At 34.2% G+C, this 72,089-nt stretch overlaps 1 non-coding gene across 1 annotated transcript; it reads left to right on the forward strand.

The window, feature by feature from the left end:
* The first annotated feature begins 36,282 nt into the window (after positions 1-36,282).
* Positions 36,283-36,417, forward strand: LOC135275520 (U8 small nucleolar RNA). The gene has a single exon (XR_010343144.1). It is a non-coding gene; the product is annotated as a U8 small nucleolar RNA (small nucleolar RNA).
* Positions 36,418-72,089: the final 35,672 nt, after the last annotated feature.

Raw genomic sequence — 72,089 nt, forward strand, 5'->3', positions numbered from 1 at the left:
TAATCTGTCCTAATAGACACATGTAAATATCTACTTTTCTTGTTTTATTTGCAAAATGTTGATGTAAAATATGTAGTTACCATTTCTGCATTATATATTCTCAGCTGTGTTGAAGGAATAAGTACTTTTTGTTATAAATACATTTGGTTATAAATAAATGAAATAAATATATACATGAATAAATAAAATTAGAAACTAGGGTTGGATGAGGGAAGAGAGAAATAGTGGAGAAAATGTAGAAATGCTATGTTGTTTAACTTATACAGTAAGGTTAGTAAGATCTTATTGGATCTACAGTAATTTTGAGGATTGAAAAAATCTAATGTAATATTCAACCAGCAAATCTTGCCTCCTTTCAGCAAACAATGCTTTATTCTTATACAACATTGCCAGGGTGGGAATGATTTTTGAACGTTTGTAAATCTTTTCACCTTAATCACAGTGATAAAATAGATTCAGAAACATCTTATTTTGTAATGTACATCTCAGGCCCCCAAACTAAATACATTGTTTATAAGGTTACTAGACATAGAGAATGCAATGTCTTCTCAGGAGAAATAACTCATGTTTATTTTGGTTGCTTACACCAGTTTTCATTCTTCTTTAGGAAGAGAGAAAGAATATTTGCCAGATTATAACACATATTAAAGCAATTCCCAATGGGAGAATAAAATTCAAGTTGAAAGAGACCACTGTGGAAGCTGAATTCAGCATAGATTCGTTGGACTTAAGAAACAGAGTTAGCAATAAAATAACCCAAGGATTACAGAGTATTTTTCATAGTGTATGTTACACTTTACCACAGCGAGCAGCAGCATCCTTCATCTTCTACTCCATTAGATTTCTGTATCTGGCCTGCCACTGCTAGCATACCACAGCAGTGCTGTTCTTAAACGGCCTTCCTGACTCCCAAATTTAATCATTGCTGTTTGTCCACATGTGTCTTGCAAGTATGTCTAGTTTCAATTTTTTTCTGTTAATATACTCTTTCAGTTTTCTAATATATTGAGTAAATGCTGTTATCAAAGTAAATATAAAAGAATTATTTTTATGCTGAAAGGCAATAAACTTATAAGTTACTATTAAAATAGCTACCTCTTTTAACTGCATTAAAATTGTATTTGAATGCTTGCCTTCACTTTAAAAATCTACACTATGAACAATGACAAACACTTCTTAAGTTGCAGTTAAATAATCTTTAGGATGACAATGAAAATGATAATGATATTAATAGTATTTTCCTCATTTCTGTCAGTAGCAAATAAGATAATACATACATAATTAAATTGCCGGTAAAATACAGTTAATTCCTATTAAATTTGATTTTCAGATAAAACATTTTAGTATAAGTACATTCCAAGTATTTGAATAAACCATACTAAAAAATTGGAACATATAAACACAAAAATATTATTTTCGTTTACCTAAAATTCAAATTTAATGAGCTATTCTCTATTTTTATTTGCTAAATGTGAGAATTATATACATAACACTCAACACAGTATGTAGTTCAAGATGTGTTAGCTACGTGATAGCCACTATTATTAATATTTCTTGGGATATTCCCAGAATTTCATTTTTTGGCATAAGTATGATTCAGCATTATTAGAAACATAATCCACTATACTCTTCTAAAGTGTAAGTGTAAATTATTTCTTCTCACCTTTTTCTCTACTTACCTATTTGCTGCATGCACTTCATGTAGATATTATCTTCTTCATTGAATACTACCTACAGCAGACTGACTTTTAAGTTGGCCCCCATGTCCATGCTTCTTGATATTCATGACCTTGTATAGTTTTCTACAATGTTTGTAATCTATGGATTACTTCTAATAAATAGAATATAGCAAAGATGACAGTTTGTAATGTTCACCTGTGTATGTGACTGGGTGATTACATTACATAATAGTATAGTGCCCACCTTGCTGGAGTCTCTCTCCCTCCTTTGCTGGAGTCTCTCTCCCTCCTTTGCTGGCTTTGAAGAGGCAAGAGATGAGCTTAAGGATACACAAATGGCAAGGGACTCTGGGTAGCTTTCTGGGAGTTGGGGTGGTTTCTAATTAACAGACAGTCACAAACTAGAGACCTCAGTCTTAAAGACGCAAGGAACTGAATTCTGTCAGAAACCTCATAATTGTATTCTTCCCTGATTTTTCATTATTTGAGCATTAGACGAACTGCAACCCTGACCAACATATTGATTGTAGCTTTGTAAATCCTAAGTAGAAGATGCAGCTAAGCCATGGACAGATTTCTGATTCACAGAAACTGTGAGATAATAAATGTATTTTTAAATTACCAAATTTGTGATAATTATTACTCAGCAGCAATAGATAATATATCTTCAACTTACCTTATTCTTTGCCTCATCTGAAAGACTGACTTAAATTTCATCACTTGAAAGTCTTGGTAATTCTTTATGTTATACAATGAATTAACTCTTGTTCTTTCCTCAGATAACATTTGGAATATATTTCTCTAGGATTTATTCAATTGATTTATATTTATTTTCACACATTTTAATCTCATGTAAAAAACTAGGATGCTAGTGGCTATTTTGTTAAGTCTTGTTAAATGTGGCTAGAGACATTGCCTAGTAATAAAAAAAATAACATCTTTCTGTCCACGAGTTTGATTTCCTTGAGCATATAGACTTCTGATATATTTGTCTTTATAGCCTCACCTCATGACATGTATTAGGTACTGAAAAGTATAATTCTTTAATAGCAATTAGATCCCATTGGTTAATAATCTACTTAGTAAGTTTTTAAAAAAAATATGGTTAGATCTTTTCCCAAAGATTTTCACAATTGTCCTAGGTGAAAATCTCCTACCCATATATTGGTGAGAAATATGATTTTTATGGGGGAGGGAGAATGTGAAACATATTGCAAACTTCAGATCTTTGGCTGTCCTATAAGTGTAGTTTACTAATGTTTATATAGAATAGCACAGAACTATGTCTGACCTTTTATATTATGCCAAGAAAATGCTCCTTATGATTCATACAAATAAATATTAAAATATATAAGCATCTTTTGATTTTTCACTGAACATCATTTTTGTTGCAAGCTTGATTACAAAGCTCAAAATACAATAGTATAAATGAAATGGTTTTAAAGTAGCATTCTTACCAGACTCTTTTTCTTTCTTGACTCAATTTTTTCATCTATCAAATTCCTTAGTAGCTGATTATAAATACATATTAGTTTTTCATTGGAGGCTAATTGGGAATTAAGGATTTGTAGTCATGGGAAAAAGTCAAGAAAAAAGAATTTTAGTATAGAATGAAGTGGCTTCTAATATTTAAAGAGCAAGTATTACAACATATAAAACATATAAAAGTTGCAAAGGCTCCAAGTTTCAAGTCATAAAATAAAATTCAATGTGACATAAATCACCATTATTAAGTATATTATTAGTAACATAACTTAAGATCATGTTTTTAGGTCTCCAGTCAAAAATCCAGTTCCTGGTGCCTAGAAATGTTATCAACTTTAATATGCAGGTCTTTGACTATGATAAATGCAGTGATGACAGCATATTTTAACAGGTGGTTTTGGATATTAATCTTTGGGTTGAAGAAGGAGTTTACTACTCTTTTTCTTATCATTTGTTTTTTCTCAAAATGAGCTAGTGTATTCATAGCCATTCTGATTAGCCTCTTTTTTTCCTTCAATGCAATCAGCAAATAGATTATGTGTACTGCCATTCCAATTTTATTAGGTTCATTTTGTATGACTCTGGATTTTTGGTTTAAATTCTTCTATTGAAATCAGCAGCCTTATCATTTCATTTCATTCAAGAGTAGAAAGACCATCATTTTACAGAGTTGGCAGCTTTTCTGCTTCAGAGATTCTGTAATTTAGTTGGCTACTCTAATAGGGTTATATTTCATGTATGCTGAATATACTCTTTATGCTTGTGTTACTCCTTAGAGAACTCTCAGACAAAATAAAGTAGTTTATTGCATAAGAGATGGCAATTGCATTGACCATTAACCTCAATAACTTGCAAAGGCTATAGAGAAGCTTATAAAACACTTTGTAGTCAAGTCTAAAGTGGTACAAGATGTTTGTTCAAGCTGAAGCACTGACATATAAAAAAAAGTCTTGTATTCTTTCTTCTAGTGAGCAGACCTATCATTTCAAACTCAAGTGTATTTTGTATGTCTGTATAGGAAAGGGAAAACCTTTGCCTAGGGTAACCTTAGGGATTTTGGCTTGCTCATTTAGCTGTTGTATATGTGGAAGATATTTATTCATATACTACAATATTGTTTCAGATTTTCAGAGTTCTAATTAAGATGCAAATAAATTTTATACAAATAGTAAATAGCATCTGTTAAGTTTTAATGCAATGACCATATTAAAAATGCACAGATAGATGCATTCTTTATGTAACAATAATCAGATAATTATTACCAAATAAATATATTTATACTTGTTCAGCATAAATGGAATAAGAAATCACTTAAACTATAATTTTCTTTAGACCACTAATGTTCATTTAATTTCTGCTTTGCAAGCAAAAGCACATATTATTTTCCAATTGCTTTAGAATAACAATTAATTGAATTTATAATTTCTAAAAATTACACTATTTTTCTGCGTATAGTATATGTGAATATTAAATTAGTATTTAATTTTAGAGCTACATTAAAATAGCTTCAAAACAAGATAAATACAACTTTAAACATTGATTAATAAAATAAACCATTAGCAAAGATAGGTTTAATAAGAAATAAGTAGTTTGCAAATAAGAACTATTCACAAAAAAGGAAACAAGAAACCATGTACTTTCAAATGCACATTATATAGCATCACTATTTTTGAAGTTATAAGTCAGGTTATATTTAATGAAATAGATACTGGGTAAACTGATAGCTTTTCACCAGCATTATAAATTATTTTATGTTTGGAAAGCAGCAAATTACTTATATAATAGAAACATCATACTACTCTTTAGAAGAGAAATTTGAATTTGGTAATAAGTATATAAAGGTATAGAAAGAGAACAGAAATAAATAAATCTTAAATATTCCTCTAGTATATCTAATCTAAACTCCTTAAAAAATCTGGACAAAATGAGATATTTAACAAAGAGGGAGCTAGAATTCAAAATCTATAAGTAATGTTATAGATGCTTTTTAGATATTTACTAATCTTTGTAACCAAAACCTTGATTTTTAAAGGCTTTGTGAGCAAAGGACAAGGTTTTGAAACCATGAAAAGTTTCAAATTGTAATTGGGAATCTGGCATAAAGTCAATTCATTCAAAGTCTTCTACCCTAGGTGAATGAGTAGACTATAAGATCCACTCAATTCTCAAAAAGGAGATGAAAATGTATCTTATTTATTTTGTAGCTATTGTAAATAAAATTGTTTTCCTGATTTTATCAGATAGTTTACTATTTGTGTATAGAAACAATATGGATTTTTGCATGTTGACTTTGTATCCTACAACTTTACTGAATTTGTTTATTAGTTCTAAGTTTTTAGTGATGAATTTAGGGATTTCCATGGATATAAGATAATGTTACCTGCAAATGGGAAAGTTTAACTTTCTTCTTTAGTATTTGCATACCTTTTATAACTTTATTTTTGTTAATTACTCTGGCTAGGACTTCCAATATTATGTTGAATAGAAGTGGATAAAGTAGGTCCCATTTACAATAGCTACAAATAACAAAATACTTAGGAATAAATTCAACCAAACTTGTTGTGTTTGTCTCTTCTCATGCTGCTGATAAAGACAGACCTGAGATATGGTAATTTAAAAGGAAAAGAGGTTTAATGAGCTCACAATTTCATGTGGATGGGGAGGCCTCACAATCATGGTGGAAGGTGAAAGGCATGTCTTACATGGCAGCAGACAAGAAAAAGAATGAGGACCAAGTGAAAGGAATTTCCCCTTATATAACCACCAGATCTCATAAGACGTATTCACTACCATAAGAATAGTATTGGGAAAACTGCCCCCAAGATTCAATTATCTCCCACCAGGTCCCTCCCACAACATGTGGGAATTATGGGAGCTACAATTCATGTGAGAATTAGGTGAGGACACATCCAAATCATATCACATGTAAACACTGAAAACAGTAAAACATAAATGAAATAAATTGAAGAGGACACAAATTAATGAAAAGTCATCCCATATACATGGATTAGAAGAGATAATACTGTTAAAATGTCAATTTTAACCAAAGCCATCTACAGATTACTATAGCTTTGTAGTATATTTTGAAGTCAGCTAGTGTAATGCCTCCAACTTTATTCCTTTGGCTCAGAATTGCTTTGCCTATTTGGGATCTTGTGTGGTTTCATATAAAATTTAGGGATTTTTTTTTTCTATTTCTATAAATAATGGCATTGATGTTTTGATCCTATCAAGTCTACAAAGCTATAGTTATCAAAACAGCATGGCACTGGCATAAAAGCAGAAACATATATCAGTATAATAAATCAGATAACCCAGAAATAAATGTACATTTTTACAGCCAACTGATTTTTTTTTTTTTTTTTTTTATTGCATTTTAGGTTTTGGGGTACATGTGAAAAACATGCAAGGTTGTTGCATAGGTGCATACGTGGCAGTGTGATTTGCTGCCTTCCTCCCCTTCACCCATATCTGGCATTTCTCCCCATGCTATCCCTCCCCAACTCCCCACCCCCCCGCTGTCCCCCCACTCCCCCACAACCGACCCCCGTGTATAGTGCTCCCCTCCCTGTGTCCATGTGATCTCCTTGTTCAACACCCGCCTACGAGTGAGAACATGTGGTGTTTGATTTTGTGTTCTTGTGTCAGTTTGCTGAGAATGATGGTTTCCAGGTTCATCCATGTCCCTACAAAGGACGCGAACTCCTCGTTTTTAATGGCTGCATAATATTCCATGGTGTATATGTGCCACATTTTTCCTGTCCAGTCTATCATAGATGGGCATTTGGGTTGGTTCCAGGTCTTTGCTATTGTAAACTGTGCTGCTATGAACATTTGTGTGCATGTGTCCTTATAGTAGAACGATTTTTAACAAGACACCAAGAGCATACATGAGGAAAGCATGGTCTTTTCAATGAATGATCCTGGAGAAATTGGATATCCACATGCAGAAGAATGATAGACCGCAATTTCTCATCATATGCAAAAATCAACTAAAAATAGATTAAAGTCTTAAATTTAAGACCCCAAACTGTGTGACACTAGAAGAAAACAGGAGAAATCTTTCAAGATGGTGGTCTGGGTAAGAATGTTATTGATAAGAAAACTCAAAGAACAAAACAAGCAACAAAACAAACAAAGACAAATGGAATTACATCAAACTAAAAAACTTGTGTACAGCAAACTAAAAAAAAAAAAAAATCAACAGAGTGAGTGAAGAGAGAACCTACAGAACAGGAGAAAATAATTGCAAACTATACATCTAACAACAGGTTAATATTTAGAATATGTAAGGAACTAAAATAACTCAATAGCAGAAAAACAAGTAATCCAATTTAAAATTGGGTGAAAGATCTCACAGATATTTTTCAAATAAAGACAATGCAAATGGGCAACAGGTATATGAAAAAAATCTTCAACATCACTAATCATTAGGGAAATGCAAATGAAAACCACAGTAAGATATCACTTCTTCCCGGTTAGAATGGCTATTATCAAAAAGACAAAAGATAACAAGTGTTAGTGAGAATGTGGAGGAAAGAGAATCCTTACACAATGTTGATAGGAGTGTAAATAAGTACAGCCATTAGAAAATATAATATGGTAGTTCCTCAAAAAAAATTAACAATAGAACTATATGGGCCAGGCATGGTGAGTAATACCTATAATCCTAGTAATTTGGGAGTCCGAGGTGGGTGGATGACTTGAGGTCAGGAGTTCAAGACCAGCCTTGCTAACATGGTAAAACCCCATCTCTACTAAAAATACAAAAATTAGCCAGGCGTGGTGATACATGCCAATAATCCCAACTCCATGGGAGATTGAGGCAGGAGAATCGCTTAAACCTGGGAGGCAGAGGTTGCAGTGAGCCGAGATCACACCACTGCAGTGTGGATGACACAGTAAGACTCTATCTTACCAAAAAAGAAAAAAAAGCTACTATGTGATCTAACAATCCCACTACTGGATACATATCTAAAGAAAAGGTAATTAGTACGTATCTATAGAAAAGGCAACTAGTTTGTGATCTGACAATCCCACTACTGGGTACATATCTAAAGAAAAGGAAATTGAAGAGATATCTGCACTCCTATGTTTGTTGCAACATTATTAACAATAGCTCAGACATGGAATCAACATGAGTGTTCATCAGTGGATGAATGGATTAAAAAATGTGGTCTATATACACAGCAGAATACTATTTAGCCTTAAGAAAGAAAGAAATCCTATCATTTACAACAATATGAATGAACCTGGAACACATTACATAAGTCAGACAAAGAAAGATAAATACTGCATGATCTCACTTATATGTGGAATCTAAAAAAGTTGATCTCATTAATCTCATAAAAATAGAAAGCAGAGAAGTAGTTACCAGAGGCTTGGAAGAGGAGAAGGGAAGGATAATGAGGAGAGGGTGATCAATGAGTACAAAGTTACAGTTAGCAAGAATAAATGCCAGTGTTCTATAGCACCCTAGGGTGAATATAGTTAAAAATAATGTATATTTCAAAATAGCTATAATATAAAATTCTGAATGCTTTCATAACAAAGAAATGATAAATGTTTGAGGTGATGGATTTGCTAATTACCCTGATTTGATCATTGCCAACATTTACATGTATAAAATATCTGTATTCCATAAATATATGCAGTTATTAAGTATCAATTAAAGAGAAAATAAAGCACAGAAACATAGATGATAAGAAAAAAACCTATCTGCTTTAGCCTTATAAAAAAATTAAGTCCAGTTCCTATGAGATATTCTCTGTCATTATATCTCTAAGATGTAATGTATACTATTACAGAAAGAGAAATTCCTTATAGAAGAAATAATTCAATGTACATTAATATTCATTGAAGAATAAGCTTTATGATGGTAAGAATTTTTTATGTTGTTAAATTTAGTTTTGCTGGGAAGGTAGAGACTAGAAAACTGAATGTACTTTTGAAGAACACAATTTCAACAAAACCTACTGTGATTATCATGGATAATGCATTAACAAATCTAAGTTTAAATCCAAATTTTTTTTAATTTGATAATCTTTTAGTCTTCAGGATTACATTCAAAAAGTCACATGGTAGAATTATTAGACATAAATAATAAAGATGGCTAAACTGTTTAAAGTTATGAGAAAGAATTAAAATGAAAGAAATAAAATCTAAGCAAAATTAAATTAGAAAACAGCTTCTAGAAACTAAAAATGCAATCATTTCAATTAATATTAAAACAAAAAAAAAAACTCTTGATGGTTACATGACACAGTATTACTGCAGACCACATGGAGGCTAGCTTGACAAAAGACTTTTACAATTTAACAGAAGAAAGGTATTGTAAATCTCACAAATTAGTGAAAATTAAAGGCAACTTCAATTTAAGATTGGACATGTAAAGAGCTTGGAAGTCATCACTTTCACTCAAAAGATAAAGCTGAAATATTTAAAATTTATAACATTTTTGAGATTTGTCATATAAGTCACCAGGCAAATCACTACCCTACAACCTCTAAAAGGCAAATCAAGAGTCATAGCAGAGCCTACTTTAGCAGAAGCCACCTGAGCCATAAGCTGATAGAACAATTACATGGTTTGGCAAATTGCTGGACACTAAGTATGCACAAGCTTGAGATTATTGAAAACACGTTGGATCCTCTATTTTAGTAGGAGTGGGGGGCATTGTAAGATTTTCTGAGTTTTACCTTCAAGAACTCTACCAAGTTCTCACAGTGAGCAGAAGACAAACATCCTATTTTGGTCTTGGCAGGAAAAGAGAAAGTGTAACCATTGTGGAAAATGCTCAGGGATTTTTCATAAGAAAGGGCTATTAATTAGGGTAAAACATATTGATGGAGTCTATTTCCTTCTGGGAAAAGAGAATTTTTCTCACTCCGATTCCCTCTAAACTTTTTGTCTTATCTAAGAATTAGCTAAGAGGAAATGCTAGAAAACACTTCTGAATTTCACAGCCCAGGGACACAAGACCACTAAAAGAATATTTACCCAGAAGATTAAATGCTTCCTTTTCCTCACAGTGTAACACCACTCTAACAGGGCTCTAGTAATAGTAAGGGATTACAGCTGAAAGATTTGCGAGACATAGATTCTCTGAGGGGCAAGAATTTGGAAGGCCAAAGTCAACAGATGAAACCTGAAAACAATGACCGTAGAAAATTTTAAACCTATAGGTTCTACAGCTACAGCAAACATTAAACACAGCCTCACTCCTAGTCAAATTAACAAAACTCTTTACATTTAAGGCCCACTTACCTCAGTTCCTATTAGTAAATATGTAGCTTTGAACAATTCAAAATAAAACTACATGAAATTCTGGAAGGCAAGGAAAAAAAAAAGGACAGCCTGAAGAAACAAAGTAAGCTTCAAAATCAGATGCAGATGTGAGACAGACATTAGAAACATTTGACAGAAAATTTAAAATAATTGGCTAATATGTTAAGAGTTTTAATGAAAAAAGTAGACAACATGCAAGAACAGATAAAGACTCAAGTGTGTTAAAAGTAAAGGACTTGAGAAATATTTACCATTATAACATTAATACATCAATCAAAAGAAAGTTAAAATAACTATATTAATTTTAAACAATTCAAACTTTAAACTGGGAAAATTATGCCTGAATGTATATGAAAAAGCCCTTTGTAATGATAAAGGGCTCTATTCAACAACAAACATAAAAATCCTAAATATGTCTGCTGTCTCCATCTACCAAAAGAAATTCAAAATATGTACTTACAAATTGGTAAAACTGCAAAGAGAGATACAAATCGACTCTTATAATTGGAGACTTCAACACACCTCTCTTAGGAATTGACAGATTCAACAAGCAGAATATCAGTAAGAACATATTGACTTAACCAACTCTATCGATCAACTTGACCTAGTTGACATTTATAGAACTCCACCCAGCAACAGCAGAAAGTACATTTTCCTCAAGCTTACATGAAACATTCACCAAGATAGACCTTTTTCTAAGTCATAAAATACAACTGATCAAATGTAGAGGAACAAATAATATGAAGAATTCTCAGACCACAATGGAATTAAACTAATATTTTTAAAGATAATTAGATAATCATAATGTTTGGAGACCTCAAACTTTTACACAATACATTTTTAAATTGTACGTGAATCGAATCTTAAGGAAAATTTTTAAAATACTTTCTTCTAAGTAAAAATAAGAATACAATATCAAAACTTATAAAAGTCAAGAAAATTTAGACCATTAATTGATTATATTAGAAAAAATTCTAAAATCAGTTATCTAGGTTTATACTTTAGGAAACTAGAGAAAGAATATTATAAGCCAAAAGAAAGAATTAAAAAAAGAAAATGAAAATAGAGCAGATATCAATGAAACTATAAACAGGGAAACAACAGAAAAATAATCAATGAAATCAAAAGCAGTTTTATTTAAGAAACAACAACAGAAAACCATAACCTTCTGGGCAGGAAAACCAAAGAAACAGAAGACACAAACAACCAACATCTGATACAAAAGAGGGTTATCTACTACTGATACTGTAACCAGGGCCTCAGCTCCCTCCCGGTTCTGAAGAGGTTCTTAGCCTCGCTAACTCGGAAGAATGGGGAAAGGGGCCTGGAGGCGCAGTGACTTTGCCATTTGAATAAATATCTTGGACCCAAAGAGTTTTGCAGAAAAGTAATTTATTAGACAGGGAGAGAGAGAAAGACAGCTCCCACACTGTTGTGGGAGGGAACTTAGAGAAGGAAACCGTTCAGGTAAGGAGCAGCTGAATTTTAACCCTTGAGTTATTCCCTTCCTATTCCTGTTCTCCTTCATGAGAAGAGTTATTTCAAACATCCCCTGGAGTGACTGATCTTTGACTCTGATACTTGGTCCACAGCTATGAATTACAGAGCCACCTCCACCCAGAGCTTTCTGCGGGGTTTTTTGAGACAAAGGAGCTTCACCTGAATTTCTCTACCTAGCCTGTGCAAGGGAAATCCAGTCAAAGAACTTTACATTCCCAGATGGAGGTGTGGAGCCAGAAAACTCTTGCCTTTGAAACCATGCCCTCACAGATCCGGGAAGAGAAGTCCCTCAATATCACAGATGTTAAAGATTATAAAGGAATACTATGAACAATTATATGCTCACACACTTGAAAAGTTCAACTGAATAGATGAATTTCTCAAAAGATAAAAACTACCAAATTTCACATAAAGAAAAATAGGTAATGTGGATAGGCCTATATCTATTCAAGTAATTGATACAGTAGTTATAAGCTTCCAAATAAAGAAAGAATCAGCTCAGGTGATTTCAATAGTGAAATATACCAAATGTTAAAGAAAAAAATTTCTCTTCTCCACAATTTTCTTTTTAGAAAATAGTAGTACAGAAAACACATTTTCACTCAGTCTTGGAGGTCAGCATTGCTCTAAAAAAAAGAAATTAATTAAAGGAAATACAGATCCTGTCTTTCATAATTATTTAGGCAAACATTCTTAAGAAATAATAGAATATCAAGCCCTATAATGTATGGTGTGTGTGTGTGTGTGTGTGTGTGTGTGTGTGTGTGTGTATCACATATATCAGTAGCTATAAATATAGATATACCATGAAAAAGTGGGGATTTTTTTCGGGTAGGCAAAAATGAATAAAAATTCAGGAACCAATTAATATAATCTGTCACATTAGTAGAAAAAGAGTAAAAGCCATATAGTAATATCAATTGATGCATAAAGTGCATCTGTCAAGAAGCATTTTATACTCCTTCATGACAAAAACTGTCAGTCAGCTAGAAATAGAAATTTCCTGCTTCATAAAAAACACCTACAAACAAATCTACAGGTAATATCAGATTTAACTAGTGGGAGAATGAATACTTTGGTCCCAAAACCAGAAATAAAGCAAGAACGTTTTCTCTCATCATTTCTATTCAACTCCTTACTTGGAGTCTTAGGGCCAAAAAGATAAAAAGGAAAAGAAAAGAAAAGAAAAAATATATATACTTGGAAGAAAAATAAATTAATTTCTGTTCAGAGATTATATGATTGTCTATTTTGAAAATCAACGAAATCACTCTTAGTGGTACCTGCAAGCTATCAAGAGTTACTGGTATAAATGTAAATTAAGCTAGTTTCCTGCAAGCTTGATATATATTTAAAGCAGTAACTGTTGGTAACTTTTGGTAATGACCAAGTAAATGTAGATCAAGCTTGCAGGACAGACGATTAATATACAAAGTCAATTGTTTTGCTATATACCAGCATTGAGCAATTGAAATTTGAAAATTAAAAAAGAATAATAAAAGTAAAGCAGGTATACATATATCAAAATATACACAGTATATCTATATAAAAACTAAAAAGTCTAATGAAAGAAATCAAAGATCTTAATATAAAATACCAGTAAACTTTAATTTTATTGTGTTTCACTTTATTATGCTTTACAGAGATTGCCTTTTGTTGGCTTATTTATTTATTTATTTTTACAAATTGAAGGTTTATGGTTACACTGTGTCCAGTGAGTCTGCAGGTACCATTTTTCCAACTGTATCTGTTCATATGTTTCTGTGTCACATTTTTATAATTCTCACAATCTTTCATTTTCATTATTATTATATCTGTTATGCTGTTCTGTAATCAGTGTTACTCTTAGTAATTAGTGTTACTATCGTAATTGTTTGGGACACTACAAACCATGCCTGTAGAAGACAGCAAACTTGATTGATAAATGTTGTGTGTGTTCTGACTGCACAACTGACCAACTATTCCCCTCCCTTCCTCTTCTCAGCTCTTGTAGTCCCTAAGACACAAAAATATTGAATTTAGAATCACAAGTGTTTCAGTGAAAGGAACAATTACATATTTCTCACCTTAAATCAGAAAGTAAAAATTAAGCCTAATGAGGAAGGTTGAAAGCTGAGAGACGCCAAAAGCTAGGTTTCCTGCACCGATTAACCAAGTTGTGAATGCAAAACAAAACAAAAATGTTCTTGGAAGAAATTAAAAGTGCCACTCCAGTGAATACATGAATTGCAAGAAAGTGATCTAGCTTTTTTACTGATATGGAGAAAGGACAATATGCTTTTAAGCCAAAGCCTAAACCAGAACAATACCCTAACTCTCCTCAATTCTATGAAGGCTGACAGGTGAGGAAGCTGCAGAATAAAAGTTAGAAGTTAGCTAAAGTTGGTTCATGAAGTTGAAAGAAAGAAGCTGTTTTTGTAACCTAAAAGTGCAAGGTAAAGCAGTAAGTGCTGATGTGGAAGCTATATCCATTTATTCAGGAGATCTAAGATAATTGGTGCAGGTGACTACACTAATCAACAAATTTTCAATGTAGTTGAAGCCCTCTTCTATTGAAAGATGATGCCATCTAGAACTTTTACAACTAGAGAGGAGAAGTCAATACCCGGCTTCAAAGATTCAAATGACATAGTGACTTTCTTGTTATAGGCTAATGTAGATGATGACTTTAAATTGAGGCCAATGCTCATTAACCATTTTTTAAATTCTAGGGACCTTAAGAATTATGCAAAATATACACTGCTTGTGCTCTATAAATGGAACAAGGAAGCCTCGATGACAGCACATGCAATTATTGTAAGGTTTCCTGAATATAGTAGGCCTACCATTGAGACCTACTGCTCAGAATAAAAGATTTTTTTCAAAGTAATACTGTTCATTGACAATGTACCTGGTCACACGAGAGCACTAATAGAGGGGCCCAAGGAGATAAATGTTGTTTTAATGCCTGCTAACATAATGTCCATTGTGTAGCACATGGATAAAGAAGTAATTTTGACTTTCAAGTTTTATTAAGAAATATATTTTGTAAGCTTATATTGCTACAGATAGTGATTCTTTTGATAGATCTGGGTTAAGTAAATTAAAAACCATCTAGAAAAGATTTACCATTCTATTTGCCATTACCAACCTTCATGATACATGGGAGGAGTTGAAAATATCAATATTAACAGAAGTTCAAAGGAAGTTGGTTCCAACATTCATGGAGAATTGAAGCACCATTCATTGATTGTGGGAACGCAAAATAGAATCCAACCTTCACAGAAGACTCTGAGGGGTTCAAGACATCAGTAGAGGAAGTAAATTGAGATACAGTGAAATTTCAAGAGAAGTAGAATTAGTCTGGTTGCTTGAAGATGTGACTGAATTGTTACAATATCATGATAAAACATTAACAGATGAGGAGTTGAATCTCGTAGATGAACTAAGAAAGTGCTTTTATAAAATGGTATCTACTCCAGTATGAAGAAATTGTGAACATTATTAGAATGTTAACAAGGAATTTAAAATATTAAATAAACTTCATTGATAAAACAGTAGCAGAGTTTGAGTGAATTGACTCAAATTTTGAAAGAAGTTCTACTGTAGGTAAAATGCTGTCAAGCAGCATCACATGCTACATAGAAATCTTCATGAAGAGTCAACTAATGCAGCAAACTTTGATGTTCTCTTATTACAAGAAATTTCCACAATCACTCCAACCTTCAGCCACCACCACCCGATTAGGCAGCAGCCAGCAACATCGAGACAAGGCTCTCTCCACCAGCAAAAAGATTACGACCTGCCAAAGGCTCTGATGATAGTTAGCATGTTTTAGCAATAAAGTATTTTTAATTAAGGTATATACATTGCATTTTTTGGACATAATGCTATTGCACACTTAAAAAACAATAGTATAGTTCAAACATAACTTTCATATGAACCAGGAAATGGAAATATTTGTGTGACTCATTTTATTGTCATATTAACTTTACTGAGGTGGTCTAAGACCTACTCTCCAGTAGTTCTGTTATGCCTATAATTCGAGAAAGAGTATAATTTACTAAGACGTCATTTCTTCTTCTTCTTTATATAGAGCAATCCCATTCAGAAGTCCAGAAGCTATCGTATAGATATGAACAAACTGATTGTAAAGTGTATATGCAAAGACAAAATACCTAGAATAGCCAACACAACATTAAAAAAAAACTACGTTTAAAGAATCAATTATTGATTTCAAGACATACTACAAAGCTACAGTAAACAAGAAATCATGGTCTTGATGAAAGAGACTCATTAAACACAATACATTTTCCAAACGTAGACACACACTTTCTGGCAAATTCATCTTTAATAAAAGAGCAAAGGCAACACAATGGAGAAGCATACTCTTTTCTTTGCTGTCATGTAATATGGACCTCACACATAATTTACACTTCCTACAAAAATTGCCTCTAGTTGTCTTGAAGATCTAAATGTAAAAATCAAAACTATACATATATGTATTTAAAAATGTGAAAAAATCTAGATAACTTTCTATTTAGTGATGAAACATCAGATACAACACCAAAAGTACAACCATGAGAGAAGAAAAATTGATAGAAAAGAAAAATTGGTATGTATTCAAATTAAAAATGTCTGATATAGTAAGACATTAAGATAAGCAAAGGCATGACTAAAAGAAAACATTTGCAAATTATATAAAGGATTTTGCCAAAAATCTTCAAAGAATTTTTAAACTCAAAATTTAAAAAATAATTAGCTTTCCAAAAAATGGTACAAAATTAAAACAGATACCTCACTAAAGAATGTATATAGATGAAAAATAAGCATATGCAAGAATGCTTATTTTTTTGGTCAGAAAATTGCAAATTAAAGGAAAAATGAACTATGCACCTGTTAGAGTGGCTGACTTTCAGAAAATTGACAATACCCATTGCCAGCAAAGATGCAGAGCTGCAGAAACGCTTTTTCTTTGCTGGTGGAAATGCAAAATAGTACTAGCAGTTTGACAGTTTCTTACAAAATGCAGCATATTATTATTATATGATGAAGTAATCACATCTATTTATATTTACCCAATTCATTTGGAAAACATGCACTCATGTTTATAGAGTTCTTACTCATAATCACCAAAACTTGGAAGTAAAAAAGATGTCCTCAATAACTGAATGTATAAACAAACTTCAGTACAACCAGAAAGTCGAATGTGCTGTTTGGAAATAAATGCTTATTGGTGGGAGAAAATGAGTAGTTCATTGTTAATATTTTTCTTATAATTTGTTACCATGCTATAATCTTTTATTTTTCCAATAATTTTTATTTTCATATATATTTTAGGAAGACAATTATAGCATCTGCAAATAATACGAAGTTTGTCTTTTCTAACATTTTTAGAGGTTTTTAGAAAACTTATTAAATTGGTTTCTGTCCAATATTAAATAGCAGTGATATTGAGTACAATTGTCTTCTTCCTGACTTTAATGCAATAGCCTCTGCTGTTTCACTGTTAATCTAATACTGCTTTGGATTCCTGTTATATCATTTTTATCATAATTCTCCCTTATATCCCTTATTTAATTAGAAATACCTGTTAAATTATATTACTATCCTTTTGGCATCCTTGGAAATAATTTCATTGTTTTTGTCTCTTGTAATTTATGAATATAATATATTTCTTTATAAAAAAATAAAATTACAAAATTAAAAGACATTTACTTAATAAAATATATCACAATTAATTACTTTGAGACAATAATTATAGAAAACAAACCTACTTTACCTTAGTTTCTGAATTAACATTTAGCATTACTCTGCTAATTTGATACTATCTAAAGTAGTTTTTTTTTCTTGAGATGAACTTTCACTCTTGTTGCCCAAACAAGAGGGTACAGGTTCGATCTTGGCTCACTGCAACCTCAGCCTCCCAGGTTCAAGTGATTCTCCTGCCTCAGCTTCCCGATTAGCTGGGATTATAGGTGTAAGCCACCATGCCCAGCTAATTTTTCTATTTTTAATAGCGACAGGGTTTCATCATGTTGGCCAGGCTGGTCTTGAACTCCTAACCTCAAGTGATCCATCTGCCTCAGCCTCCCAAAGTGCTAGGATTACCGGCATGAGCCACTGCACCCTGCTGATATAGCAATTATTAATATATGCACCCACCGGGCCCGGCCTAAAGTAATTTCTAAAATCAGCTCCTTATATACTTATTTTTAACCAAAATGTTCTGACAAAATCAATTCCATCAAAAAGCACCAAATATTTATTTTATTAGGAAAATATGATGAATTTACATGTTCAAATACTCAAAATAATTTAAATAACTTAGTCAAATAAAAAATGAAAGGCATTGTGTTTGATATTTTTAATGTAAAACCTATTTTTAAGTAAAAATCTATTAAATTATTTTGAACATAGATTTCTGGTTCTGTTTTCCTAATTGGAAGATTAATATTCAATACAAGTATGCATAATTTAAAAATATTGTAATATATGCAAGAAAGCCAATACTAAATGTATGTGTTTTTAAATAAAGCAAAGATTGTAGGAAAAAAATAATGACTATCAGACTACCATAGCAAGATGATGGTAGGATTCAAATCAATATCAAATAAATTTCATATCATAGGATTCAAATCAATCTATCTTCTAAAATTAATGTTTTGAAATATCTAAGTTATCTAAAGTTTAAAATCAATTTTTAAAAATGCATCAAATTTTAAATCAATACTAATTAAGTATAATAATAGGCTGAAAACTTAATGTCTTTTATTTGTTGAGTAGTAACTCAGTGCTAATAAGAGCTTTCTTTTTGTGATTCTATACATAATAAATTACCTTGAGGCTATTAGTGTGGTCTTAGGCACACTACTGGAGATGCATTGCACATCAGCACTTCTACAATTGGCAAGTCTCAAGATACTAAATGAGAATTCTTTCTAAACAAGTCCTTAGAGAATATTTGCTTCTACTATGATGTATTTTTCTTTGAAATCACAGAAATTGAACTATTCTTGGTAATTGAGTTTAAAATGGCTTAAGTTGAAAGCTAATTTGCATTCACCTAACAAAGAGAACACTCTCCATGAGTTATATTACTCAGATTAGCACAATGTAAAATGGAATGTTCTCAATAAATGTATGCCCATCTATTGACTATGTAGGTTCAAATGAAATATGACTGGGTAATTGCTTTGAACACTGTAAAACCCAAGTGTGAGGCAATTTTCTTCTTACCTGCTTCCAAAATGTGCATTGATTTTCACACAGTACATTGCCATTTTATTCTTTTGCCATATAGATATAAAGGAGCTCTTTCCATCTCTTGAATGTGTCTATTACTTTCTACCTCATAGTCTGAATGAATTTTCCTTGTTTTTCCCTTGGTTCATGCCTGCTAATTATTCAAGTCATACATAGTTACAGCTTTTTTTGGAAAGCTTTCTTTCAATCTTAAGGTCGGGTTAACATGCTCATTGTACACTCTCTTGTACCATCTATGAAACTAGCCATAACTTTGGAAATATTAGTATCTGTTTATTTCACTGGATAATTACACATTCTGTACAAAGCACCTAGCTTATTTCTTGGCACATAAAGACTGCATGATAAAGAGCTAAGAGATAAATTAATAAATAGATTCCTCAAAAGTACAATGGAGCAGGGATGTATAATAAGTAACTGCAATTACTGTAGAGAAACGAAAGAAAACCTGCATTTTTTCTGTCCTAGTCCATCAAGTACAAACTGTTTTTAAATATTTTTCTCTTATTTATTTGTTTATTTATTTATTTTTGAGTTCCAGGGTGCATGTGCGTGACGTGCAGGTTTGTTACATAGGTAGACATGTGCCATGGTGTGATTTGCTGCACCTATCTAGCCATCACCTAGGTATGAAGCCCAGCATGCATAAACTACTTAGGTTTTGGTTGTTCGGTTTGCCTTAATGCATTTAAATTGTAGACTAAAGAAAGTGTTGAATTAGGAATAGTAACTATGAACACTGGGGAAATAAAATTTAATGAAGGCCACAAAAGTTCTCTATATAAAGCTGGTGGATAAATGTTTTATGATATAAAAACCTTTATGTTTATAATATTTATTCTAAGTTATAATCCCACAGGCACACTATAAATTCATTGAGGAAATGGACTCAGTCTTATTCACCATTATATCCTAACATCTAACAAAGTGCCTTTTACATTACAGCAAACAAATACATATATTTATTTATTTAACTATGTTTGTATATATGCATATGGTACAGAGACAATGAAAACTGGTAGCTCCTTATAATCACATAACAGAATTCCAGTAATGTAAATTGTATTTTTAATGTATTAAAAGTTCAAAAATTTAATAAAATCAGAATACTCTTATTAGAGTAGACATTTCAATTATAAAGTCAATTTAAAATATTATAATTGTAAATATTATTGGCATATGATGGATAAGATTAGTAATAATTATATACTTAGAGTAAGAATATTGATATTTTCTTCAACTGCCCAGCAGTGTTACACATAGACATAGATTTATACAAACAAATTTAAGTTGCCACCCATTGAGAATGGTCACTGAAAGTATTTAAATAAGGTTAGATCCGCATTATTTTGCCTACTAGTCAACACCCTTATTGGAAATGGAGGACTAATAAAAATTAATCTTTGATTATGCCTGGTGACTAGAAGAAGACAAATTGTGCTTAGATTTGGAAACGATACATGCTTTGGTTATCATGAAAACTTTAAAATATTACTTAAAGAAAACCAAAGTGACAAAACAATTTATTTGACTAGGTCAACAGCTGCACCACTTTGATAAGCTCTAAAAAAGGGAAATTACAACACAGGCATCTTGCTGTTTTTGCCTTGATATTCCAAATGGAGAAATTCATTCTATGCCAATAGTCACTGTTGAAACTTTACTCAGTTTCTCTGCCAATATGATAATTTGCATAACATTACCCACAATGCCTCACATTGTGATTTCGCTTTGAAACAGATTTAATTGAACCTTGCTGAGCTGCATTAATGTGTCTCTTTAAATTGAGCAAACCTAATTATCTCACATGAAAGTTATGCCACCTCTGGTGCGACAAAGCTAATGCAATTAAAGTCTGCCAGATGTATTAATTGAGTATTGTAAACATGCATTCTATCTGGTAGAGAACAGTTGATTATACATCAGGGACTGGACAGTTTGTAACCAACTACAATATAGCTTTATATCTCAAAATTATCTTTGGTACAAAGATCTATAAAACCCAGAATCAATGGGTCACCATATGTCTTAGGGGTTAATATCTGTGTGGATTTAACATGTTATGTCTATAACATTTTGGCTCTATACCTTGAAAATCGAATTTTACTTTAGCTCTTCATAGTCTTCTAAAAAGCATTAGAATCAAAAGGGGCCATCACAAATCTTTACTATTCTACTTTTACACAATTGTACCTTTATGTTTTAAAGATGGCATTGGAGACAGTTTTCTTTAAAAAAGAGTAGTTTAAAAATAAGCAAAGTATAAAGTGGAAAAAAAAATTACTTAGAAAATAAAATAACAGGTCAAGTAATCTTTGAGATGACTGGCAATTCACAATTTTAAATTCAATTTTATTTGCTATCAAATCAGTCACTTTTATTGTGAAATGTTGAACAAACACATCAAAACATCGATCTTATAGAACTCTGTAAATACAAATTTAATGTAGCCTAGAAATGGGAAGAAATATGACAGCAAATATGTGAGGGTTACTTTTATGTATTTCCTTTTCTTAAATTTTCAATTAAACTATATTTTATATAAATAGAATGGTGTTTTCCTTAAATTGTCAGAAGTCTTCTACTCTAACAGAAATTTATATATTTTTTAAATGCCAGGATAAACATATATTAAGTATTTTTATATTATAACAAGTGGGCCATTTTTATTGTTAATGGTTCTAGAAATTAAAGGAACATTAAGAAAACAGGCTAAGGTTTTATTCTGGTATTTGTTTTGGCCTTCAGTGTCTCATTTTCATTCATTTAAATTAATTATAAAGATTAGAATTACAGACTGAAAGAAAATTCTTCTTCTTTTAATTAGACATGTTAAAATTTATTTTATTAATCTAAGGACCAAAGAAGTGGGACATGTAATTACTTTATAAGCATAAAATTTTAAGTAGCAATAAACACATTGGAATAATTTTGCTATAGTTACTTACAGTGTGTCTCAGAGATATAGGCATGAAAGTATCTTTGTTATGAATTTAGTAGAACATAGAAGCATACAAAAATAGGATATCTTTCAAAAGCCATTCACAAAAGTATAGTCAGCATCATATCTCCAAATAAATATGCCACGAATTCCATAAAACATGAAGACACTCTTCATGTTTTATGGAATTCGTGGCATATTTATTTATTCAGAGTATGGTGTTTAACATAACTGCTTAGGGTCATAAAATATATGACCAGTGACATTATTAAAATAAAATATTTGTTCATCATACCCATTAAATACCCACATTGTGTGACCAAGTATAAAGACTCAATGGGAACCAAGTAGGAATATTTAAAATAAACTCAGTGCAAAGAATTTGTAAAATCTTTGCTGTAAGTTTTGTATCTTTAGAATATAAACACATCTCTTAAAATAGGTCTCATAATATTATCTACCTACTGGCCATTTTTTCTTTTTAGGATTCATTCTCTTTTTACATTTATCCAACTTAACCAATTGTCTTTCTCTTAATAGAACTTTCATTTCTTCCATCTACAAATTGCACTTGCTCCCTCTGCACCTAAGTACTATGAACCATTCAAGTGACAACCTAGTAGCTACATTTTATGTGTAGTTCCCTGGATTAACCCAAACTAACATAGTGCTATAGACTGAACTGGATGCTTTCCTGTGTGTTGTCAGAGCACCCTGTGTGTTTTTATTTGTTACAGCACTGAACATCTATATGTAATATATATGGCATATTTTATAATACCTCTGCTGTGCATGTTATGCTTAACACTGAGCATCATGATGGCAGAAGCCACATTCATCCTCTCTGTATTTCAAGTTTGTATAACAAATTTCAGCAAATATTTTGCATTTACTAATTTCCTGTAAAATACAGGAGTTTACAGAAGCTCAGTCCTCCCTTTTCAATGGACAGGTATTCTATAACATACAAGAAAAACATTGCAAAATTTGGTGTTACTGTTTCACAAGCATGTTAATCACTCCTTAGTGAGCCTTTATTATGAAAAATTCCTGTCACAGGAATAGTCCTCAGTCACCATGTAGACAAACAATAACAACAACAAACTCCTTAAAATATTTAAAGAGGTTTATTCTGAGACAATGTGAGTGACAATGGCCCAGGAAATGTCTCAAGAGGTCCTGAGAAAGTGTACCAGAGGCAGTCCAGTTACAGATTAGTTTTATACATTTTAGAGAGATGAGAATTCTAGGTAAAATTATAAATTTATACATGAAAGGTATACATTGGTTTGGCCCAAAGAAGTGAGATATCTTGAAGAGGAAGGGTTTACAGGTCACAGATGCATTCAAAAATTTTCTGATTGCCAACTGGTTGAAAGAGTTGGAAAGCTTTCTCTAAAGACTTGAAGTCAGTAGAAAGAAATGCTTGAATTAAGATAGGGGTTGTTGTAGAGACCAAGGTTCTTGATATTTAGATGAAGCCTTCAGGTAACAGGCTACGGAGAGAATAGATATTAAATGGCCCCTTTCGAAAGGTATCAGACTCTTAGTTAATCTCTCCTAGATCCAGGAAAGGCCTGACTGTGTTAACGGAGATTCTCTACAGATGAAAATTTCTCCCACAAAAGATGGCTTTGCAGAGCCATTCAAATTATGTCAAAGAAGTATATATTGGGGTGAAATATTCCGACTTCCTTCAGGGTCAGCTATCTGGTATGTGATGCTATATTGAAGTCAGGTTTGAATTTAGTATTATATTTCAAGAGAGAGTCTGTTCTGTCAGTCTTAAAATATCTCTTTTAATGTTAATGCTAGCCATTTGTGCTTAAACTCCAAAAGGGGAGGTATATAGCAAGGTGTGTTCAACCTCCCTTCTATCATGGCTGGGCATTCAGTTTTTCAGTTTTTCTTTGGTTCCTTTGGTCCAGATATCTATTCAGTCATTTGGGAGGCTTAGGATTTTATTCTGGCTTACAAATTCATCTCTACACACTCCATCTCTGCATCCCATCTCATACAACTTCCCAAGTGTGGGTCCAGAAATCTTTATAAATGCCAGCATTCTTAGCTCCAGGTGCATTAATCCTCTATATTAAGTCTCTAATTCCACAGCTAAAATGAAATGTGGATCTTCTTATTTGACTTTCTTTTCCAACTTGAATTTTATCACCAATGGAAGATGACAGCCTGCCCTTTCACTTAACAAGGTTGTTTTTAGAGACAGTACAAGTGTTCAATCAGTATAAAGAAAAGGCTTTTGGATTGTAGAGGCATATTTCCTTCTCTTTAACTAATGACTTCTCCTTTCTGTGCTAAGGCCATCCCTTTCTCTACCAAGGGGACTATGCTTGTTAAGATTCACTGTCAGGTACTTCTTTATGTCTCCAGGTGAATGAGTGCCAATCTGCCAAATGTATTGTTTTAGTCATCCTCTGACAGAATGAAAAGTAGGAGAACATAGAATTTGTTGAAATTTCTTTTATCAGACTTGCTTATTTCTCCTTTTAAAAGAAAAACCTCAGACAAGTTAAATTAAGCAGAGTTTAATTGAACAAAGAACAGTTCATAAATTAGGTAGCCTCCTGAGCCACAGCAGGCTCAGAGTCCAGTGCAGTCATGTGGGAGATGTATGGACATTTAAAAAAAGTGATGTATGGAAAGTGGAAGTGAGGTACAAAAACAGCCAGCGTGATTACAGTTTGGCCTTATTTGAACATGGCTTGAAAAGTTTGTCACCCTCAACTGGCTGAAATGTTGTGATTAACACAAGAGTAAGTTACAGTTGGTTTATGTCTCCAATTAGGTAGCAGTTTACTATGTACAAAAAAACTTTTAGGCTGAACTTAAATATGTAAAGATGCATATTTTAATTTTACAATTTCCCTTTTGGTCATCTTCTCAATTTTAAGAGATAGACAAAAACTTTTGGTATTGACGTCACTCCATTACCATCATAAATGTACTTATTTGGTCTCAAATCCCACTGGGAAATAACAGGACAATGGATTTTGTAATGAGGGGAAAATAACTTTGATATGGTTTGGCTCTTGTCCCCACCAAATCTCATCTTGTAGCACCCACAATTCCCATATGTAATGGGAGGGACCTGTTGAGAGATGATTGAATTATGGGGGCAGGTCTTTCCCATGCTGTGTTCCTGATAGTGAATGGTTCTCACAAGATACGAACATTTTAAAAACGAGACTTTTGGTGGCTCACGCCTGTAATCCCAGCACTTTGAGAGGCCGAGGCAGGCGGATCACAAGGTCAAGAGATCGAGACCATCCTGGCCAACATGGTGAAACCCCATCTCTACTAAAAATACAAAAAATAGCCGGGCATGGTGGCACGTGCCTGTAGTCCTAGCTACTAGGGAGGCTGAGGTGGAATAGCTTGAATCCAGGAGACGGAGGTTGCAGTGAGCCGAGATTGCATCATTGTACTCCAGCCTGGTGATAGAGCAAGACTCCATCTCAAAAAAAAAAAAAAAAAAAAAAATGAGACTTTTCCTGCAAAGGTCTCTTTTTGCCTGCTGCCATCCATGTAAGACAGCACTTACTCCTCCTTGCCTTTCACTGTGATTTTGAGGCTTCTTCAGCCACGTGGAACTGTAAGTTCATTAAACCTCTTTCTTTTATAAATTGCCCAGTCTTGGATATGTCTTAATTAGCAGCATTAAAACAGACTAATACAGACTTCAAGTTAGTTTTTATAAGTTTTAGAGTAGATGGGTACTTCTTGTGCTGGAATCCCCTGTTTTTTGGAGAAAAACAAAAGCTGGTTTGTCTTAGGATCTATCTGTTGCCTAAAAATTTCAGTTTAATTATGTCACATTTAGCACGGATGACAGTTTAATTATGTCACATTTAGCATGTTGGTTTGGTCTTGTCTGTTTGGGCTGAGCACATAAGCTCAATTCAGAACAATGGCCTCCCATAGTTTTACTTAAAAATTCCCACTTTTTGATCAGGTTCTCTCTTAGGCGATGGTGTAGTAAAAACTTAGGGCCATAGTCCCACTCTCAGTTACCATTATTTTGGGTTTCCAGTCTCAGTATGTCATTCAGAAGTTACTGTGTCCTCATGGTCACACATTTATTTGAGTTTTTGTCATTCTGTTACCGGTGGAATACCCAGCTTATAGGTTCTTGGCCTTTCTAACCCTGAAGAATGGGGAAAGGGGCCCCAGAGGTACAGCTAGTTTACTACCCGAATAAAATCATGGACCCAAAGAGTTTTGCAGAAGAGCAATTTATTAGACAGAGAGAGAGAGAGAAGACAGCTCCCATGCTGTTGTGGGAGGGGAACCCAGAGAGGGAAATCTGTTCAGGTAGGACCAGCTGAAGTTTTAACCCTTGAGTTATTCCCTCCCCATTCATGTTCTCGTCTAAGGAGAGGAGTTCTTTCAGACTTCCTCTGGAGTGATTGATCTTTAACTCTGATACCGGATTGGCTACTTGTTCTACAACCCTGAGTTACAGAGGCCTCTCCTCCCAGAGCTTTTGGTGGGAATTTGGGACAAAAGAGCCCCACCTGGCTTTCCCGAATTTGGGAAGATCAGACAAAGAATATTACCTGGCCCACTTGGAGGAGCCTAAGCCACCTGAGGCGGGGAGCCGGGAAATTCCCGCACTTGAAACCCCTCCCCTAGCAGACCCCGGAAGATAAGTTTCTTTAACACAGTCCCTCAATTCCAGTCAAAGACAGACCAGTCGACATCCTAGAGATGGCTGCATGCAAATATTCAAAACTTTTACAAGAATATAGCACACCAGGGAGACTACTATTATGATTATCTAGAGGATAATACCAAGAGTTTGGAGTATGCTCCTTAGCCGAAGTCCCCGTAAATAAAACCAACTAAAATCAAATGGTTCAAAGAAAGAGCTAAAGAGTTAACTCATTTTAAACAATCAGCTTGTTCATTACCTACTTACAATTGAATCTCTATCATATCTGATGTAATCCTCTATATGCAACTAGAAGCGTCAGTAACTACACAGCTTCTTCTGTTTAGGCAGCAAATCATCTACAGGAATTCTATTATATAGCACAACTTTAGCAAGAGAATTTAATATATGTTGTGCTACCACAGCCTTTTCAGTAGAATATTCTATAGAGCCAATTATGAGGGATAAATTTCTAATCACTGCCACAATTACTCCAAACCATAGAGAAAGATACCTAACAAATGATGTCCATCCAGAAGAATGAAGGCCTCCTGGCAATGTTATTTTTAACTTATGATGTAGGTTATGTAGGTTAATAGGAGTGGATCAATGTTCTTTTTCTGACAGGTTATAAAGCAGCAAAGGTACTATCAAAATTTCTTGCCCACATTGTCTTTTCCTATTCCATCTGTCAAGGTGTAAGTTTGTCCATGTATAAAATTGGTTATAACATCCTCCAAAAATAAAAGTATACCTTATGAGTGCACACAAGAAACCCCTTTTTCAGTTCTGTGTTCATAGGAGCATAGGCAATGGAAAAATTGAAAAATGAGAATCTCATGATAGCAGAGAAGTTATGACTTCTGATCTTAGGAAAAGGCTGTCAATGTCTGGGATGTTTTCTACTTCTGGGGAGAAAATTTCCTGACTAGCTTTACCTTAAAGTCTCCGATGGGGATACAGTTCCAAGAGTCTGGAGGGGCTCTTCTGAGTTATGAGATTATAAGTTGTGAGATTATAAATGCAGGATATTTTGCTGCAGTGTGATTGGCAAGGGTGGTCTGTCTCTGATGTCATTCTCAGAAGACCCAGTCTCCAGGTTCTAGATTGTGAAAAGTTTGTCTTCAGTTAGTGGACCACAAAAGGCTTTCTTTCCCTGTTTAAAATACACTTTGGCATGGTGCATTTAAGCCTTTAACTATATTAGAGCTTAATAGTGGGAGAAAAGCAAGTTTCTATATTAGGTGCATAGGCCTTCCAGTGACTATTTCAATTGAGATCAACTTGTATCTTCCACTGGAAGTGGATCTGATTACCATTAATCTACAATACTTTTGACCAAGGCAATATAGTCAATGCAGTTAGCTTTGCCTAGTGCCATTGTATTTATAATAGCTTATGTAACGGTTTTACAGCTTATCTAGTGAAACAAGTACTTTTATCTTTGGAGAATTCTGCAGGAATGTCCCATGAAGAAAACACATTTCCTAATAACCTTGTAGCTACTGTAATAACATCAGCCCTGTTGCATTGGAAAACTTTTATACAAACAGAAATATGCATTGAAATGACAACTGAATAAAATTTCTTTGTAAATATTTACATGACCCATCAGGTAGCAAAAATATACCTAAAGTTTTGATCATTGTCCTTGTATTATGTGATTGTAAAACCAAACATTAGTCATAAATTATTTTAGCATTTTAAGATAGTCACGACAACTATATATTTACATATATTTTGAACTATTTTATCTTTTCCGTGATAAGTCATGGAATTCAGAGCTTTTAGTAATGGAAGATTTAATGACTCAGGAAAGACCAGGTGGCCATCCAGCTCTCCAAGAATCCATGCTTAACCCTGGGCATAAATACTAAATATCAACTTTGTTTTTCTAATTTAGATGCATTTTTATTTGTTTGTTTGTTTGTTTGGATGAGTTATCCATAGATAATTTGACTTGGAACATTGAATTCATTCAAATTGCCCATCTAAAAATTTTGATACTGGCTGATTTGACATGAAAATGTCACAAAGTGTTTTCTTGGCATTCAATTAATTCTCATCCTACTTGGGTTACCAGTTTTATAAACCAGTCTATCTCTTTATTGGCATTCTGGGACTCTTTACCCAGTTTAAATGATATGATCCTAAAGTTATCAGAAACTTGTACCTAAGAGTGATTCCCAGAATCTTTTCCATCCTTTCCTTAACCTCCTTAAAGATACGCTACTCTAGGATTTTGCTTGCTTGTGAAGTTTTCAGAAATGGCATTAGAATTAAGCAATTTACTGTGGAAATGACTTAAAATGGGCATAAAGATACAATTGATAATAAACTTTAGTTATTTCTGTGGCCTACAATAATTTAATATAATAACCACAATTGTGACTGATAAAACATACCTAAACATATCAATATTTTTTTAAATTCCATATATTTTTGAATATATATGAATAATGTATTTAATAAAATATAACTCAAAGAAGGTTAAAGATCATTTATTTGGCAATGCATTTCATATAATTTAACATGTCAAGTAATACTTTTTATCTCTCTTTTGGGTACTTCAGGAGCCCTCTGTAGCATTCCAAAGTTAGAGTTGAAAAAAAGACCTACTTTTGAGGTTGAAATTTGATTTTGGGAAGCTTCTCAAATATGTCAAAATGAGAGCAGCAGGAGGCAGCCAAATGCCGAATGAGATAGGGACGAGTCCCTGGTGAAACCCCACCTCCAAGCCGAAGAAGAGTTTAAAGCCCGAAAGCCAAGCTGCAAGTTAAACCCTCAGACTGAATTGAGAACTTGTCTTACCATTTGATGCACTTTTCTCTGATTGATTATTTTAAACATACCTACCCTTTCCTAATTGGTTTTCTACACTGTTGTACCAACCTTTGAGTGCTGTTTTTGCTTTAACCTTTTTTTGCATATTCCCAAACCAATCAGCACACACTCTCCATTCTGAGTACAAAAAAGGCCCCTGACCCAGACATTCCAGAGACTTTCTCACCTTTGTGTAGGGGAACCACACCTCACATTCCCTCTTTGCTGAGAACTTTACTCTTGCTTAATAATTTTTACTCCACTCAGTCTCCAGTGTCTGTGCACCTACATCTTCCTGGTTGGGAGACAAGAACTCAGACCTAGCTGAGCTAAGGAGCAGAAAGACTGAGACAAAAGGTTTTAACACTTAATCAAAATTGAATCACAGGTCACTATAAAATAATAGTAATTCATTTTGCCAAAGTGTTAAAAGATTTTTAAAAATTAAAATCTTTATTCTTTAATAGAGAGGTGACTTAGATTTCTAAACAATCTAAAAAACTGAGAGATGACATAAGATAGAATCTGCCTCTTTTTTCTCTCTTTGCTCTTTTATATTATTTGCAATTTACTCAAAAGGTGAACAAAAGTATTTTACTGACACTTATTAATACTACATGAAATTTTTGTTCAACAGAGAAAAATACATTTTACTTTTATATTTGTATATAACCAATAAAGTCACTTTTATTAAAATTGTATAAACAAATTAATTAAATCTCTGTTAATTTTGGCCACACCAGATTATCATAAACCTTTTGTAATCTTTTATAATTTAATTTTTTCCAACTTTTTAGATTTTAATTTAAATACTATTTATTCTTTCTATCTGAAACAACCTTTAAGTAACTTCAAACTAGATAAAAATGTTTAACAAACACACATTTTTAGACTTTTACAACTTTCCTAATCAAAAATATATCTTGCTTTTGTTTGTATACTCTATAAAGAATTGTTTCTTATATTTAACAGTTTTAATAATATATTACCTACATTAAGCTTAATTTTTAAAGAAATCCCTAAGAAGTAATTTTAAATGATTTTATATCAGGATTTGTAGACACAAACCATTTTGTAATTTTATAGAAAAATGTTTCATAAAATTTTGTTTATTAACAGATCTAAATATAATTAGTTTTTCTATACCATATAAAAATAAGATGCCAAGGTATATAAACTTTAACTTATGTTTAATAATTAACGATTTTGTATTTTCAGTTACAAATGACTCATATTTTCATCATTTAATTTACCATAACATGACTTTAAGGTTTTGAATTACTAAAAATAATTTTGAAACTATGACACAAAGTACCTTTCCCAATGTCATTTTCAGTCATTCTGGGTCTCAGATGGCCATGTGGCGTCTCAGATACCAATGAAGGTCAGGGCCTGTCTGAGTTCTGAAATTATGTAACAGTTGTAGAGCTCAGGGCCTCAAGGCAGAGCTGTGAAGACTATGTCTGGAGGATTCAACCCCTCCTAAAATAGCCAGGAGGCAATGCTAAGGCAGGGATGAAGGGGCCCTACTTGACTTGATTCTGCATTGCAACTGCTGGTCTAGGCACTAAGGACATTGTAATTGCCCAGGTGGTTCACCTTTCCCACTGCCAAGACAAAGCTGATTCATCTAGACAGGGAAATTGCAACAGAGAAAGAGTAATTCATGCAGAGCCGGCTGTGTGGGAGATGGGAGCTTCATTATTATGCAAAACAATCTCCTCAAGCATTCAGGGAGCAGAGTTTTTAAGAATAACCTGGTGGGTAGGGGGAAGCCGGTGAGCCAGGAGTGCTGATTGGTCAGGATGAAATCACAGGGAGTCAAAGCTATCTTCTTGGACTGAGTCAGTGGGGTGGGGGCCACATGATCAGATGAGCCAGTTTATTGATCTGAGTAGTGCCAGGTGATCTATCAAGCACAGGATATGCAACATATCACAAGAACCAATCTTAGGAGCAGTTTAGGGAGGGTCAGAATCTTGCAGCCTCCAGCTACGTGACTCCTAAATCATAATTTCTAATCTTGTGGCTACTGTTAGTCTTACAAAGGCAATCTGATCCCCAGGCAAGAAGGAGGTCTGCTTTGGGAAAGGGCTGTTACTGTTTTTGTTTAAAATATAAACTATAAACTACGTTTCTCCTAAAGTTAGTTCAGCTTTCACCCAGGAATGAACAAGAACAGCTTGGAGATTAGAAGCAAGATGGAGTTGACTAAGTTAGATCTCTTTCACTGTCTTAGTCATAATTTTGCAAATGTAGTTTCATGTCTTACCATGGCCACCTACCCAGATCCCAAAATCCAGAGGCTCAAAACCAAAAATATAAGCTTACAGCCAAATCAAAGAAGTATCAAATTATATTTAACTCATAATTTTACAGCCATTTCTAGTTCACCAACAATTTTAAAACTAGCTGCATTTATTAAATATTACCACACACATAACACATAAACATATAGACATAACAGACACACAGACAGAAGCAGACCTTATAGATTTATAAGATTCTTCATTTTCCAGTTTCCAAAGTTTCTCCCCACTATCAATTTCTTGATTACTTGTTTCATGCCCTAAACAATTGTTAGAGAGGCTACTCAAAATTTGTATCTACAAAGAAGGGACTCAGGTGAAACAGTATAGAAAATTTACACCTCAAAGTCACAGAATTTAGATTTAAATAAAGGGAAAGTTTGTTGTGTAAATTTTAAGCCATTATCTTCCCCATAAATTTCCTGGCAGTTTAAGTGTACAGACAGAGATGCCCATACAAGGCAGATTTCCTTTAAAATTGTACATTTCTGTTACAAAAGTTTTTCAAGATAGTCAATTAAATGCCAGAAGAATGTATTTTAATTTTTTAGGTCTTTTTAACTTAGCTGAAATTACTGAGTTTAGGGTGGAGTCAATTTTAAAGAACAGGGCAAAGAAACAATTCTCCATACCTAAAATCAGCATGGATAGATTAGAAAAAGAAGCAAGCCTACTTTACTTGAGGGTCTATCTTCTATAAACACTTTAGGGTAGCATTCTTCCATATTCAGGGCTAGATCCTAACTAACTGATAGGTTAGCAGATTTAATTTTTCTTATCAATTCGTCATGTAAGCTTTTTCTTTTCTTTTTATGAAGAGTTTTTTAAAAAGCAATAAAATTATTAAAATCTTTTTAGAAACTTCTGTATATCTATCTGCACTCATTGTAGGATGAGTCTAATTTGAGAGTTCTCATTTTCAACTGTACTTCTTAAAGTGGAGTGTTATTCATTTGGACTATTTCACTGTAATTTTAAATTATCTTCAGTAAGATTTTGCTATTTCTATAAGTGTGTACCACTTCCTGAGCCTAACATTTATATATATAAATGTAGGCATAGCTAGAAAGCAGATTTCTCAGTTCTTTAGAAATTAAGAATTCCATTTTCTCCTTGAATCTTGGCTTTGACTCTCGGATCCCCTTGATCAACCTAGGAAATGACCTTTCCCTAGCTAACCATACAAGAAAAAGAAACAAAGGGGGTAAAACACAAAAATCCCTGCAAATTTTCAAAAGCTGAAGTTTACAGCTCCTGTAATATTGCCATTTGTTACCAGTTTCTCTCTGACCTAGTCAGGCATAAGAGGCCTCTAACTGAATTTAAGCCAGTTAATTACCAGAACCAATACAATTCTGGAAACAATCCAGTCTCTGTCATTACTTCCAAACCCAGATTAGATCAGTAATTTGCTCAAACATGGAGAGCTCAAAACACAAATCTGCAGAGCTTCAGAATCCACTAGAGAACTTACCATAATGCCCAGTTGATGCAAGAGAGACAAGGATACAATGGGCCTATGAGTATCTTGCTTGGTCACTTGGCACCTACAAAGCCAGAGTAGGCTCAGAGAGACTCCAGTGGAGCTTAGGCAGGAGAATAGTGTCTGAAGACAGGGAACATAAAGCCAATTCATGCTGATTTCCTCAAAATGAATCAAAAGAAAACCCCATCTCTCTACACCCAAGTAACAAAAATATCGTAAGTTCCTCTCTTTGCACCCCCCATGCCTTTCTACTGCCTTCCAGAAGAAAAATTGAATGTACCTCTGATTGGTCCCCTCTTAGAACCAGTCTTTATGTACATAGGGTATAACTTTGTAACTTCACTTCTGCCTCTGATTGGTCACCACCTGCAACTGATCAAACTGGTCATGGGCTACTCCTTCATTATAAGTAACCAGTGGGAAACTTCTAGAAGGTATTTAAACCCCAGAAAATTCTGCAACCAGTGCTCTTAAGCTTGCTCAAGCCCGCTCCCACTCTGTGGAGTATACTTTTATTTCAATAAATCTGTGCTTCTTTTGTTGCTTTGTTTGTGCATTTTGTCCAATTCTTCGTTTAAAACACTGAGAACCTAAACAACTCATAGTCAGGACCCTCTACTGGTAACAGAGCTGTGTGGTAGAAGAAGATTTGTGAACAGAAAAAAGAAAATGACGTACAGAAAATGGAAGGGAGGTACAGAAACAGCCAGATACAGTTGGTATTTGCCTTATTCGAATGTAGTTTGAATAGTTGGCCACCCTTAGTTCGCTGAAACTCAGTGATTGATAGGAGAGTAGGTTATAGTCTGTTTATACATTCAGTTAAGTTGTAGTTTGTTATTAGGCTGAAAATAAATATGTAAGGAGTCAACTTTACACTAAAGTGAACATAATACCCTAGCGAGGCATCACTAAATTTATCTCTATTTCATGTGTGTGCCCCTTTCAGTACCTAACACATGTCATGCTCATAATAAAAATTCAAAAGGTTATTTGTTTGAATAATAAACAGAAAATATGATTATTTTTTATAAAGTCATATGACATTTATAAAATGACATTTAATGAAGTTGTCTGATAGGGAATTCAAGTTTAATGTTTAAAAGTCAAGAATTTTTATATAGGAATGGTAGTTAGAAAATGAAATAAAGTAAAAAAACAGCAAACAATCTTTGGGTGCTTAGGAGTAAAGTGAGCATAGTAACAAATGTATACACATCCTTTGTTGACCAAAACATAGATTGTTATTGAAAGATGTTAATGAAGATATGACATAACAAGTGATATCCTGTTAAAACATCAATATTACAAATATGTTAAAGTCTCTGAAATTTATCTCTAACTTCAGGCAATCTATAAAATAACTATAATATTAATTGAACTTAAATAATGGATTATTATGTAAATTTCCCATGTAAGTATAGAGGCACAATAATGGTATTTGTTTCCAAAAAATAAAATAAAACCTGTAGTTAAGGGGGATGATATTTATTAGTTATTAAGACATATTTGAATGTATGTTAATTATAACTCTTTGTTCTTTGTAAGGTATTAGGCAACTATAGTGAGAAAACAAAATACTGTGGAAAATCATTATTGCTTAGTTTATTTTAAAATATAATTGTATTGTTTAAGGTGTATAATTGGAAAACCAAAATTTTACATATATATATTGTGTACTTGTGTGTGTGTGTGTGTGTGTGTGTGTGTGTGTGTGTATTTTTTCTTTTTTTTGAGACAGAGTCTTGCTCTGTCTCCTAAGCTGGAGTGCCGTGGTGCACTCTCAACTCACTGCAGCCTCCCCCTTCCAGGCTCAAGGAATTCTCCAGTTTAGCCTCCCACGTAGCTGGGATTACAGGTGCATGTCACCACAGGGAACTACTTTGTGTATTTTTAGTAGAGACAGAGGTTTCAACACGTTGGCCAGGCTTGTCTCAAACTCCTGACCTCAAGTGATCCATTCATTGGCCTCAGCCTACAAAAGTGCTGGGATTACAGGAATGGGTCACTGGCACTGACCCCAAAAACATATTTTTGAAAATATATAGGGGCCTCACATGTAAGTCGTATGGAAATTGTCACTCTATCCTAACAAGTAGAGAGCTAAATAAACTGAAAAAAATCCATAATTTTTCTTGCATTCATAAGAGAAGTAAAGTCATAGGACAAACTGCTGCTCTCAAAACTGGAGAGAACAATAGGTAAACACAGAGATTCACAACTTATTAGGGCAGAACCCACTAGCAGAAACTTCTTCTGAAAACCTGCTCAGAGTGTGGGCAGGAAATCCTGAACCATACTTGGCAAATTGTTGGAGGTTCTATAAAACAGCCAGGAAACAATAGGAAGCAACCAGGATAGACAAAATGATGATTTTATGTTCTTATCTATAAAAAATTACTTTCAGTAGTGAAATGTTGAGTTAAGCAATTTAATCAAAACATTAGATTTTTGTAGAACTTTATAAATATAAATTTAATATAGACTTTGAAAATGGGAAGTAAGAAGATGATAAGAAATATGTGAGTAGGTTTACTTTTATGTATTTTCTGTCATTTTGGATTAAATAATATTTTATATAAATACAATGGTGTTTTCTTAAATTGCCAGGAGGCTTCTACCTTTAACAGAAATTTTTATTTTAAGAATTTAGAGGGCTGAATGTATAAAAATAATAAGCCCTAACTATGTATTACCTACAAAAGACTCATTTAAGCTTTAAGGAAACACATAGGCTGAAAGTGAAGGAATAATGAAAATATTTTCATGCAAATGAAAACCAAAAGATAGTAGGGTAGCTATATTTATTTTAGAAAAAAATAGACCTTAAGTAAAAGAACTGTAACAGAAAATAGTGATCATGAGGTGGGACAATCTTTTCCTCTTCTCCCTTTTGGAGGATAGATTATAACACGATTATTGGAGATCCATGAAACATTATCAACATCGATGCAAAATCAGGACTTAAAACATCCTGATTACTCCTATCTAATTATTTCTGATGATTTTGATATAATAAAAAGACAATGAACATCATTATATAATGATAAAGTGGTCAATTCCTCAAGAGCATATAACAATTGTAAATACATATACATCCAACATTAGCACAAATCAATAAATATTTGAAGACCTGAAGGAAGAAATAGACAACAATATAATAATAGTAGGGGACTTCAATACCCTACTTACAATAACGGATAAATCATCAAGGCAGAAAATCAATAAGAAAACAATGGACTTGACTAAATTTTACACCTAAAATATCTAACAAATATGTAGAGAATATTCCATTCAACAGCAGCAGAATATACCTTCTTCTCGAATATACATGGAACATTTTTCAAGATAGATATGTTAGGCCATTAAATAAGTCTTAACACATACATCAAGATTGAAATTATGTCAAGCATCTTTTCTGTCCATAATTGCATGAAACTAGAAATCAACAGTAGGAGAAATACTGGAAAATTTTAAAATATGTGGAAATTACAAAGCTGTTCCTGAACAACAAATGGGTCAAAGAAGAAATCAAAAGAAAATTTAAAAAAATAGCTTGAGACAAATGAAATTGAAAACACAAAATACTAAAACTTATGTGGCTAATAATACATAAAACAGGAATACAAAGGATCATTAGCAACTAATATAAACAATGATATGCCAACATTTCAGATAACCTAAAGGAAAAAATGAATTCCTAAAGACATAAAATTTACCAAGACTGAATCATGAAGAAATATAAAATCTGAGCAGACCAATAATGAATACAGAGATGAATTTGTGATTAATAATTTCTCACCAAATAAAAATGTTCAGGACCTGATGACTTGCTTCAATGATGTATTATACAAAGTATTTAAATAATAATTAATATGAATTCTTCTGAAACACTTCCAAAAATACAACTAATCTAAAGTCTATATGGAGACATAAAAGATCCAAAAGCTAGCACAATATTGAAGAAGAACAAAATTGGAAGACTTACACTATGTAACTTTAAGACTTATTAGAGAGCTATAGTAATCAAGACATTGTGGTATTGGTAACAGAATAAAAAAGAGATCAGTGAAACAGAATAGAGCCACAGAAATAGACACACAAATATAGCTAACTGGTCTTTGACAATAAATAAAGAGAATACAATGGAAAAAAAAGATAGTCTTTTTCAACAAACATTGCTGGAACAAATGGACATACATATACCTAAAAAAAAAAAAAAAAAAAAGACACAGACCTTATACCCTTCACAAAAATTAACTCATAATGTATTACAAATATAGATGTAAAGTGCAAATTATAAAACTCCTCCAAGATAACATAAGAAAATCTAGATGTACTCGAATTGGGCAATGACATTTTAAATAATGACACCAAAGGAAAAATCTAGGATAGAAATATGATAAACTGGACTTCATCAAAATTAAAATTTTCTGTTCTACAAAAAGAAACTGTAAAGAAGATGAGAAGACAAGCCACAAACTGGGAGGAAACATAATACACATATATAATAAAGGGCTATTATCAAAAGAACACTTAAACTCAACATAAGAAAATACAGCACCTAATTTATAAAAATGGCCAAAGATTTTAATGGAGACTTCAACAAAGAAATCTACAAATGAAAAATAGACATATGAAAATATGCATAGTATTGTGTCACTAAGGAAATGTAAATTAAAACAACAGTGAGGTACTACTACACATCTGTTAGAAGGACAAAAATTGAGAACAGTGACAAAAACAATGCTGGCAAGGATGTGAAGAAAAACTCTCATTTATGGTGGGAGTGTAAAATGGTACAGCCATTTTGGAAGAAAATTTTACAATTTCTTAAAAAACTGTTACCATACTATCCAGAAACTATATTCATTTGTATTTACCCAAAGGAGTTTAAAATTCATAAGCACACAACAATATATGTACAAAAATGAATATATAGCACCTAGAGTGAACCCTAATGTAAACAGGTAAACTGTGGACTTTGGGTGGGAATGATGTTTTAAAGTAGATTCATCACACTTGTAATAAATATGCCACTCTGTTAGTGGTTGTTAATAGGAGAGGCTATGTTTATGTTAGGAGGGAGGGCATATGTGGAAAATCTCTGTGCCATCTGCTCATTTTTGCTGTGAGCTTAAAACCGCTCTAATAATTTTTAGTTTCCTTTTTTTAAAAAAAGTTAAAAATATGTAAAAAGTATTCTCAACTTGTAGGTCTGACTTTCTTAAATGATGGAAGTATCAAGCCTTAGATAAATTTGGTTGCTAGAAAATGAGAAATACAATGTATCCAAAATTTATTACCAACAAAACTAACATTTTGGTGATAGTCTTGTATAAGGGTGCCCAAAATATATGTAACTATAAGAGGTAAGCAAAAAATTAAATATTCATATCAATAAGGCAGATAAAGAATAATAGGTAAAGAAACAACATATTCACAGTAAAATATAAACATTATGGGCCAGGTACAGTGGCTTATGTCTGTAATCCCAGTGCTTTTTGAGGCCAAGGTGGGAAGATTGCTTTAGGTTAAAAGTTCTAGACAAGCCAGGTAATGTAGAAATAGCTCCTTTCTACAAAAAATAAAAGTAAAAATAAAATAGTTGGGCATTGTGATGCATATCTGCAGTACCAGCTACTAGGTTGGAGGCTGAGGCAGGAGGAGAGTTTGAGCCCTGGAGTTTGAGGCTGCAGTGAACAGCTATGAGTGTGCCATTGCATTCCACACATTGTTTCCTTCACCCATTACCTGCTATTAGATGTAATATGTCTAACAGTAGCAAATATTTGCATGTAGCAGGAAAATGATTAGAAACTCTATTCTTTAAATAGTGCTTGGGTAAAACACATGATGTTATATTTTATTATAGTTCAGAAATATGTGATTTGAATAAAAATTTGTCTGCTTTATCATCCAGCATCTTAATTTCTAGGAAAGTACAAAAAATCCTTTGGATCAAGAATTTGAACAACCATGTTAATTAAGCATTGTTTGAAACTAGAAAGGTTAGTAATAACTCAAAATTTCCATTCATAAGGGAATAGTACACATGTACCCTTGAAAATTAAAAGAAATAAATATATTAACATGACTGTATCTCTAAAAAACAAAATAGCATTAAAAAACAAACTGAAGAGTGTTTCCCTGTGCCAATAAGAAACCATATTAGATATTAAGTATTAACGTAAATTAATAGGGGTGAGGCAGTATATTAATTGGGCTTGAAGAATTCAGCACAAACTCATGAATGTAGTGGCTTTTATGAAACACATCAGAGTGAGTGTGTTGAGAAATCTGACTGTGTGTATATGGATAGGTTTTCAAACAAGACTTTGTTTTCATACATAAGAAAGATAGCATGCATGGCCTCATTTTTACAATAGACTATTCATAAGAATGACTACAATGGACAGCAGCTATTGAAAATAATAATCGTAGTGAAAATTTGTGATTATAACTTATTTTTATATTTCAAAATATTAAATTTTATATACTTTTAGAAATAAATGTATCTAAATCACTACTAAAAAGTCCAAAACATCACATTTTTAATACTTAAAAAATTGAAGATTAACCAATATCAAAAAAAATTGAATGTAACAAACTTAGATATTTTGAAAGGAAATTGGAGTGTGGGGTAAATGGAAGTTTCCCTCTTTATTACATATACCTCTCTATTCTCTTTACAATGCAAATACACTTTTATGTAACATGTATAATTAAAAATGCAAAGTATAATAAAAAACCGCACAGTGTGTCCCAAAAGTACAGCAAAGAAAGAAATACCAAGAGGCTTCAGAAATGAAGACAGTATTGCATGCCATACTTTTATACCTATTTGCTACTGAGAAGCCCCATTTCTGGATATGTGAATTTTAAAAATATAAAGAGATCAACCACATGACTAAATATGACCAATATGCTAAAATTAAATCCAATTACTTATAAAGCCATATTTTTGTTATTGTTCCAAAAACAGTGAGATAACAATTATCATGTAGTTATTCCCATAAAGAAGACTATGCATTTGTACTCAACCTAAAAATTTGCATTTAACAAACATCTAATTTAACACGTATTGAAATTATATATATATATATATATATATATATATATATATATATATGTTTTATTGTACTTTAGGTTCTGGGGTACATGTGCAAAACATGCAGGATTGTTGCATAGGTACGTACGTGGCAATGTGGTTTGCTGCCTCCATCCCCTGTCACATATATCTGGCATTTATACTCATGTTATCCCTCCCCAAGCTCCCTAACCACCACTGTCCCTCCCCTGTTCCCCCCAACAGACCCCAGTGTGTGATGCTCCCCTCCCTGTGTCCATGTGTTCTCATTTTTCAGCACCCACCTATGAGTGAGAACATGTGGTGTCTGTTTTTCTGTTCTTTTGTCAGTTTGCTGAGAATGATGGTTTCCAGATTCATCCATGTCCCTACAAAGGACACAAACTCATCATTTTTTATGGCTGCATAGTATTCCATGGTGTATATGTGCCACAATTTCCTTGTCCATTCTATCGTTGATGGGCATTTGGGTTGGTTCCAGGACTTTGCTATTGTAAACAATGCTGCAGTGAACATACGTATGCATGTGTCTTTGTAATAGAATGATTTATAATCCTTTGGATATATATCCAGTAATGGGATAACTGGGTCAAATGGAGTTTCTATTTCTAGGTTCTTGAGGATTTGCCACACTGTCTTTCACAATGGTTCGACTAATTTACACTCCCACCAACACTGTAAAAATGTTTCTACTTCTCCACAACCTCTCCAACATCTGTTGTCTCCAGATTTTTTAAAGATCACCATTCTAACTGGTGTGAGATAGTATCTCAATGTGGTTTTGATTTGCATTTCTCTGATGACCAGTGATATCAACATTTTTTCGTATGTTTATTGGCCTTATATATGTCTTCTTTTGAAAAGTGTCTGTTCATGTTCTTATATATTGAATGGGTTTGTTTGTTTTTTACTTGTTAATCTGTTTGAGTTCTTTGTAGATTCTGGATATTAGCCCTTTCTCAGATGGGTAGATTGCAAAATTTTTTTCTCATTCCATTGGTTGCCAGTTCACTCTGATGATTGTTTCTTTTACTGTACAGAAACTCTGGAGTTTAATTAAATCCCATTTGTCAATTTTGGCTTTTGTTGCCAATGCTTTGTTTTAGTCATGAAGTCCTTGCCTATGCCTATGTCCTAAATGGTTTTGCCTAGGTTTTCTTCTCAGGTTTTATGGTGTTAGGTCTCATGTTTAAGTCTTTAATCCATCTGGAGTTAATTTTAGTGTAAGGTGTCAGATAGGGGTTCAGTTTCAGCTTTCTGCACATGGATAGCCAGTTTTCCCAACACCATTTATTAAACAGGGAATCCTTTCTTCATTGCTTTTTTTTGTCAGGTTTGTCAAAGATCAGATGGTTGTATATGTGTGGCATTGCCATCGAGGCCTCTGTTCTGTTCCATTGATCTATAGCTCCTGTTTTAGTACAAGTACCATGCTTTGATTACTGTAGCCTTGTAGTATAGTTTGAAGTCAGGTGGAGTGATGCCTCCAGCTTTGTTCTTTGTGTTTAGAATTGCCATGGCTATGTGGACACTCTTTTGGTTCCATATGAATGTTAAGATGGTTATTTCTAGTTCTGTGAAGAGAGTCGTAGGTAGCTTGATGGGGATAGCATTGAATCTGTAAATTACTTTGGGCAGTATGGCCCTTTCACAATATTGATTCTTCCTAACCATTAGCATGGAATGTTTTTCCATCTGTTTGTGTCCTCTCTTATTTCCTTGTGCAGGGGTTTATAGTTCTTTTTGAAGAGGTCCTTTACATCCTTTATTAGTTGTATTCCTAAGTATTTTATTCTCTTTGTAGCAATTGTGAATGGCAGTTTGTTCTTGATTTGACTCTCTTTGAGTCTGTTATTGGTGTATAGGAATGCTTGTGATTTCTCCACATTGATTTTGTATCCTGAGACTTTGCTGAAGTTGTTTATCAGTTTCAGGAGATTTTGAGCTGAGACGATGGGGTCTTCTAAATGTTCAATCATGTCATCTGCAAATAGAGACAATTTGACTCCCTCATTTCCTAATTGAATACCCTTTATTTTTTTTTCTTGCCTGATTGCTCTTGCTAGAACTTTCAATACTGTACTGAATATGAGTGGCAAGAGAGTGCATCCTTGTCTACTGCCAGATTTCAAAGGGAATGCTTCCAGTTTTTGCCCATTCAGTATGATATTGGCTGTGGGTTTGTTGTAAATAGCATTTATTATTTTGAGATACGTTCTGTCGATACCCAGTTTATTGAGAATTTGTTGCATAAAGGGCTATTGAATTTTGTCAAAAGCCTTCTCTGCATCTATTGAGATAATTATGTGGTTTTTTGTCTTTGGTTCTGTTTATTTGGGTGGATTACTTTTATATAGACTTGCGTATGTTGAACCAGTCTTGCATCCCTGGGATGAAGCCTACTTGATCATGATGGATAAGCTTTTTGCTGTGCTGTTGCAATTGGTTTGCCAGTATTTTATTGAAGATTTTTGCATCTATGTTCATCATGGATATTGGCCTGTAGTTTTATTTTTTTGTTGAGTCTCTTCTGGGTTTTGGTATTAGGATGATGTTGGTCTCATAAAATGATTTGGGAAGGATCTTGTCATGTTGTTTGGAAGGAGTAGTACCAGCTCCTCGTTGTATGTCTGGTAGAATTCAACTTTGAACCCATCTGGACCTGGGCTTTTTTTGGCTGGTAGGCTATTAATTCTGCCTCAACTTCAGCCCTTGTTATTGGTCTATTGTGGGTTATGACTTCTTTCTGGTTTAGGCTTGGGAGGGTGCAAGTGTCCAGGAATTTATCCATTTCTTCCAGGTTTACTGGTTTGTGTGCATAGAATTGTTTGTAGTAATCTCTGATGGTAGTTTGTATTTCTGTGGAATTAGTGGTGATATCCCCTTTATCGTTTTTATTGCATCTATTTGATTATTCTCCCTTTTCATTTTTATTAATCTGGCTAGTGGTCTATTTTGTTGATCTTTTCAAAACCAGCTCCTGGATTTATTGATTTTTTGAAGTTTTTTTTGTGTCTCTATCTCCTTCAGTTCTGCCCTGATCTTAGTTATTTCTTGTCTTCTGCTAGGTTTTGAGTTTTTTTGATCTTGCTCCTCTAGCTCTTTCAATTTGGACAATAGGGTATTGATTTTAGATCTTTCCTTGCTTCTCATGTGTGCATTTATTGCTATAAATTTTCCTCTAGACACTGCTTTAAATGTGTCCCAGAGATTATGGTACATTGTGTCTTTGTTTTCATTGGTTTTGAAGAACATCTTTATTTCTGCCTTCATTTCATTGTTTATCCAGTCAACATTCAAGAGGCAGTTGTTCAGTTTCCATGAAGTTGTACAGTTCTGAGTTAGTTTCTTAATTGAGTTCTAATTTGATTGCACTGTGGTCTAAGAGACTGTTTGTTATGATTTCCATTCTTTTGCATTTGCTGAGTAGTGATTTACTTCCAATTATGTGGTCAATTTTAGAGTAGGTGTGATGTGGTGCTGAGAAGAGTGTATATTCTGTGAATTTGTGGTGGAGAGTTCTGTATATGTCTATTAGGTCCACTTGGTCCAGATCTGAGTTCAAGTCCTGGATATTGTTGTTAATTTTCTGTCTTGTTGATCTGTCTAATATTGTCAGTGGAGTGTTAAAGTCTCCCATTATTATTGTGTGGGAGTCTAAATCTCTTTATAGTTGTTAAGAACTTGCTTTATATATCTGGGTGCTCCTGTATTGGATGCATATATATTTAGGATCATCAGCTCTTCTTTTTGCATTGATCCTTTTACGATTATGTAATGCCTTTCTTTGTCTCTTTTGGTCTTTGTTGGTTTAAAGTCTATTTTATCAGAGACTAGGATTGCAACTCCTGCTTTTTTTTACTCTCCGTTTGCTTGTTAAATCTTCTTCCATCCCTTTATTTTTATCCTATGTGTGTCCTAGCATGTGAGATGAGTTTTCTGCATACAGCACAGTGATGGTTTTGACTTTTTATCCAATTTGCCAGTCTGTGTCTTTTGATTGGGGCATTTAAATGTAACCTAATTACATTTAAGGTTAATACTGTTATGTGTGAATTTGATCCTGATATTTTGATGCTAGCTGGTTATTTTGCCCATTAGTCAACATAGTTTCTTCATTGTGTTGATGCTCTTTACCATTTGGTACATGTTTGGAGTGACTGGTATTGGTTTTTCCTTTCTATGTTTAGTCCTTCTTTAAGGAGCACTTGTAGCCAGGCCTGGTGGTGACAAAATCTCTGAGCAATTGCTTGTTTGTAAAGAATTTTATTTCTACTTCGCTTATGAAGCTTAGTTTGAGTGGATATGAAATTCTAGGTTGAAAGTTCTTTTCTTTAAGGATGTTGAATATTGGCCCCAACTCTCTTCTGGCTTGTAGGGATTCTGCCAAGAAATCTGCTGTGAGTCTGATGGGATTCCCTTTGTAGTAACCTAACCTTTCTCTCTGGCTGCCCTTAGCATTTTTTCCTTTGTTTCAACCCGGTGGAATCTGACGATTATGTGCCTTGGGGTTGCTCTTTTTAGGAATATCTTTGTGGTGGTCTCTGTATTTCTTGGACTTGAAAGTTGGTCTGCCTTGTTAGGTTGGGGAAGTTCTCCTGGTTCCCCAAATGGGGATAATATCCTGAAGGATGTTTTCCAGCTTGGATTCATTCTCTCCATCACATTCAGGTACACCTATCAAACATAGATTAGGTCTTTTCACATAATCCCATATTTCTTGGAGGCTTTGTTCATTTCTTGTCACTCTTTTTTCCCTAACCTTGCCTTCTCATTTTATTTCATTGAGTTGATCTTCAATTTCTGATATCCTTTCTTCTGCTTGGTTGATTCGGCTATTGATACTTGGGTATGCTTTGCGAAGTTCTTGTGTTTTTCAGCTCCATTAAGTCATTTATATTCTCCTCTAAGCTGTTTATTCTCATTAGCATTTTATCATGCCTTTTCTTAAGGTTCTTAGTTTCTTTGCATTGGGTTACCACATGTTCTTTTAGCTCAGAGAAGTTTGTTAGTACCCACCTTCTGAAGCCTGTTTCTGTCAATCATCAGATTCATTCTTCAACCAGCTGTGTTCACTTGCTGGTGAGGAGTTGTGATCCCTAGGAGAAGGAGTTGTGTTCTGATTTTTGGTGATTTTCATCCTTTTTGTGCTGGTCTCTTCCCATCTTTGTAGATTTATCTACCTGTGGTCTTTGTAGTTTGTGACTTTAGGATGAGGTGTCTGAGTGGATGTCCTTTTTGTTGATGATGAAGTTATTTCTTTTGTTTTTTAGTTTTCCTTTTAACAGGCCCCTCTGGTGTAGGACTGCTGGAGGTCCACTCCAGACCCTGCTTGCCTGGGGATCACCTGCAGCAGCTGCAGAAGAGTAAGTGTTTTTGCCAGTTTCTTCTTCTGTTGTCTTTGTCCCAGAAGGATACCCGGGTGACTCTTTGGATATTCAGTGTTCAGGGAGCTGCTTGAGCAGACAGTCTGTCCCTTATAGGAGCTCAAGTGCTGAGTTGTGAGCTCTGTTTTGTCATTCAGAGCAGCTGAGTGGGTACGTTTAAGTCTGCTGCAGCAGAACTCATAACCACCTTTTTCCCAGGTGCTCTGTCCTGGGAAGCTGGGGCTTTATTTATAAGTTCCTGATGTGCTGCTGCCTTTTGTTCAGAGTTGCCCTTCCCAGCAAGGAGGTAGCCTAGTCACGGTCTGCCAGCAGAGGCATTGCTTAGCTGCCATGGGCTCTCCTCAGCTGCTGAGTGTATTTCCTTACAGTTTTGTTTATAAAGGTATAGTTAGAACTGCCTCAATAATGGCAGTCTGCCTCAGTAATGGTGGACTGCCTCTGTAATAGCAGCTCACCTTGGTAATGTTGGACTGCCTCGGTGATGGTGGATGCCCTTCCCCCAACAGAACTGGACCATCCCGGGTCCAGCTGCGCTTACTGCGAAACTGTCAATCCAGGGTGTTTCAGATTGCTGGTCTTTGTGGGGGTGGGACCCACTGAGCCAGATCCCCTGTCTCCCTGTTTCAGCCCCCTTTTTTTCAGTTGAATTGGTGGCTCTGTCTCCCAGGCCTTCCAGGTGCCAGATGAAACAGCCACCCAGATTTCTTTGAGTTTTTGTGCAGAGACCCGCTGTGCTGGCTGAAACAACCATGCTGGGAACTCATGGCACTTTTCAGCCTGGGAATCTCCTGGTCTGTGGGCAGTAGTAACTCATTTGGAAATCCAGTATTCACTCACCCTCTGTGTTGTTCTCACTGGGAACTGCACTCCAGAGCTGTTCCTATTTGGCCATCTTGGATCCACCCCCCCATATTTAAATTTTTAGGTAATTGGTGTTGAATATCTGAAAGTGAATGGATGGCATGTTTTCCACAAATTCTTAGGTGAATGTTAAAACAAGTGTAATCAATTCTAATCAAATAACTTCTAAATATAAAATATATGTAAATCAATTATATGGTACTACATATGATCAATGCTTCTTTTTATAACTTTCAAGATAAATTGACATAAGCTTCATAAACAATGTAATTAATTTATAAATTAAATATAATAGTATCACATCTACCAAATGTAATCAGTTTTGTCTTAGAAGTGATGATATACCTATATAGCCTTTCACATGAACAATGATAACCTGTGAAGTCTACTTGCCTATTCAATCCATGCTTAATTTGAATGAAAATGATACCACTTACATATAAAAGTTACTTGTCTTCCTCATTAGTGTAGCAAAATTAACATCATTTTATGACAAGTAGTAGCTTCTTAGAAGTTTGTCACATTATGAAATGTGAAATCATAGCAATGTACTTTTTATGCTCTATTACATTATATTTTGTACATTGAATGGGGCTGATACCCATGCAAGGATCTGTACCTTAAGGTTTTGTTCATTTGGAAAATGTTAGTATACTGAATTATGCAGATATTCCAAAGATTGATGCATTTCTTATCAAACACAGTAAGGTATTTTCCTTTAAATGAAACTCTTGCTGTTGACTTTAGAGAGAATGTCTGCCAAATACCTAGCCTGAATAACCAGTTTGTCTGTGAGTCTTTCTAGTAAAGTGGCATTGCATGAATAAAGTAGGTAGTCAGCTCACAGCTCAAGTAATTGTACTAATGCTTTTCTTCAAGACAAACATGATAGAGTGGTATGCTTTAGAGAAGCTTTCTGCATATTTCTCATTTTATTATACAGAATACTACATGCACAAGAAAGATATAAGTTTTAATAAAATTAGCATTTTTAATGCTTTATCAAGGACATTTTAGAGTGAAACTATATGTATTTTTAAATTACCGGTGCGTAGCAATGAAGAAGTGAACTACTAGTACAATTTGGGCCACTACTTTGATTACTGCTTACGGGACAGCATTTTGATTCATTATTGTTGTTGTTCCATCAATGGAAACATCAACTTAGGGAAAAGTGTGAATGACATCTTAGTATAACTATGAAAATAGTTTTGACTTTATAAATGTGTTGAAAGAGTGTCAGAGACTCAGTGTTCTGCACACCATACTTTTAGAAGTCACTCCAGTCAAAGATGACAGTCACAGCTCAGGTCAAGACACTTGTTGCTTTGAGGTAATGAAGACTAAAAATTGGCAAATCTTCAGCTTATAGAAAAAATGAGAATATTTTACAACAACACCTTAAAATATTAACTAATTGAACTTTCTCTTTTTTAAAAACATTGACATGGTGTGTAAAACTTGCTGTTAGGCCTTTCAGTATATCTACCTATTTTCATTAAATAAGGAATAGTGTTACACCTTGCATACACAATGAGACTTAGGACAATAAAAGAAAGAGACTGATCTCAACCTCTGTGATGTTGCAAAATGAAAGGACTGTGAGTGGGGCTCTCAAGTCCAAGTAAGTGTTGTTTGTGAATGTTATAGTTCTGGTAGAAGCAATTTCAATTTTCATTGAGAAAAGTAAAAATTAAAAAATAAAATAAAAATATGGTGAGTTCTTAAATACTGGAATTTGAATTCATTTTCATTGAGAACAGGCAGACAATAACTGTTGGAGCTGATCTGAGTACAGTCCTGAAACAGCCATTAGGAGACCTTTCTAATCATATAATTTTATGATCCTTAAATTCAACAAAAACTGCCTTTTAGTTTTACTTTTGTAATCAGAACAGCTTACATTTGTGCAGTTCTTTTTACTTCACAAATAAAGTAGAGTGCTGTACAACAGGCCAAGGTATTAGAAATAAGGTTTGAGCTGATAATTCTTATGAGATTTGCATTATTTTTATGAATTCACAGGCTGGAAAATGGTGCAAGAAGTTTAAATCTTTTTTTTTTTAAGTGACAGAGTCAAGCCTAGATCTGAAATTTCATGAGTTTTCTTAGAATTTGCCTAGAATTGTATCATTTTTAAAAAGCAACAATTAATAAGAACCACCATATAGTGTCTTTCCTCTGCTGTGTATTTCCACTTAAACTATGCACGTATTCCTAAGTATTTCTTGCTTAGTTGAATGTTTTAAGCACTAACTTAATATTCAAAGTTACTCAGAAAATATCTCCCCTCTTAGCTGGAGTTACTGTCCCTGAAATAAGCTCTTTGCTATGTTTATAAGCAGAGATGTCTTTGATCACAAAAGACAACTATACCATATATTCATTTTCAGAGTACTTCATTACCATTAATTATTTCATGGAGAGATTTTGCAGAGAAAAGGATATCTAAAAAAATAGCAATCTCTTTGCTCCATTGCCTTTATGATCATTTAGTGAGTCAAAACAATACAAACTAAACTATACTAAAAATAATATTCTCTTTTCTATTTTCATGTTTCTTTAATTATCAGAAAGTTTCATTTTAATTGTCATGCATCATAATATATGAAAAAGAGAATTTTCTTACATTACAATTTATATTCATCTTCCAGCCACAGTATATGAAACAGAAAGCTGGCACACTCTTACACCACCTATTTCAATCATTCATTTGTTTATTTATTAGCCCATTTTCAAAGTTTTCAGATATTTTGCTTTCAGAGTAACTTCACATTCTTAAAAATCATTGAAGATACCAAAGAGCTTTTGTTTATGTAAATAACGTATTTATAAATTTACTGTATTAGAAATGAAAACTCCGAACATTTAAAAGTATTAATTCATTTAAACATAATAAAATTATATATGTTAAAAAAAAGTAATATATATGAAAAATAAATACATTTTTCAAGACATTGCTTTACATTTTTTTTTCCTGTTTCTTTTTTTTCTTTGACATGATTTTATTCTTTTTTAATTGCTATGGAGTGTTCCATGGTATATATACACTACATTTTCTTTCTTTCTTTTTTTTTTAATTGTACTTTGGGTTCTGGGGTACATGTACAGATCATGCAGGATTGTTGCATAGGTGCACACATGGCAATGTGGTTTGCTCCCTCCATCACCCTGTCACCAACATCTGGCATTTCACCCCATGTTATCCCTCCCTGACCACCCCCCACTGTCCCTCCCTTGCCCCCCTCAACAGACCCCAGTGTGTGATGCTCCCCTCCCTATGTCCTTGTGTTCTCATTGTTCAACACCCACCTATGAGTGAGAACATGCGGTGTTTGATCCTCTGTTCTAGTATCAGTTTGCTGAGAATGATGGTTTCCAGATTTATCCGTGTCCCTACAAAGGACACAAACTCATCCTTTTTTATGACTGCATAGTATTCCATGGTGTAAATATGCCACATTTTCCTTGTCCAGTCTATCATCGATGGACATTTGGGTTGGTTCCAGGTCTTTGCTATTGTAAACAGTGCCACAATGAACATACGTGTGCATGTTTCTTTATAATAGAATAATTTATAATCCTTTGGGTGTATACCTAGTAATGGGATTGCTGGGTCAAATGGAATTTCTATTTCTAGGTCCTCGAGGAAGTGTCACACTGTCTTCCACAATGGTTGAACTAGTTTACACTCCCACCAACAGTGTAAAAGTGTTCCTATTTCTCCACATCCTCTCCAGCATCTTTTGTCTCCAGATTTTTTAATGATTGCCATTCTAACTGGCGTGAGGTGGTATCTCAATGTGGTTTTGATTTGCATTTCTCTTAATAATCAGTGATGATGAGCATTTTTTCATATGTTTATTGGCTTCATATATGTATTCTTTTGAAAAGCATCTGTTCATATCTTTTGCCCAATTTGAATGGATTTGTTTTTTTCTTATAAATCTGTTTTAGTTTTCTTAGATTCTGGATATTAGCCCTTTGTCAGGTGGGTAGATTGCAAAAATTCTTTTCCATTCTGTTGGTTGCTGGTTCACTTAATGTTTGTTTCTTTTGCTGTACAGACTCTCTGGAGTTTAATTAGATCCCATTTGTGTATTTTGGCTTTTGTTGCCAATGCTTTTGGTGTTTTACTCATGAAGTCCTTGCCTACGCCTATGTCCTAAATAGTTTTGCCTAGGTTTTCTTCTCTGGTTTTTATGGTGTTAGGTCTTATGTTTAAGTCTTTAATCCATCTGGAGTTAATTTTAGCATGAGGTGTCAGAAAGGGGTTCAGTTTCTGCTTTCTGCACACAGCTAGCCAGTTTTCCCAATACCATTTATTAAACAGGGAATCCTTTCTTCATTGCTTGTTTTTGTCAGGTTTGTCAAAGATCAGATGGTTGTAGATATGTGGCATTGCCTTCAAGGCCTCTGTTCTGTTCCATTGGTCTATATCTCTGTTTTCTTACCAGTACCATGCTGTTTTGATTACTGTAACCTTGTAGTATAGTTTGAAATCAGGTAGCATGATGCCTCCAGCTTTGTGGTTTTTGCTCAGGATTGTCTTGGATATGTGGGCTCTCTTTTGGTTCCATATGAAGTTTAAGGTGTTTTTTTCCAGTTCAGTGAAGAAGGTCATTGGTAGCTTGATGGGGATTGCATTGAATCTACAAATTGCTTTGGGCAGTATGGCCGTTTTCACTATATTGATTCTTCCTAATTCTGAGCATGGAATATTTTTCCATTTGTTTGTGTCCTCTCTTATTTCTTTGAGTGGTGGTTTGTAGTTCTCCTTGAAGAGATCCTTTACCTCCTTTGTTAGCTATATTCCTAGTTATTTTATTCTCTTTCTAGAAATTGTGAATGGGAGTTTGCTCATAATTTGGCTTTCTTCTAGTCTGTTATTTGGGTATAGATATACTTGTGATTTCTGCACATTGATTTTTGTATCCTGATACTTTGCTGAAGTTGCTTATCAGTTTAAGAGGATTTTGGGCTGAGATGATAGGGTCTTCTAAATATACAACCATGTCATGTGCAAATAGAGACAATTTGACTTCTGCTTTTCCTAATTGAATACCTTTATTTTTTTTTCTTGCCTAATTGCTCTGACTAGAACTTCCAATTCTATATTGAATAGGAGTGGTGAGAGAGGGCATCCTTGTCTAATACAGGATTTCAAAGGGAATGCTTCCAGCTTTTGCCCATTCATATGATATTGGCTGTAGGTTTGTCATAAATAGCTTTTATTATTTTGAGATATGTTCCTTTGATACCTACTTTATTGAGAGTTTTTAGCATAAAGAGCTGTTGAATTTTGTTGAACAACTTTCTGCGTCTATTGAGATAATCATTTGGTTTTTGTCTTTGGTTCTGTTTTTGTGGTGGATTACATTTTTTGACCTGCATATGTTGAACCAGACTTGAATCCCTGGAATGAAGCCTATTTGATTGTGATGGATAAACTTTTTGATGTGCTATTGCATTCGGTTTGCCAGTATTATATTGAAGATTTTTGCATCTATGTTCATCATGGATATTGGCTTGAAGTATTCTTTTTTTGTTGAGTCTCTGCTGGGTTTTGGTATCAGCATGATGTTGGTCTCATAAAATGATTTAGGAAAGATTCTTCTTTTTGTATTGTTTGGAATAGTTTCAGAAAGAATGGTACCAGCTCCTCTTTGCACGTCTGGTCGAATTCAGCTGTGAACCCATCTGGACCTTGACTTTGTTTGGTTGGTAGGCTATTAATTGCTGCCTCAACTTCAGCCCTTGTTATTGGTCTGTTGAAGGTTTCAACTTCTTCCTGGTTTAGGCTTTGGAGGGTGCAAATGTCCAGGAATTTATCCATTTCTTCAATGTTTATTGGTTTATGTGCATAGAGTTGTTTGTCGTAATCTGTGATTGTAATTTGTATTTCTGTAGAGTCAGTGGTGATGTCCCATTTATTGTTTTTTATTGCATCTATTTGATTATTCTCCCTTTTCTCTTTTATTAATCTGGCTAGCAGTCTGTCTGTTTTGTTAATCTCTTCAAAAAACTAGCTCCTGGATTTATTGATTTTTTGAAAGGCTTTTTGTGTCTCAGTCTCCTTCAGTTCTGCTCTGATCTTAGTTATTTCTTGTCTTCTGCTAGTTTTTGAATTTTTGTGATCTTGCTCCTCTAGCTCTTTCAATTTTGAAAATAGGGTGTTGATTTTAGATCTTTCCTTGCTTCTCATGTGGGCATTTATTGCTATAAGTTTCCCTCTAGACACTGCTTTAAATGTGTCCCAGAGATTCTGGTACGTTGTGTCTTTATTCTCCTTGGTTTCGAAGAACATCTTTATTTCTGCCTTCATTTCATTGTTTATCCAGTCAACATTCAAGAGGCAGTTGTTCAGTTTCCATGAAGTTGTGTGGTTCTGAGTTAGTTTTTAAATTCTGAGTTCTAATTGATTGCACTGTGGTCGGAGAGACTGTTTGTTATGATTTCCATTCTTTTGCATTTGCTGAGGAGTGATTTACCTCCAATTACGTGGTCAATTTTAGAGTAGGTGCCATGCGGTGCTGAGAAAAATGTATATTCTTTGGATTTGGGGTGGGGATTTCTGTAGATGTCTATTAGGTCCGCTTGGTCCTGATCTCAGTTCAAGTCCTGGATATCGTTAATTTTCTGTCTTATTGATCTGTCTAATAATGACAGTGGAGTGTTAAAGTCTCTTACTATTATTGTGTGGGAGTCTAAGTCTCTTTATAGGTTGTTAAGAACTTGCTTTATGTACCTGGGTGCTCCTGTATTAGGTGCATATATATTTAGGATTTTTAGTTCTTCTTGATGCATTGATCCTTTTACCATTATATAATGCCCTTCTTTGTCTCTTTTGGTCTTTGCTGGTTTAAAGTCCGTTTTATCAGAGACTAGGATTGCAACGCCTGCTTTTTTTTTACTCTCTATCTACTTGGTTCATCTTCCTCCATCCTTTTATTTTTACCCTATGTGTGTCCTTGCATGTGAAATGGGTTTCCTGAATACAGCACACCGATGGGTTTTGACTTTTTATCCAATTTTCCAGTCTGTGTCTTTTGATTCTGGCATTTAGCCCATTTAAATTTAAGGTTAATATTGTTATGTGTCAATTTGATCCTGCCATCTTGATGCTAGCTTAATGTTTTGCCCATTAGTTGACACATTTTGTTCATTGTGTCGATTGTCTTTACCATTTGGTATGTTTTTGGAGTGGCTGGTACTGGTTGTTTCTTTCCTTGTTTAGTGCTTCTTTCAGGAGCTCTTGTAAGGCAGACCTGGTGGTGATGAAATCTCTCAGTAGGTAGCAAATCACACTGCCACATACGCACCTATGCAACAATCTTGCATGTTCTTCACATGTACCCCAAAACCTAAAATGCAATTTAAAAAAAAAGAAAGAAATCTCTCAGTAATTGCTTGTATGTAAAGGATTTTCTTTCTCTTTTGCTTATGAAGTATAGTTTGGCTGAATATGAAATTCTAGATTGAAAGTTCTTTTCTTTAAGGATGTTGAATATTGGCCCTCACTTTTTCTAGCTAGTAGGGACTCTGCTGAGAGATCCACTGTGAGTCTGATGGGCTTCCCTTTGTGGGTAACCTGACCTTTCTCTCTGGCTGCCCTTAGCATTTTTTCTTTCATTTCAACCCAGTTGAATCTGACAATTATGTGCTTTGGGGTTCCTCTTTTGAGTAATATCTTTGTGGTGGTCTCTGTATTTCCTGGATTTGAATATTGGCCTTCCTTGCTAGGTTGTGGAAGTTCTCCTGGATAGTATGCTGAAGAGTGTTTTCCAGCTTGGATTCATTCTCTCTGTCACATTCAGGTACACCTATCAAATGTAGATTAGGTCTTTTCACATAATCCCATATTTCTTGAAGGCTTTGTACATTTCTTTGCACTCTTTTTTCTCTATTCTTGTCTTCTCATTTTATTTCATTGAGTTGATCTTCAATTTCTGATATATTTTCTTTGGCTTGGTCAATTCAGCTATTGAAACTTGTGTATTCTTTGTGACGTTCTCGTGCTTTGTTTTTCAGCTCCATCAAGGCATTTATATTCTTCTCCAAGCTGTTTATTCTACTTAGCATCTCATCTAACCTTTTTTATAGGTTCTTAGTTTTTTGGGTTGGATTAGCACATGTTCTTTTAGTTCAGATAAGTTTATTATCCACCTTCTGAAGCCTGTTTCTGTCAATTCATCAGATTCATTCTCCATCCATCTTTGATTCCTAGCTGCTGAGGAGTTCTGATCCCTTGGAGGAGGAGAGACGTTCTGGTTTTTGGTGTTTTCATCCTTTTTGCACTTGTTTCTTCTCATCTAAGTGGTTTTATCTACCTGTGGTCTTTGTAGTTGGTGACTTTCAGATGGGGTCTCTGAGTGGATGTCCTTTTTGTTGATGCTGATGCTATTTATTTCTCCTTCTTAGTTTTCCTTCTAACAGTCAGGCTTCTCTGCTGCAGGACCACTGGAGGTCCACTCTAGACCCCAATCACCTGGGGATCACCCACAGGTGCTGCAGAACAGCAAAGTTTGCCTCCAGTTTCTTCTTCTGCTATCCTCATCGGGTACCCAACGGATGTCTTCCTGAGCTCTCCTTTATGAGGTGTCTCTTTGGGTATATGGGGGTTGGGTAGTTGCTTGAGGAGACTTTCTGTCCCTTACAGGAGTTCAAGCACTGTGTTGGGAGCTCCACTGTTTCCTGCAGAGCTGCTGGGCAGGTAACTTTAAGTCTGCTGCAGCTGAACTCATAACTGCTCTTTTCCCAAGTGCTCTGTCCTAGGAAGGTTGGCTTTATTTATAAGTTCCTGTCATGCTTCTGCCTTTTTTCAGATGCCCTGCCCCACATGGAGTTATCTAGTCACAGTCTGTCAGTAGAGGCTTTGCTGAGCAGCTGCAGGCTCTGCCCAGCTGCTGTGTGAACTGCCTCAGTAGTTGCAGACTGCCTAGATAGTGGGGGATGCTCTTCCCCACACTGAGCTGGAAGGTCCTGGGTCTAGCTGCACTTGCTGTGAAACTCTCAATCCAGAGGATTTCAGATTGCTTGTTTTGTTGGGGTGGTACCCACTGAGCCAGATTGCCTGGCTCCTCGTCTCAGGACCCCTCCCTTTCAGTTCAATGGGTGTCTGTGTGCCAACGCAGCACTGGCTAAAACTGCTGAGGTGAAAACTCATGGTGCTTTTTGGCCCAAGAATCTCCTGGTCTGTGGGCAGTGAAAACTTGTTTGGAAATGAGGTGAGCACTAACACTCTGTGCTGTTCTTGCTCGGAACTACACTGTGGATCTCTTCCTATTTGGCCATCTTGGATCTTCCCACTTTACATTTTCTAAAGCACTATTTTATACTTTTGAAAATCTCTTTATTATTTGGGTTAACAGAAGACATAGACTTTTTATATCTGATCTTGTATTAATCTCTTGTGATATGTAGCATCTTGAAATATGCACTATACTCTTGTTAAGAGATAAAAAATAGTCAAATGACATCTTATTATCTTAACTTTATTGAGATATAATTTACATACTACATTTACCCATTTAAAGTATGAAATTCAATGTTTGTAGTATATTTACTAAATTATATAATAATTATCATAATCTAATTTCAGAACATTGTCATCAGTGTAAATAGAAGCTCTATACCCATAATCTGTCATTCCCCATTTTCCTCCCACAGCAACTGGGAACAATTAATTTTCTTTCTATCTGTGTAGATTTACCTATTCTGGACATTTTATATAAATAGTATCATAAGACATGTGGCCTTTTGAGACCTTCTTTTATTTTTCATACTGTTTTAGAGGTTCTTCCATGTTGTAGCATGTGCCAGTACTTTTGCCTAATATTTTATTATGTTGATAGATGACATCTGTTTATTAGTTTATGGACTAATGTTGGTTGGTGGGCTTTTCTACTTTTGTCTATTGTGAATAACTCTGCCATGAACATTAGTGTATAAAACATCATTTGTACACAATGTTTTCATTTTTCTAAGATATCTAGGAGTGGAATTATCAGGTCATTGGTAACTCTATGTTTAATATTTTCAGGAATTGTCAAACTGTTTTCCACAGCAGGTTTACTATTTTATATTCCTACCAGCAATGTTTAAAGCTTCCAATTTGTCCACGTTTTCACCAACACTTGTTATTGTTTGTCTTTTTTATTTTAGGCAGGGTATGGAGTGGTATCTCACAATTTTGATTTGTGTTACCATAATTCCTAATAATGTTAAGCATTATTTCATGTACTTATTATCTATTCATATATCTTCTTTAGAGAAATATCTATTCAAAACCTGTGTCCTTTTTTAAACTGGGTGATTTATCTTTTTATTTTTGAGTTGTAAGGGTTATTTATACACTCTGTGTACATGTAATGATTGTTAATTTTATGTGTCAACTTTCTCTGTCTCTTTGTAGTCTTTTTTACTTTTATAATATGTCCTTTGAAGTATAACTTTTACAAATTTTAAGTTCAACTTAAAGGTCTTTTCTATTATTATTTGTACTTTTGGTTTATACCTAAGATATCATGCTCTAACCCAAGTTTATTCAGATTGACTGCTTTGTTTTCTTCTAAGAATTTTACAGTTTGGCTCTTGCATTTAGGACTGTGCTCTATTTGGAGATGATCTTAGTGTACCGTATGAGGTAAATGTCCAAGTTTATATTTTTGCATGTAAGCATCCAGCTGACATCAATATTTGTTATACCTACTATTATTTTGAAAATATCTTTTACTCCAAACTCTTCTAGAATCTGCCCATGAACGCCCTTTGAGAACTACTGTTCTGCTGACGAGCATTGTAACACTGTGACAGTCACTTCAAGTAAACACAGCTTTTCTAATCTACTTTAGTACATTGTGTTCATACCTCAGACCGGCCGGTCTGAGGTATGAACACAATGTACTAAAGTAGATATGTATATATACTAGTAGATATATTTCACACATATAAAGTACAATCATTTCAATCTTTTCTCAGGATTTCAGTCCTGAAACTAGAAATATAATCAACTGACTTTTGTTTTTATGGAATAGTATTACTTGTAAGGAATTCCTTCCACCACGAACCTCCAATTCTGTTGCCCTAGAATATACTAACATTGTAGCTTACAGCCTATTGTACTTTATCTCCTACAAAATTGTGTGCATAAAAAACATTTCCTCAGAGATTTTCTTATGGTCAAATGAATTGGAATCTCATTTCAGATTTATCAACAAACAAACAAACAAATGACATTAATTAAAGCCACCAATTATGAGTACTTAACTGATACACCAAGAACTCAGATATGTACTAAAATGTACATTGTGTTAATTAAACCTGAGAATACCCTCTGCAATAAGTATTATCTTTCTTTTAAAAAGAACAAAAGTTGGCTTTAAGCATTCATTTCTAAAACAGCTATTGAACAAAGACTAAAATATTGACCAGAAGATAGCTACCTAAAGACAACCCAAAATTGCAAGAACAAAACGGAGAAAAAAATTTGAAGAGTGAGAAGAGATAAGACCCATTAATATTCTATGTTTTAAATGACATAAGGCTACAATTCTGTTAAATGAACTAAGCTTTCTCATTGGAAACATTTCTCATCAGAAAACATTTTTTGAGGTACTGGCTTAAGGAAAGTTGAAACAGTTATAATCTAAGTGCTTTAGACTCTCCTACATTTTCTTTCCTATCACTGCTGATTACAAAGATATTTGCATGTAAATAGAAATGTTCTTCTGTGTAATCAGCAGGCTGTTCTTTCAGTTTGATATGCATGCTCTCACCATAGATTTTTTTCCTCAGTAATCAATTCAGAAATCAGACTCTGGGCTATTACATCATCAAATAATCTCAGATTAGGGACAGCCAAGAGATCAAAAAGGGAAAAACACTTTTTTTTTTTTTTGTAAAAATGTCTTAACACTCTGCAGTAATGGTCACTCTGAAGTATATATTTTGACAATTTTATGAGGCTTAATTAGCCACAGGATGTGAAATCAGTATACTGATATTAACATTTATATGTAGACCTCATGTCTTGCCAAGCTAAATACCTGCCAATGAATGTTGGTTTATCAAAATGTAGCCTTTCTCTACAGACCCATTATAGAACTTAACTATTCTCTCCATCAAATTTATTTTTTGTGGGGCTACACACACACACACACACACACACACACACACACACACATTTCAGTATATTTAAACATACGAAATTTTTTTTTGTGTGTGTATATATATGTATATATATGTTAGTCTTTCCGATAGACTAGGGAGACGGAGATAACTAGTATAATTTAGTAGTATTTTTTTTTTTTTTTTTTTTTTTTTTTTTTTTTGAGATGGAGTTTTGCTCTTGTTATCCAGGCTGGAGTGCAATGGCGCCATCTTGGCTCACCGCAACCTCCACCTCCTGGGTTCAGGCAATTCTCCTGCCTCAGCCTCCTGAGTAGCTGGGATTACAGGCACGCGCCACCGTGCCCAGCTAATTTTTTGTATTTTTAGTAGAGACGGGGTTTCACCATGTTGACCGGGATGGTCTCGATCTCTTGACCTCGTGATCCACCCGCCTCGGCCTCCCAAAGTGCTGGGATTACAGGCATGAGCCACTGCGCCTGGCCTAGTAGTATTTTTTTTTAATTCCCCAAAGCACCTGAATGTCTAGTCTGTGACAAGTGGTAAATCATCACTTGCAAATTAACAGAAGTATGTAATCTCAAATTACTCAGTGACTCAGTACAATTTAATCTGATATCTTTTTTGTCACAAGAAACAATGTATAAACCTCTGAAAGCTAATTATTCCACAAACATAAAATGTGTGTTCAGGAACCAAGAGAAAAAAATAACCTGAGGACTAAACTCTGACATTTTATTTTTCTTGCCTCAATTCCTAAGGGTCTGCGAAGTCATGCTCTACAAACCATAAAATCTCATCAGATGGGTTTTATTTAACCCTTTATAATGTGGCTGGCTTTTCAGTGTGACTCTGGCATAACATCACACGACAGATAAAAAAGGAATCAAAATATTCTACCCCAAAATATGTTTCTTTGCCATATTTTGAAATGATTCTGCAAAGCCATCTTTTGTGGGGGAAAATTCGCATCTGTAAAAATTCTCTATTAACTCAACTAGATCTTTCCCCTTCTAGGGTCTCCAAATCCTAAAGAGATAACTGAGAGTCTAGCACCTTTTAAAGTTCTAAATAAGAAACACTTGACGTCTATTATCTCTAAGGGAAGCCGCCTGTGAGACTTCATCTCTGTAATAAGAAACTTGGTCTCTATAACTCCTCATCTTAATTCATATACTCCTTTCTACTGATTCCAGGTTTTTACATAATAACTTAACTCAAACAATTACCTATCAGAAAATCTTTGAATTCACCCATGACCTGTAAGCCCCTAATTCAAGTTTTCCTGTCTTTCCAGACTGAACCAATATGTATCTCACATGTATTGATGTCTTACATCTCCCTAAAATGTACAAAACCAAGCTATAATCTGGACTTCTTAATTGCGTGCCTAAGGCCATGGGGTAACTCACATTTGGCTTCTAATATCTCTCTTCAAATATTTTACAAAGTTTGTCCTTTTTGTCAATGAATCTCTTCTGGCAAAATCAGCTACATGTGACTGTCTTGAATATATATACACTCCTTTTGTTTCAGTATCTAAACTAGAATTTTTCAGAAAAGCCAGAACGATAGAATTTGCATTCAAAATAATCATTTTTTTCTAAATTTTTAGAATTATAAAATAAGAATGGCAAGGTGAAAATGTTACCGAAAAACAACTGAATAAACAGTGGTCTTCATTTACTTATTTATTTGAGACTGCATCTCACTCTGTCCCATAGGCTAGAGTGCAGTGGCATGGCCATATCTCACTGTAACCTGAAATTCCTGGGCCAAGGAATCCTCCCTCCTCAGTGTCCCAATGTGCTGGCATTACAGGCATGAGCCACTGTGCCCATCCCTCTGTTTTCCTAAGAAACCAAATTCTGAAATTTGAACAACTTCATATACAAAATATTGTTTCAAATCAGTTTTCAACAATTTTAAGTGACAAATCTTGATTCTTTTACCTTTAAGTGTTAACTCACAAATCTAACTGCTTACTTGACATATGAACTTGAATGTATAATAGACAACTCAAATATAAGATACCCTATTTCTTTTATTTGAAGTGAGGTGGCTCACACCTGTAATCCCAGCACTTTGGGAGGCTAAGGTGGGTGGATCACCTGAGCTCAGAAGTTCGAGACCAGCCTGACCAACATGGAGAAACCATGTCTCTACTAAAAATGTAAAATTAGCCTGGTGTAGTGATGCATGCCTCTAACTGCAGCTACTCAGGAGGCTGAGACAGGAGAATCACTTGAACTCTGGAGGTGGGGGTTGTGGTGAGCCAAGATGGTGCTATTGCACTCCAGTCTGGGCAACAAGGGCAAAACTGTGTCTCAAAAAAAAGAAAGAAAGAAAAAACATACTCTATTCCAAAAAGACAGAACTTTGGATATGCTCTCAAATCTGTTCCTCTTTCTAAAAAGGAACACCCACTGTAAACTCAGGGCTATCCTTATGGATAGATGTTTTTGTTCCCTCAAATTCCTACGTTTAAGCCCTAACTCCTAATGCAATGATATTTGTACATAGGGCCTTTGGAAGATAATTTGGTTTAGATGAAATCATGAGAGCAGGTCCTCATGATAGGATTAGCGTCTTTGTAAGAAAAGGAAAGACCAGAGTGCACTCTCTCTCTCTGCCACTTGAGGACATAGTGATAAGGCAACAGTCTGCAAGCCACGAAGAGGGCCTCACCAGAGTATGCCAGCACCTTGAATTTAGTCATTTTAACTTCCAAAACTATGAAAAGTAAATGACTGTTGTTGAAGTCACCCAGTCTATGGTATTTTATTATCAATGATTAAAACATCCATTCTTGATTTTTATCCTACCATTCACTTGTAATTCATCATAATATGCTAGCAGTATATAAAAAATATAAATTTGCATACAATAGCATTCTATTTTTCTATGGCTCTATTGCCAGCACATTAGTCACTGCAACAGAATCTTGACTAAGGTTCTCTCTGTTGAACTATTTAGACTGGCTTAGTTTTCTTTTTGTTCATTTGTATGTTGTAAATTTTATAAAATAATTGTGTGATTTTTCAGTGAAAATTGGTATTAAAATAAATATAAAAAAGCACATGAATGGCATAACAAGAAAAGAGAGTTTGCAAGTCCATTTGTGAGTAGGTAATTGTGTTTGCCCTAGCATGTATTGTAACCGGGGAGGGGGGTGTACTCAGCTACCTCCCCGACCAATGAGGTTCTGGGTCTCTCCTACCCGGAAGAATGGGGAAAGGGGCCCTGGAGGTGTGGTGAGTTTGCCATTGGAATAAATATTGTGGACCCGAAGAGTTTTGCGGAGAAGTGATTTATTATGCAGAGAGAGAGAGAAAGAGAGCTACCACCCTGCCATGGGAGGGATCCAGAGAAGGAATCAGTATAGGGAGGGAGCAGTAGGATTTTAACCCTTGAGTTATTCCCTCCCCATTCATGTTTCTGTCGGATGAGAGGAGTTCTTTCAAACTTCCTCTGGAGTGATTGATCTTTGACTCTGATAGGGATTGGCTACTTGATTCACAACAGACTCCCTTCCTCTCAGAGCTTTCAGCCGGGTTTTTGGACAAAGGAGCCCACCTGGATTTCTCTACTTAGCCCCTGCATGGGAAACCCAGACAAAGAACTTTTTTTTTTTTTTTTTTTTTTTTTTTTTTTTTGAGACGGAGTTTCGCTCTTGATACCCAGGCTGGAGCGCAATGGCGCGATCTCGGCTCACCGCAATCTCCGCCTCCTGGGTTCAGGCAATTCTCCTGCCTCAGCCTCCTGAGTAGCTGGGATTACAGGCACGCGCCACCGTGCCCAGCTAATTTTTTTTTTTGTATTAGTAGAGACGGGGTTTCACCATGTTGACCAAGATGGTCTCGATCTCTTGACCTCGTGATCCACCCGCCTCGGCCTCCCAAAGTGCTGGGATTACAGGCTTGAGCCACCGCGCCCGGCCGACAAAGAACTTTAAGTTCCTGGATGGGGGCGTGGATGGAGGCCTGGTGCTGGGAAACTCCTGCCGTTGAAACCACACCCCTCGTGGATCCGGGAAGAGAAGTTTTTTCCTTTAACACAGTCCCTCAGTATCACTGGCTAATGAGTAGTATTCTTAGCTTTAAAATAAAACACTTTGAATGGTATATATGTATTGAGGAATATGGGAGGAACAGCTTTGGATTTTTAAAGCATCTTCTTTATACATGTTTTGTTAAACCTATTTATGCTGATTGTTGTGTAATTTACATGGAAAAAGGAAATGACAGTTTTAAAGAGTGCTTGCATTTATATTTGTGTGTGTGTGTCTGTCTGTCTTAATTTTGTTCAGAACTGGGTTTTCTCTGAAGCTGGTTCTTGGTCCTGTGATGGGAGACACTATAACCTAAAAAAAGATCATGACTTTGGAATCAGATAAATATGGGGATAAAACTGATTATTGTTGGGTAATCTCTCTCCCTCTCCTTTTTGAGCTCTCCCATTTCTTCTTTCACCCCTTCTTTCTTTCTTTTATTCTAATAAGTATTACCAAGTACCCCATTATATAAAAAATTCTAAACCATGCAAGAAGGATAAAGAGACAAATAAGATCATTGTCCACGACCTCAAGAATTTTCAGTTTAGTAGGAAAGTCAGATAGTTAGAGATAAATTCAGTATGCCAAGAGATAAGTTTAACTTTGGCTATAAAATGTCAGGGAAAGCTTGAAGAGAACAGGAAGAATTTGAGCGCAATTGTGACCCATTAAAGAAGGTTATCTCCCTGAGACACATGACAGGATTTCATGAATATTCTCTTCTCAATTATTACTTTTCCTCTGCAAGTAACTTATTATCTTGGGAGATTTTTCAATATTTCTTTTATGAGAATCAGGTTTCAAATTAAATCAAATAAATTCATGTTGCAGCAATTTAATTCCACATATATTTCTGTGTCTACTGCTTTAGCTAATGAGGATGATATAAAGACTAATAACATAGACACCCTGCAATCTAAAAACTTACATTCTCTACTGTAAAAGCTTGAGGAAGCACACAGATAGCTCTGTTAGTTGGCAGACTATAATAAATTATATTACAAGATTGCAAACATTGCTATTAAACATAGGAAAAAAAGGCAAATTCCAACTGAAGGATCATAGAATATTTTCCAAAATTGATGGTGAAATCAATTTTTGATGTATTGGTTGTACTTTGGTGAGTGGATTTGTAAAGAAAATATTGTCAAGCCTTGAGTTCATGTTGAATAAAGACAAGGTATTGAAGATAAACTGATACATTTTTAGATACTTAAGATTAGGGTGAAAAGCAAGAGTAAAGATGAATCCAGTTTTGTGGAATTTGGAGCTTATAAACTGGATTAGTGATCCTTGACAAAAATCAAAATTAAACTTGCAAATACATATTAGATATAGAGGTGAATTTTTATTTAGAAAGAGAAGAAAAAGTCAAGGAATTATACATTATTGGAAAACAAATAAACACCACTGTTAAAGAAAAATTACACTGGATGTGTTAAAAGTGGAAAGAAAGACTTTACTCAAGGTTATTGCACTAGGAGCCAAGAATATTGCAATAAGGAATAGAGACTTAACTCAACTCTGCTGAAACAAAAGGCAGGAGGACTTTTAAAACTGAGCTGAGGTAGTGGAAAAGTACTGTGGAACATTGGTGGAGGCTGGTCAATATGATTGGCCATCTGTTTTTGTGTATTAGTCTGTGTTTATAGTGCTAATAATGGCTTACCTGAGACTAGGTAATTTATAAAGGGAAGAGGTTTAATGGGCTTGCAGTTCTACATGGGTGAGGAGGCCTCACAAACATGGTGAAAGATGAAGGAAGAGCAAAAGGATGTCTTACATGGAGCAGGCAACTGGGCATCTGCAGGGGAACTCCTATTTTTAAAACTATCAGATCTTGTGAGACTTCTTCACTACCATGAGAACAGTATGAGGGAACCTGCCCCCATGATTCAATTATCTTCACCTGGCCTCACCCTTGACACATGGGAATTATTATAATTCAAGGTGAGATTTGTGTAGGGACACAGAGAAACCATATCAGTTTTTAATTACCCTCCCATGGAGACTGGAAGAGAGAGCCCTACTTTTTTTTAAAAAAAATTGCCTTTCAAAGAAATTATACCTAAATCTCTGAGAAAGATATTCTTATGTGTAAGTTTGCATTCAAAGGGGCAGAAAAAGAATTTACAACTCTAAGTTTTATAAAGTAAATGTGCTAAGTAAATAGAGATTAGAGGCCCAGAGTAAAGAAGTCTGGTTTAAAGCTTTGTCAAGCTTAGAGTAATGTTAAAGCCATGGTAGTCACCACAGTCATAAAATGCAGAACAAAAATTTAGCATTTATTTTAATTAAAGGTTTTAAACACTTTTATAATTATTTTCTATAATCATTAGCTGCTTTATCTTTGATTATATCTCTATCTGACAACAATTTTATGGTGTTCAGTTTTTACAAAAGGAATTCAGCTTTCCCTGTAGCAAATTTGGCCAAGAGAAATTAGTACTAGCTTAGTAAAATTTATCTCAGCTTTATTACTCATTACATTATTGGTAATGTCAAGGAAATCTTAGGTTTCTCCTTAGGAAAACTTAAAGAAACTACCATCAAATTTCTTTTATATATGAGCTGTAAAATTTCATAGAATTTCACATTTTCTTGTACAATGATGAATCTTAATGATTTTCTGAACGGATATTATCTTAACTGATTTGTCAATGATGTTTGTCCACCTAAAGAGAGAAACAGACAAAATTGGCATAAAGAGTTAATTTTAGGGCTGTAGCTTCTCATGTTTCTGTTGTACTTACATACTCTTACGTTTTAAGTTACTATTTCAATTCAATAAACAAGAAATTAATGAGGCTATTTAGTATGATTAGGGAAGGCCAACTCGGGCCAGGAGATGCACATGAGCAATGCCTAGTCTGGTAAGGAGTCCGTTTTGGCTATTATGTCATGTATAGCCTGAGCACCGATTTGCAAGACACTGGTGAAGTGTAATGAAAACTGAATTTCATTATAGTTTATGATACAAATGCTTGAACTATATTCACATAAGAAAACTTAAAAATTTTCTCTACTTTTGAAGTCATTAATCTGGGAAGTTGGAAATCAATCAGTTTTTTATGTAGGAGCAGTGATCTCTTATATATTTTTATTTTTTTCCTAAACAGAATAAAAATAAATTATCAATTGAAATGAATAACAACTCTGGTGAATCTTCTAAAATTTAAAATAATTTTTTTGGTACTAAAATATAGTAAAATGTGTATCTCTCTCATATACAAACATATGCAGGGCAGATGATATTTTTGTCTGGACCAGCAAATAAAACAAAATGAAAAGTTAATTGAAAGTTGATATAGGAGTTAGTTGGAATAGGCATCCATTAATACCTGTATAGCTGTGCCTTTGCATATGTATAAGAAAAAATTCTCAAGAACAGTAGAAAACAAAATGTGCATACATGCCATGCATATCAAGTTCCATCTCAGTGCTTGAATGAATAAAATGCTGCAAATAGAACACAGCTGGAAAAAAACTTGAGAAGAATTTGAAATAATATTTAAAAGGGCTTTTTCTGTCACTGAGGTAATTAATTTTCTCATGAAATAAGTGCCATACTTTACTAGTTAAAGGAGGGGATGACATGGTTTTTCTTGTTTATGGTTGAAACATGATTTATCACAGTTCATTTACGAGAGCCTCATATTTTCTTGTCATATTTTGACTATGATTTATTCAGAAAAAATATACTTTTCAATTTAAAAGTGGTATACAACTACACTAGTCTGTAAATATATTTAAATTCACAATAGATGTGGAAATAATTAGAGATCAACTTGCTTCTCTCTTCTAACCAAATTACACAAAGGGAAAATGAAAGGCTAAGAATGAAATGCCTGCATGTTGTCTGGGAAAAGTCTTTCAAGTTTGGAAAAAACAAAACCCAATGTTTTAACCATGTCAAAATTATTATGATTAGATGTGTTATATTTGCACAGCCAATGACAGTTTCAGTATAACATGAAACATTAAAACTATTCCCTAAAAAACTATGTTCATTTGTGCAATAAATTGCATTTCCTATGACATAAAGGATTGGTACTCCAAATATGTAAAGTAAAACTAGCTTGGGTCCACATGAACCCTTTGAAATCACTAGTCTTCAGGGACATTCTCTAGTAGTTAGAGAATTCTGCTTTTGATATAGTATTTAAGTTTATTCAGGAATATTTTAGGTATATATCTATCACTTCTGTTTTGCAGTTTGAAGATCATTTTCTTTCCAAGTGCACAGAGTCTAGAATGTTACTATTCCAGGAAATTGAGAAAATTTACAGGACTGGACGCAGTGGCTCACGCCTGTAATCCTAGCACTTTGGGAGGCCAAGGTGGGTGGATCACAAAGTCAGGAGTTCAAGACCAGCCTGACAAACATGGTGAAACCCAGTCTCTACTAAAAATACAAAAATTAGCCAGGCATGGTGGTGCACACCTGTAATACCAGCTACTCGGGAGGCTGAGGCAGGAGAATTGCTTGAACCAAGGAGGCGGAGGTTGTGATGAGCTGAGATTAAGCCATTGCACTCCAGCCTGGGAGACAGAGCAAGATTCCATCTCAAAAAAGAATAAAGAAAATTTACAGTATAAAATAAATTAAAATCAAATGTTACATAAAAGAGATCAATTTTAAAATTAGATTTGGCCAACTTTTTTTCAACAGGAAGTACCAGTAGTATTAATGGTATCAATGGGTCTATAAATTGATATAATCTTCCTGAAGGGCAATTTGGCTCCATACATTGATAATTAAAATGTATTTACTTTGCATCCCAGCAATCTCATTTCTATAAATTTGTTCTAAGGCAATAACTGAACACACTTGCAAAATATGTGAACAAGGCTCTTCATTCCAACATTTTTTAAGGTATCCAAATATTAGAAAAACTAAAATTTATATAAGGATGAATTGCTGGATATTTTGTCTAGCTGAATCTGACTATATTTATAAAATAGGCTACTGAGAAGTATGTTTATAAGCATGTATAATGTGTCTGTCTGTAGGAAGGGGAGGTAAGAAGGCTAAATTCTTATTTTCTATTGTAGAATGTCTAAAAATAATGTCCAACACCAAAAAGAAAAGTCATTGCATAAAAAATATGTGATTTAGAAATAAGGGGCGAAATAAAGTGGGGATGGGGCAACTTTAGGATATGAACGTGCTTGCCTCTGGTCGACAAGCATAAGAGTGAGATAAGGAGGCTACTATTCATTCATTCTAAGACTTGAAGATTTAGATGGTATTTAAAATTGAGAATTTTTAACTTCAATAAGAATTTTAAAAATTAAGACCTTGAGTAATAAATGTTTAATAAACTTTGCAATTACTGTCATGTCCAGATAATTGCAAAAGCCACTTAACTGTTATGCAGCTTTTGCTCTTGTTCGCTTTGAATTTATTCTCAAAACGGAGCCAGAGTGATTCTATAAATGTATGTCAGCTCACAACTCGTCAGTGGCTCCTCCCCAGATATTCAGTCAAGTCAGGGAGCCAAGAATGGGTCATCAGAATCCAGCCAGCTGTTACATCTCTGACCACATCTCCACCACTTTCTCTCTGGCTCCTTTTCTCCTCCAGTTAGTCTGACTATTCTATTGAGTGTTTAGTAGACTTATTATCACTTGGCACTTGTTTTTTTCCGGGATAGCCACAGCCGTTGCTCCCTCACACTCTCAGTTTATTCCTATCACCTTCTCAGCGAGGTCTTCTCTCACTCCTACAGCAACTTGCAGCCCTTCCACCTCTCAGGCACTCCTGGTGTCCTTTCCTTGATTTACTTTTCTTCATATCACTTAGCTTTCAACAAACAATGCATTTTCTCTGTTCATTAATTATTTGAGGCCTCCTCCAAATAGAATACACCTTTGTAACAGCATGAATTTTTCACAGCTTTATCCTCGTGGGAAGAACAGTACCTGATATACACAATTCAATAAACATTTAAAGAATAAATAAACTTAAGATGTAATTAGAGCTGAAGAGGTAAGAATAAAGAGTTATTCAGTAATATGTAAAAAGTAGTTATTTCTGTTTCTCTGTTATAAAATTATGAACATTTTTCTGATTTTCTAATTTATCTACAACTAGCATAAATATACTGTAATGAAAATTTGTATAAAATTAACTTTAAAAATGAATCTACATCAGATTCAGAAGTGCTAAAGGTAAAAGGTGAAAGACAAATATAGAACAAATGAAATTATATATTTTTTCTGAAATGTACATCAAGGCTGTCATACATAGGGGTCATTATCTAAAGACTAAAGTAAAAGAGTTCTTGGAATAAAAATAATCACTTTTCTTTGCACAGTTGAGAATAGGCCTGGGAAAACTTCACTGTGATTCAAAGAGACTTTCCTTTGCATCTTTTATGAAATGGATATTTTGGATGCTGTTTAATTCATAGGGGGAAAAGATGTTTTGAACATAACATGAAATAGTTTGTTCATTTTTAAAAATATTTTTTGTATGCAGAAACAACACCTCACTGCAGTTGTAAAACTTTTTGTATAAATTTTTTATTTGCATTTTTTCCCCTACATTTGGGAACCAACTTAGCATTAGGGAGGGGTCCATGCTTCCAAATTGAACTTGCTTTACTCTAACATAAATTATTTGTGAAAAAAAACTTTTCCTGCTAATGCATTGCATTAGAAACAATATTCCCTTTATAGATTGGTTGTGAGGTTGAAATCATAATAGAAATTAAATTACTTTTTGTTGGAATTATTTTATACCACCGTCACTGAGTAAATATGTCAGATTTGTTTCCACAAAATTCCGTAAAAGTTATGCAAAATGTTGAAAACTCACAAAGACATTAATGCACTAAATCACTTATTGCATTAGTAGCTTTAGAAGCTAGTAAAACTGGCTAGCTAAAAAAATTCCTTTGGGTCTGGTGTCACATAAATTATTTTCAATGCCTGTTATTTTACTCTTGATTTTCCACAAGATGACGAGCCTCTTGGAAATACCTTCTTGTATCTACTTTTCAGGTTATTAGATACATTATTTTCCCAGATACATAATAGTTTCCCAGATGCATATATAGTTTTCCCAGATATATTATTTTTCCATGGTATAGCAAAATTTTACATCCATGGGTTAGAAATTAAATTTCACAAAACACCTAACTAAGAAAGTCTTAACTGTTCTAAATCTTAAATGAATAAAGGCCTGGCAAGTGTTTGTGTTGTATATGTATGTGTTTGTGTCTCTGTGTGTGTGTGTGTGCATGTGTGCATGCACACGCATAGGTATCAGTTCTAAAAGTATATATTGGGGTCTAAGTTAGGCCCATGTTCTCAAAAATTTGATGCAACATGCTTACTTATTTCGTTCAGTGTGAGAGTTAAAAACTAGATTATACTGTTATTTTGGAAAAGCAAAGCTTTTCAGTAGTAACCTAACATTTTGCATTGTATATGTTGCCCTCTGCTTCTTTTTCTTATTCACATATACAAAAGTGCATAATGATAATGGTATCATTGTTGTTTTTGTTAACACTGATGGATCACTCTCTACTTGCCAGGTTCTCTGCTAATTACCATACATGTGTTCTATCACTTACTATCCAGACATGAAGTTGGCACTATTAATTTAAACATTTTTTAGTTAAAATGTATGGATATAAAAAGCTGACAGAACTTGCTTCCAAAAAACATTTTATTAATTGTAACTACAGTATCATAATTTTGTTTTGCTCTTAATTCCACTTATCTATGTAATATACGTTTCAAATGTAACATGTCTAGGTAAAAAGTCCTTTACTTTCCCCAAGTTTCTCCCTGCTCACTGTCTCTTTCTCCATAAAATGTGCATTATTTTGTTGCATTGAAGAATTTGTGCTGAAATTAGAAAAATAACAGTAATATGCTGATGATAATATAGGCATTTGCTTGACAATTTTTTGAGTGTTCTACATGTTATTTTATTACTTAATTTATGCAATGGATTAATGGATGGCATCATTACCCAGTTTTACAGAAGAGAAACCCAAGTCACAGAAAGGTGAAGTAACCTAAGAAAGTATCATAGCTTCTCCACTACAGTAAATATCACATACTCAATGAAGCATTGACTCCTGAGAGCACACTTTTGAATTGCCTGTTTTGCTGCTTTTAAAAGTGTAGACTGTTTTAAAATGTAGCTTTAGAACTTCTGATTTAAAATTGAGTTTTTGAAAATATCCTGACACAATCTACTTTATCTTTTATTTAAATAACTAGTAAGATAAAATAAATGAACGGAAAAAGTAAAAAAGCTAGAAATAATGATAAAGAATCTGGGAAAACAATGGATAACTCTAAAATCATCCAACCTCTGTTAAGAATAAAGTATTATTCATATTTTGTTGGCATTACTGGGGTTCATTTCCTAAAATGGATGGCCCTCAAACAAAATTAAGAAACAAATTAAACACTGTATATGTCCCAAACTAAAAAAACTCATGGTTTAAAACAGCAGGAAAATTAGATAGATATTCACTACTGTGTGGCTGCAACTTTTTAATCCATCTAAAGTCTTTTTTATTCCATTACATATGTTTGCACTCCCGTTTAACTTTATAACTGACAGAGAACAATGATAAGAAATGGAAGTAGATAGCATGATTGGTATTAACATGTTACATCCTGGGAACATTTCCAAGTAGATATACATTACAGAAGGGCAGACTTTTTGTCTGCTTTATTGGCTAATAAATCCATATCACTTAGCACATGGAAGGCATTAACTAAGATTTTGAATAAAATATGTAGTGTTACAGGCAGCGTTTGAGACATGGAACTTCCTGCCAAATACAGAGAGTAGGGATTTTGATACTTCTATGTATTACACTGGGATATTACAGCAGCTACAGAAGAAAGCCACACTCTGGAAGAAGCAAAGAAGAAAATAATCTGAGAATTCTACATCTAATGACTCTCTACATTTAGATCTGAGAAGTAATTTTAGACTCCCTTCACCTGAGCCAATCCTCATATCAAGAATCTTTGATTAATACATTGGTCAAAGACACATAAAGGAGGAAAAGCAGCTATATGGTAAACAAACAACTAAAAGAATAATGAAAAGAGAGAACTACGTTAAAGACTCAGGAGTATTCATCTTGATTTCTATGAATTTAAAGA

The sequence above is a fragment of the Aotus nancymaae genome, unplaced genomic scaffold (genome assembly GCF_030222135.1).
Source record: "Aotus nancymaae isolate 86718 unplaced genomic scaffold, 86718_ANA_hifiasm-v0.15.2.pri h1tg000016l, whole genome shotgun sequence".
Classification (NCBI taxonomy): domain Eukaryota; kingdom Metazoa; phylum Chordata; class Mammalia; order Primates; family Aotidae; genus Aotus; species Aotus nancymaae.